At 44.5% G+C, this 72,089-nt stretch overlaps 1 protein-coding gene and 1 long non-coding RNA gene across 2 annotated transcripts; one reads left to right on the top strand and one right to left on the bottom strand.

Annotated features, from left to right (window-relative positions):
• Window positions 1-16,011: 16,011 nt before the first annotated feature.
• CBLN1 (cerebellin 1 precursor) lies at window positions 16,012-17,995 on the bottom strand. Its single transcript, NM_001112679.1, is given in 3 exon segments — window positions 16,012-16,214; window positions 17,457-17,576; window positions 17,726-17,995. Coding segments are annotated over 3 exon segments (582 nt in total). The 5' UTR covers window positions 17,990-17,995; the 3' UTR covers window positions 16,012-16,016.
• Window positions 17,996-18,578: 583 nt separating this feature from the next.
• On the top strand, window positions 18,579-70,703 carry LOC146402303 (uncharacterized). Its single transcript, XR_014805938.1, has 3 exons — window positions 18,579-18,764; window positions 63,857-63,956; window positions 69,262-70,703. It is a non-coding gene; the product is annotated as an uncharacterized LOC146402303 (long non-coding RNA).
• Window positions 70,704-72,089: the final 1,386 nt, after the last annotated feature.

Below are 72,089 nucleotides of genomic sequence, written 5' to 3'. Positions count from 1 at the left end.
TACCACATTAATGTAAGTTGTTAATAATAGGGGAACGTGGGTAAGGGGTATGGGGGAATTCTCTATTATCTTCTCAATTTTTCTCTAAATCTAAAGCTGTTCTTAAAAAATAAATTCTAACAAAAACAAAATCACCTCCTCCCTGAAGCCCTCTGCTTCCTCCAAGATCCCTGGGCACCTCCCCCTACCACGGTCCTGAGGGCATTTCCCCTTGCCCAGTCCCCACCAGTCCCTAAGCCTCCCCACAGCACCAGCTCTGCAATCCTCAACTGTGTAACCCTGCGATCCTCTGAAAAGGGGAACTGCATGAACCCTTTGGAGACAGCCGGCTGTGCTTGCATGCGGAGCTTCTGGTCTGTTCTAGAAGCAGCCTGTCCTATTGCCTGTTGCCTTTCCTCTGGAGACACTGCTGTCTGCAATAAGAGCCCCTTGTGTTCCAGGGTGGGGCTCTCTCTTCAGAGGCGAGAGACACTTTGGTCACCCCAGGACAAAGCTCCGGACCCACAGTCCCGTTAAGCCCCCTCCCTCCTTTCCCGCCGCCCTCTGGCTCCTCTCTGGGACTCAGGGGCCCCCTTTGCCTCAGTGGGGATCAGTTGCTTAGAGTCAGGAAGGTTGGCTTTAGTCTGGGTTGTTTTCCCCGCCTGAAGCAGTGAAGCGGTTCTATTTTTAAAGCCCTTAGTTTCTCTGTCTTGCTCAGAAGGTGGCTGGTGCGCCAGGATCTGCTTAGGATAAACGCTCTGTCTTTCGCTCCTCCCTCGTCCTCCGCTTTTATGCCATCGCCAATACCGTCCTCCCCCTGGTGCTGTCAGGGGAGGCTGGGCTCATAATTCTTCCAGGGAAGGCTTTAGGAAGAAAGAAATTAAGTTCAATCAAAGTGTCAGGTCTGAGTTGTGTGTGTGTTGGGGGGGAGGGGAGGGTACCCGACTCCGTTCTGCGCCTGCATCGCCTCCCCCCCTCCCCCATCCCCACCCCATCATAATGTAGCCCCTTCTGGATTTTAACATTTACTAGGTGACAACGAGAGCCGATCAAACCAACAAGTCCCTATATGAGGTGAGGCCCACTCTACCAGAAGCCAATCATAGCAGCAGCCTTGAGAGGGGAGATTTGCTTGCAGGCGTGGGAGCGTGCACGCACACACACGCGCGCATGCGCGCGGGGACACACACACACACACACACACACACACACACACACAGCAATGATCTAAGCCCTTGTAACATGGCGACCCTTCCTAAGAGCCTTCCCCCCACGGTCTGTATGTTTTCTCTCATCCTGTTCATCTAAGGGCTATTGACCTGCCTTCATGCCTGTGAGGCCCTCCTTTATGCCTCTAGGTCACACTTGCCCTCTGGCCTTCAGACCCTCTGTCTGTTTGGCATTGGCACATGCTCTTTCAAAGGAACCTCAGATGCAAGACATCCCCTATGGACCTCACAACCCTGCTGCCCACCAGATGTCACTGTCCTCTCCGAGAGTGGCAATGCTGCCTATTCTAGAGCATAACCAGAAATCCTGGAGAAATCAGAGACCACTCCAACACCCTCTTTCTTTCACCTTTGTATCCTAATCCATCCCTAAATCCTAAACTTCTAACTCCGAAATACCCCTTAAATCCATATGCTGGTCTCCAATGTTGCCAACTCCACCATAGTCCTGCCTTTATCCTTAAGACTGTTGGCTCTCACAGCCTCGTCACTGAATTTCCCTTGTCCTCTCCTGCTCCCTTCCAGGCCTTCTCCTCCTAGCCCCCAGCCTGACATTCTGAAAACGTAAAGACAGTTGTGGTTAAGTCTTTACGTGGCAACCCATGGCTCTCAGAATGAAGACCAGAATCCCCTCCCAGGCCCACCAGGCCTCACATGATCTGGCCCCTATAACTTTCCAGCCTCATCTTGATCCCCTTTCCCTCCCTAAATGGGGTTAACATCGCCTCGGTCCTCCCAGTGTTTCTACAAACCTATGATGTTTCCCATCTTGGGATTTTGCACATGCTGTTCCTTCTGCCTGGAATGCTTTTCCCTGCACCCAACCTTGGCCCAGTTCTTTCCAAGTCAAACTTCACATGTGAAGCTCCAAATCAGATCCCCTCACAGCTCCCAGTTCTCCGTGCAGGCAGTCCCTCCAGAGACCTTATCACACACGGCAACTATGCAACTCTGAATGATGGTTGGACTAAGATATGCCTAATTGCATGGGAGCCAGGAAGTGACTGTTTGGTTCATGCTGTAATCCCAGCACCGGGAAGAGTGTCTGACTCCAGCCAGGGCTCAATAGCTGTTTTTCACTTGAATGGATGGACCCTCCCCACAACCCTATCATACTTCGTAGGAGTTTTATTATCCTGCTTCCTGCCCAGCCCAGAGACACTCTCCAACTTATCCAAGTCACACAGCTATTTGTAGCAGAGCGAGAACTTAAGCAAGGTCAAGTTGCCTCTAAAGCTCTCAATCAATATTTTGTCCTGACCTGTCTCTCTGGGGTCCTAGAGGCCAGGGAGTCCCTAGAGGTCCCTTCCTCCTGATTAGGCACTACCTGCATGGGAGGAGAGGGTAACAAATGAGTGGAAACCTGAGTCCAGGGCTGGGGAGGGCCAGTGAACACCTGGATTGCTGCCTTCCCAACATCCACACGTTTGTGCCCCTCCTTTTGGACTTACTACTACTGACATGGATTGAGTGCCTACTGTATGCCTGGAACTATTTTAAGTACTTTACATATGTTCCTTTAATTCACCAGAATCTCATGAAGTGGGTATTATTATTACTCCCATTTTTCAGATGAGAAAACTGAGGCCCCGATAAAAATCAAAAACTTGCTGAAAGCTACATTTTAGGTCATGGCAGAGCTGGAATACAAACCCAGGGAGCCTGGTTCCGGAGCCCACCCTTCTAGCTACACTTCACTTTGAGGAACTCTCTCAGCTGTGTTGTCTACAGTCTTGGTGTGATGGACAATTGGGGACGCTCCCCTAGAGAAGGGGTGAACTTGCAAGGTAATCCTCTCTCCAGGGATGTTAAATGTTGAGTGACACAGGAATGGAACTGCTATCACCAATGCATCCTGGAGGTGGGCTCCCAAAAGGACAGTCATCAGTTCCTGCTCCCAAGACGCTCACCTCTGGGCTGTCCTGCCTCCTGGCTTTTTCCCAGCCTCGTTCTCCTGGCTTCACTTCCAAACTATGAGCTGCCCTAAGGCACGTGAAGAAATTCCTCCTCTGCTTAAAATCGCTAATTTATGTTCCTTATAACCAAAGTGTTCTGTGAGACACTCTCAAGAACTCCAGACTCTGAGCCAGGCATAGGGACAGATGCTGGAGAAGGTGGAGGGTGGACAAGGCCCCCAAGACCAGGTCTCAGAGTAGGAAGAAGGAGGGAGGAAGCTGGAGGCCCAGGTGGGGGCAGGCAGCCCTAAGAACAGCAACAACGGACAAGACGGGACAGCTGGCCAGGTGTCTCTGGCAGTGTGAAGGGCCAAGTTAAAATGACACAAGTCAGGTGGGCAGGCTCTCCAGCAGGTACAGTTTGTACTCGGGTTCTTGTGATGCTACCTTCATTTTCAGTGCAGAAGCTGGGCAGAAACACCTCGTGTTGCTATGGGCTGTCACCATTAAGTAAAAGTGAAGGATTCGGTCACAAAACAGCCTCCCAGGCATCCCACTGAGAGGCAGACTCTTTAGCGCCGCCGTGGGGGGAGGGGGGCAGGATACCTCTCCACCTCTCCTCCCACAAAGCAAGTCGGCGATGCTAATTACGCTCCTCAGATGATCTCCTCAGTATCATAGAAGTAGCAACCTCTGTATAATCAGACTTCACTCTGGGAAACAGTAAGTAACACCGCTCCCCTTCCACATTCGCGTCATCCTGAAACCCACACACACAAATGCAGAGGGAAAGATGCCGATTCCATGACATTTGTGCTTGACTGCCACACCAGAGCCCTCACACCTTGCTGACAGCCATGGTTTGCAAACCTGGGCAGCACATCAAAACCTCACAGGGCACTTGTAGCAACACAGAACCCTTAGACTCAGCCCAGAGCTACCCAGTCAGAATCTCTAGGGTCAGGAAGCAGCAGGTACCACTTTACAAAAGCGCCCAGATGAAAGGTAAATGAGGTTAGAGAAGTAGTCCTGCAGGGTGGGTTGGGGTGGTGGAGGGTGGATGGACAAATAGTCTAGATTTTATTCTAAATGAGCAGGGAACCCGTTTGGAGGTTTTAGCAGAGAAGTGCCATGATCTGACTCTCCTCTTAGCCTGACCGTTCTGTGGCTACTGTGATCGTGTGTGTGTGTGTGTGTGTGTGTGTGTGTGTGTGTGTGTGTGTGTGTGTGTGTAGTTGTAGGGCAGCAAGAGTGTCAGCTAGGAGACAAATCAGGCGACTGCAGTTGTCCCAAGGAGAGCAGAGGTGCTGGTGATCTGAATCAGCTGACTATTGGATTATTTTGAAGGTAAAGCTTATGGAACTTGCTGATGGATTAGACCTTGGATGTAAGACAGAAGGAGCAGTCAAGGATGATGCCAGGACTTGTGGTCTGAATTATGAGAAGAATGGGATTGCCATAACTGGGCTTGAAAAACTGTGGCAGGAGCAGATCTGGGGAGAGATGGGGAATCCTTTTTGAATATTTGCATCTGAGATGCCTATTAACCATGTGAGTGGAGAGTTGTGTATAAGAACCTGGGGGTGGAATTGGAGCTGGGTGGCCCATGACTTTCTGTGCTAGCTTTCCATTTGAGTTTGGAATTCTCCTACACACACATACACACACTCTTTATCCTTGGTGCTTCAATGAAGCAGATTTCACCCTTTGACTTCACAAGGGGGTGGGGGGGTATAAAACTTAGGCTGACCAATCAGAGCCTGCATTGCCTTTCTATGGAAATTACTCTAGAGATTTGTATAGGACTCCTTCAGCGCCGATGATATGCCATGAGAATTTTGCAAAGACTTCTGGATAGAGGATTTGAAGCAGAGAAAATGAAAGCATTGGAGCTTCTGCAGCTGTCCTGTGACTGTGAGGAGTGAAATGAGCTGAGCACGAGAGAAAGAGACCAGGTACTGGTAATCAAATTATGCCTGAAGAAATCTCTCTCAAGTTTACCTTGTGTTATGTGAGCCATCTGTAAATTCTCCTCAAAAAAAAAAAAAAAAAATCCCATTCGATTCTGATATAACACATCCATGGACAGATATTTAGGAATTAGCTGTGGGACATATGTGGTCTTATACCATTGCTACTCAAGTGTCGTCTGTAGTGAGTTCACCATGTAGAATTTTGCAAAGACTGTTACACTTGAAAAATTCTTTTAAATTCAGTTCTAAAGAGGAATGGATGTGTGTACATACAGAACGGAGTCACTTTGTTGGACAGCAGAAATTATCACAACATTGTAAGTCAACTTTACTGCAATAAAACTTTAAAAAAATGAAAAAAAGAAACAGAAAGCTTATTAGAATTGGAAAATCTCAAGCCCCAACCTAGATTTAAAGAATCAAAATCTTCATTTTATTAAGATCTCCAGATGAATGCACAAATAAGTATCATCAGGCCACAAGGAATTTGTGTTCTTCCTGGGAAGAAAAAAAAAAAAAAGAGAGAGAGAGAGAGAGATCTTGGTGATGTAGTTAAATAACAATATAACAATATCAGGGTTCGTGAGCATTGACAAAAACTTGTCTCAGGAGCAGTAATGATAAGTGCTGGTTTACTGTGCATTTACTATGTCCTTCACACTGTTAAATCTTTCATTAATCCGAACAGAATTAGACATTTGTCTTACTTTAACAGACAAGGAAACAAAGGTTCAGAGACATTATCCCCTTCTCTGAAGATGCACTTCCCTTACAGGAAGTGGCTGTGGTGGAGGACATCTATGGTTTTGGTTCACCTCATATAGGGTCCCTTTTATTGGGAGCAGCTGTCCCCAGATAGGTCTGCCTCTCCCCACCCCAACCCCCAACCTGGCTCCATGCCTGACCAATCAGCTCATTTTATTTCTCTGCTCAAGGAAACTGGTACTGGCAATGCACCTGACAGTTAGTCCAATATTCATCAGCTCTGGAATTTTTTCTGAAATTGTGGAGAGAAAAAAAAGTGCTCTCTTCCTAATAGGGAAATTAAACAAAACAAATCTGTGACTGTCACCACAATTGGGGGCCTGAGAATGAATCCAGATGAAAAAAATGTGGCAGATTTCTAGTCCCTGAATCAGCCGCACCTGAATTCAATCATCCTTGGATTTTTTTTTTCTTTTGGTTAGGGGATCCCAATAAATTCTTTGGGGATCCCTTTGGGGAGGGTGGTACTAAAGCTGGCTTGAGTTGGGTTGCTATAATTTGAAACAAAAAGGTCGTTGGAGTTCCCGTCATGGCACAGTGGTTAATGAATCCGACTAGGAACCATGAGGTTGCGGGTTCAATCCCTGCCCTTGCTCAGTGGGTTGACGATCTGGCATTGCTGTGAGCTGTGGTGTAGGCTGCAGACTTGGCTCGGATCCTGCGTTGCTGTGGCTCTGGTGTAGGCTGGCAGCTACAGCTCCGATTCGACCCCTAGCCTGGGAACCTCCATATGCCCTGGGAGCGGCCCAAGAAATGGCAAAAAGACAAAAAAAAAAAGGTCATGATGAATACAGCAATGAAGGCAGACCTCAAAACCAGTTCTGCTTAACTCAAAGCCTATTCTTTTAACCACTCTACCTGCCACTTAAAAGAAGGAGAAACCCAAAGGTCATGGAAATTGACTTGGACCAGAAGGCATTCACAATGGCATGGGAGGGAGATGATTGAATCAAGTAGAAGAGGCAGTGAAGCCCCTTGCCCTAATTTCCTCACCTTCTCTGTAATGCAGTCCCTTCAGCTGGACTGCAGGAAGGGTTTTTGTTCTGGAGAACAGCTGGTGCTGGGCATGCATGGAGGCTGGTGAGGTAAATATTGTTGAATAAATGTTTCATTAGCAATGCCAGGCTAGCTAAGTATTTCTCTGATGGATATCTTGCAGTCTAAAGAGACATGTCTTTTTGCTACAGCCTTAGATTTGCGTTGCTGCCACATCTGCACCCCCAATGCTGCCTTCTCCCATCTTGGAGAGAGTCAAGAAGTCACCTTCTCTCTTGTGTAAATGATTCTCCAGCCCTCATGCTTCTTCCTCAGTCCCCATCTCACTGCCCACCTTTGCTCCAAGCAGAGTTGCAGTGCCAGGGATGGCACCCTGGCTGCTTCCTACCTCTGCCCCAGACCAAGGTCCCTTTTCTCCTGATTCTCTTGTTTGTGTTTGTCTGTGGCAGAACAACTTCAGTGGGAACAATTCAATAATTCACAGCTCACTTCAGTTTTCCCTAGCCCACCACATGGTTAGCTGAATTAAGCAAGTTTAATAATAGACATTAATAAGCAAAAAAAATTCATTGGGATTATGGACTATAAGAAGCCAGTTTTCTAGCCCCCATCCTTGAGCCCATGACTTCTGGTCTGCTTCCTCTCTAGACGGATGAGGCTTCTGGTGGGTTGCGGGTGTAATGCCTCCCCTGAGCACCTGAGGAGATGGACCAATGAGAAGACGGCTCTGCTCTGATGGAGCCGGATTGGACGGCTAATCCACTAATCAGTTTATATATTAATCGAGCCCCTATACCATTCTAGGCTCAGTTCCAAACTCTGGGGACAAAGTGACACCCAGGAAAAAATGAGGTCTCTGTCCCCAGGGAGGTAGAGACAGCAAACAAGCAAACAGATAAATGAGCATTTGGGGGAGCAGGGAAAGAGAGCTTAACTGGTAATCGAGGACATGGAGCAGCATCAGAGGGAGTAATCAGAGGTGGCCTGCTGAGACCTGAAAGGGAAGGAAATAGCCCCAAAGGACCAATCTGTGAGGTGGTTCTGAGATGGGAGAGAGCTTAGCATATTATGGGCCAGCTGGTGGAAAGCCAGGAGGAGTTTGTCTGCAGTGGAGGAAAGCAATAGAAGGTGAGCTTGTAGAGGTCAGCAGGGGCCAGATGAGTGACAGCCACAGAAAGGAGTCACCGTGCTTTGTGAAGGCACTGGGTGGTTTCACACGGGATAGTTGGGTTTATGTTTTGAGAAGCTCATGCTGGCTGCTGAGAGAAGAATGCATTATGAGGGGCCCAAAGAAGATCATGTCACAGCTCTGAAAGCTAGTCACCAGGTGGCTTTCTCTGTGGGCTGGGGCTAGAAGGCAGGATTCTGGTGACAGATTTAGGCTGGAAACTCAGACACTGCCACCCAGAGAATCTTATATTTCAAAGACCTCTGGTTGGAATGGGATGCTAGAGAGGCTGTATCTGGACCTCCTTCTGTGGTCTCACTCCTGGGGGATCAGGTTTGTGTCCACCCTAAGCCTGGACCCCAACTTCTTCTGACAGAGATAGGAACACATTTAGGCAATTAAGGAGAACAGCTGCAAACTTTACTGCCTCAAAGAGCGCCATTGTCACTCATATTGATGCAGGAGACGGTTTAGGTCCACAGGCTGGCAGGCCTGGTGGGCAAGCTCCCACCTGGGAAGCACAGAGAGCCCAGAGGGAAAGGAAGGGAAAGCATCAGGCACTCAGACGCCATGTGAAGGCTGAGCCGTGAGCCCACCCCCACAGCTCAATTGGTATGGCTAACATGCCCTCCTCCTTGGCATCTTCAGAATAAGTAAATAATCCGTCTACCTGAAATGAACTCCTTCAAAAAGAGGGAGAGAGCATTTGGAACATTGCTGAGACTTAAATTGACCAACTTTGATCAAGATGAGTTAGTAAAATAGCAGGCTCCTCATCAGCTGCATTTTAATTCCATATCTGGAGCCACTCAGTCATTATAAAATCAGCTGAACTTCTCAGTGGAAATACACATTGGGGAGCTTATTTTTGAGCCTCTCAGAAGACAAAGGAGAGCCTGGCCAGTACAGGATGTGGGCAGAGCACACAGCTCCCTTTTAAATGAGGAGGACGCGATGCCCAGTTGCCTCGCCTTTTAATTCCCTCTTCCCTCTGTGAAAGTTTCCCTTAAAGCACACAGTAATTTCTGATGATGGAAGAAAGGGCTTTTGGAGCCTCATCTGAGTAAGCAGGTTGCTGCTGGCTAGCAGAGCATTCCAGAGGACTCTCTGGTGGGCTGAACTCCCCACTGGACACTGGATCTGAGGAAGGAGGGGGATTTGGAGAATCTTTGACCTTCTTTTGAAGAAACCCACTGAGAACACTCCACCTCCCTGGTCTGCAGCAGAATCCAAAACTGTGAGGGGCTTTCAGAGGTCATTTTGCTTTTAGCAAGAGCAAAACCCCTGAGATTCCCTGCCCAGCCACAAGCCGGGGTCTGCTGGGGAAATACCAGTTCCCTCTTTGATCAAGGCACTGTGTGGCTGCTGCTATACTGGCTGCTATGCTAACACCGTGGAAAATCCTGCTGGGCTTCACCAGCTGATTGGCACTATCACCAGGAGCTTCAATTCCACCCACTGCCACAGACTTAATCGCTTGATCCTGGATTAAACAACCAATCAACCAACACTGAATCATGTTATTAGGTGCTGCCCTTTAAGGAGAATAAAATACAGTCCCTGCCCTGTAAGGAACTGACAGTTTGTTGGGGGCAGGGTGGGGCAAGCAGTATGCAAGCAAAACTTTTGCTATTAAGGTCAACTCCAGACAACAGGTAAAATTCAATTTTGCTCTAAAATGAGGGTGGCTCTTCACAGGGATAGTGGGTAGTCTCAAGAAATGTGCAATGTTAGAGTTCCCTTGCGGCGCAGCTGGTTAAGTGGTATTGTCACTACAATGGCTCAGGCTGCTGCTGTGGTGTGGGTTTGATCCCTGGCCTGGGAATTTCCATATGCCTTGGCTGTGGCAAAAAACAAAACAAAACAAAACAAAAAAATGCAATGTCAAGCCTGTACTCCAGAATCCCACAGTCCAAAGTACCATAATTCTTCATTCATTCATTCAGGAAATTCTTTTTGTGCTGATTCCAGGCACTGTGCTAGGTGGTGGGAATATAACTCTAAATAAGGTGGATATAAAAGTAGATACTTTCATGGTGTTCCCACCTGAAGGACCAGGCAAATGCACTCATGATGCAGGGATCTCTCCCTCCTTTTGCCCACCTATTCATGTGTTCACTCATTCATTCAGGGAGTATTGATAGGGCATCTACCAGCCCTGGCACTGTGCCAGGCCCTGGGTGCACTGTGGGAAATCTCACAGATGAAGGTTGGTACCCATGGAGCTTAAGCATCCAACAGAGTTGTGGTCAGAGTGTGACCTCAATAGGAGAGTTCAGGCAGTCAGCTGGGGTCCAGGCCCTCAAATGGGGTTCAGAGAAGACATGAGACGGTCAAGGCCAGAATGGAGCCAGCTCCCTTCCCCTGCTCCCTCCCTCTGCACCTCCTCCCTGAACTCTTCAGAGTTTAGCAAGATGAACAAAGACCTCCCTAGGCTCTGACCACATGACTGGAAATTCTTTCTTTATAACCATAAAGTTCTCTTTCCCAACTTCAGCGGCACAGTGTCTACTCATGCTGCCAGAAGTGCTTTCCCAGTACGAAGACCTAGCAGCCCATCCAAACATCAACCCATATGTCTAATCATGGCTTCTTCACTGCCCCTGCTCACTGTTATCTCAGGGTCAAAGTTGGGACTTCCTGGGAACAGGCTGAGTACAAAGCTAATGAGAAGATGTGAGAGCATGTACAGGTGTCTGGGAAGGTTTCCCTGCCAGGACAGTGTCTGGGAGCACTTCCATGTCAGCATTCCTATCAGTGATGGGGGTGCTCCAGGACCGAGAGGTCCCCTGAAGGGCAGTTTCACTGGCTGGGTCCATATCCCGCAGTCGTGCCAGGCACAGTTTGCTTTCACACCTGACACAATCAGAGAACACCTGCTCTGAGCCAGGCAGCACAGGAGGTGCTGGGCCAAGCAAGATGAGTGAGATGCACGGGGTTCACCCTCTAAAGGAACACAGACATGCAAACAGAGCTCATATCCTAATGGGGGAGCTTGCAGACATGCAGACAGAATAATCATCCACAGTGGTTGGTGCAAATATATGAGCAACAGGGATGGAGGTGAAGGCTGCTTGCAGGGTAAAATTCCCCTGTCCTGATTGACTGGTAGTGGGTGAGGCGGCAAACATGCAGGGAAAAGAAAGGACACTGGATCCTAATCCACTAGCTCTGTGTCCCTTTCCCGTTCTGCTTTCAGTTTTCCTATCTGCTTGATGTTCCTTTAAGACTTGCTTTTGTGATGCCCCAGGTGTCCCTTGCTCCTTATTGTTGCTACCATTTATTCAGCACCTACTATGTGTCAGGCAGTGCTGAGCATTTTTTATATCTCTTAGCAACCACCCTGCTGTGAAGGCATTATTGTCCCCATTTGAAATATGAGCAAACTGAGACTCCGAGAGAAAGAGAGAGTGTGGTTATATCTTCAATGCGAAGCCCTGTGCAAAGAGGCCAAGAGAGCTTTGTCATCAACCCCTGGGAAAGTTTCTCTTCCCCCACTGAATTGGTTCAAAGGGAGGTTTACCTGTGCTTTCCCTCCCTGCTCGGCCTTCCAGTTCAAGGGCAACTCGACCTCCCCCAGACTAGGCCAAAGGTTTGGCTCTTTTGTTGGAAAGCTGGCAGGGGTGACAAGGACCGGACATGCAGAGAGGTGGGTGGCCGCAGTGGGGGGAGGGGAAGACAGATTCAAGGACGCACTGATCAGAAAAGTTAGATCACCTGGAGGAAACTAGACATCTTCTAGGCACCCCTTGAATTTGGGAGTTGAGAAAAAAGACGTTCAGGTCGAGGGAAGGGTTAGTTTCAGGTCGCACGGAGCTCCAGGAGTCGATCTCGGGGGCGCGCCCACATCTCCGGGTCTTCATCCTCAGGTGAGTCGAACGGGTCCCAGGGCCCCACCCAGAACTTGTGGAAACGTCCAGCCCCCTCGCTCTGCCCAGCGCTCTCCTCCTCCACCACCCCACTAAGGCAACAATTAAGGAGCAGGGTGAGGCTCTCTCTCCATCTGGGTAATTATGTTCTCATTAGGAACCCATCCGCCTGGGCGCGCTCCCAGCTCTGCTAACGGTGGGAACGGTGGCCAGTGAGCGAGCGGGTGAGCTCTGGGGCCCGAGCAAGCGCAACTCTGCGCTGCTCAGCAGACAACACAGGCGTCAGTGACCCCAGCTCCTCGCCAGGGATCCAGCTGGAGCTTGGGGGCTCCCAGAATCACTCATCCAACACCTGGAAAACCGGGACCTAGACGTCAGGTCTGGAATCATTGGGTCCTAGAAACCCCCAAGTTGCCTTGAACCACACCCCTAATTCAGCCTCTGCTCTCAGGGAAGTGGGGGGTGGGGAGGCAGTGTGGTAAAAGACCATACTTCAAAGATAGAGGCCAGGAAGAGGTAACCCCTCCACCTATCTTGGGTAAGGAAGGCTTCCTGGAGGAGGTGACAAAGAAAGTAACAAAGACGACCTGGGCAGAGGAGGAGTCTTTCAGATAGAAGGTGAGGCTGAACAAGGGGGTGGTGCTGGAACCCCTGCAGGCTTGATTCTCATCAAGTTTATTTGATATGAAGACCAGAAGCAGGCAGCTCTGGAAGAGTCTAGAGGATTCTAAGCACTAAAGGAAGCCACTGTGAGGTGTAGGTTAGAATTGCCATCACCCCCCCACACCCCCAGCTGAATGGGGGCAGGGAGGTATCTCTCCTGAGTTAATGCCCCCTTTTTTTCTCTATCTCTCTTCATCCCCAACACACCACCCTCACAGCTGGGGCACAGATTTCAGATGAAGGTCATTCACCTGCCTCTGGCAGAGGTAGCAGTCACCCCCACCTTTGTCCCAGAGGTGAGGGAGGTGATTCACCTGCCAAATGCCAGGCTCTGGCTAAGCTTCTAAGCTCCAGGCCCGCCCTAGTTAATGGGAGGCTCAGGCCTGAGGATGAGGGCAGTTTGGAGAGTGGAGAACTCAGCCTTTCCCCAGATCCCCCTGGGGTTCCAGGAGTACCAGCTCTGCACTTCCCAACCCTGGCTGCTATGGGCCACCACTGCCCCTGGACCCCCTGCTGAGTGGGAGACAGGGCCAACCCCCACTGTCCCCTCCCAACCGTCCTCAAACAAGGCCTGAAGGGAGGGGGCGAGGGGGCCATGACCCTTGGGAAAGCTGGGCCTGTGCTGTACGGACAGAACCACCTTCCCACAGGACAAAGACTTTGAGCTGAACTGCTTAGATCCCCAGAAAAATAGGATTTTGAAAAGAAGGAGGAAAGCTTGAAGCAAAGAAATAGCAGATGCAGAGGCTTGAAGGCAGTAGTGGGATGTGGTTCATCAAACGGTAGAGAGAAGGGATCAGCAGAGGGAAGAAGTGGCTGGAACCAGATTGAGAAGGGTCTTTGCATTAGCCAAGGTCAGAGTTTGGCTCCCCCAGGAAGGGGTCAGCTGGAGCTGGAGCAGAATCAAAGATAACTTCACACTCTGGTCCCACTGGGGGCCTGTTTGTTCCCCTCTGTGTTCACTGGATAGGCAGGCTTTCCCTTGGCCTCCAGTCCAGCCTCAGGAGCCAGGCTGCAGCCAGGACTGGCTAAACCCAGGCTAAAGAACTGGGGGGGGTGGGGGGGGGCAGAGAACGGCTGGTACCTCAGGGCAGGAGAGCTCTTGGACATGTTTAGGTTTCTCTCTTTCTTTGCAAACTGAGGTCAAGCGAGGGGACTTGCCAAAGTCTCCCAGCAGAACACAGTCTGGTGGTCCCACAGCCTGGACAGCCACCCTGAAGCCGCTCTTTGGGAAGAGGGGTAACCACTCACCCATTCACAGCCAAATGAGCCCCAAGCGCGTTTGCGGGGCAGCTCCCTTGGGCGGTGGCTTCCCCACCCGGGTGGCCCTGAGCCGTGAGTGGCCTGCGCCGGGGTCTGCGAGCCTGGCAGGCTGGCTCTACTCCATGCGCAGCGACTGAGTCGGGCTAGTTCGGCGGCCCAAGGCTCCAGCTCTCCACGACTTCTCCCTCCCAACAGGAAGAAAGCGGAGAAAACACTTTTGAAAGAGTCGCTTTTTCAAAAGACTAGTTTTTCTTTTCAAATCCTTCTAGGACTCCACCTCATCCTGGCCTCCCTGGGGACTAACTAGGGGGGAGAACTGTGGGGCAGGAACAGAAGAGCACCGGGTCCACGCCTCACTTGGGCAATCTCTACCTATCCCCGGGCGGATCCCGGGCCGCTGGGGCTGTGATGCCCGCCCGCTAGAGACGCGGCCCCCTGGATGGCACGCAGAGGTGAAGCCATCCGGTCTGAGTTTCAGCGCAGGCCGCGTGCTTGTTGAAGCTCTAAATCAGAGGAGCCGCAGGAATAAATCGAGAAACATTGCTTATTATGCAATTATTAATCCCCCCTTCTCTCTTCCCTCCAGGCGCTAATTAAATTCATCTCTGAATCTTGGGCCAGGAAAGAAAAAAAAAAAAAAACCTCTAAAAGGACCAGAGCCAGAGGGGCCCATCCAGACCGCGCACGGCTCTCCCAGACCATTGGCTGCCCACCTGCTTTCCTTCCCCCTCCCCCGACCTCCCACCCCTGCCGAAGCGACTGGATCAGACTTCCAGACTCAAAACGAAGTCGTTTATTTCAATTTTGCTTTCACATTATGTTCCGATACAATCAAAACTCCTGGACGAACCTCTTGAATAAAAGTCCTGCGATGAGCGCAATCACAGGTCCTGGGCGCCCAGTAACACGGCGGGGGCAGACTTGGGATTCAGAGGTGGTGGTATAAAACATACGCTTTCAGGATCTGTGGAGCAGACAGATAGGAAAATCCAGAGGCAGAGGTGTGGGGAGCTTGCCGTTTGGGGCAGAAGGTTCCGGCTCCTCGAATTGGGATTATTCCTGGACTGGGGCTGCGAAAAACCCAAACTTCGCTTCCAGGCGGGCAGCCCGGCCTGACCTAACAAGATTTCGGACAAATTTCTTACATTTGCACCAAAGCAGGGAGAGCAGGTGGATGCAGGGCTGGCCCTAGGCCCAGCCCTGGAAGGAGCGCAGGCCAACTTGGCTGGCGAGGAACCGCTCTTTCCTTGGCGCTTCCGAAGTTGCGTTCCACCAAGTTCCCTAAACCCTTCCGCATCTCTGCCCCCCAAATCTCGCAACTGGGGAAGATTCGGCGTTTAGAAAGCTGTTTCAGAAAAATAAAAGCCCACTTCAACTTTATTGGATTAAAGCAAAATTAAATCTTGGCTATTCACACGTATGTTACAGAGGACGAGGAAGCGTCCGGAAGAACCTCCTGGCGTTTAGTGGAGCCACAGAACACGAGGGCATGGACAAGCATCAGAACATCAAGCAGCCTTAGATTTCACGATCACTCCGAATAGGACAGAAATACGGAGATACAGCCAGTTTCCACTGGGAAGAGTTCTTCGTATACAAATGATATATATTTGTATATATATATATTTTATACCAGTCACCGCTGAGTCCTTTCTCTGCTAACAAGCAGCTGAGGATACAAAGTATCTTCAGCTAATTAACTCGAGCAGTGTTTTAAGAGCAACACTGGCCACGTTAAAACAACCCCTCCCATCCAAAAAAAAAAAATCCTTCCCCCTTCTCCAAAATAAAAAAGGAAGGGAGGACATATTAGATTGCAGCCGGTGGAAAGATTCAGAAGGGGTCGGAGGAAGATATTTCACATTATACAGTGAAACGTAAAGTTTCTTTTATACAAATTGTAGGAAGCATGAACGTGAGGGTAAGAAACAATGACAAGGCAGTCTCTCTTTCTTGATTACTGCAACTGGAAAGGGGGAGGCGAGTTTATTTTTGGAAATGGGAGTGCACGGAGCTAAGCGGAATTTACTTCTCTTAATGAGGAAACGGACAAAGTTGTCCAACCGCCCGGGTGCGCACCATTTCCCCAGATGCAGCCGGGGAACATGTAGGAAGTTTCACGTCGTGCCGCTTTCTCGTCCTCTAAATTTCAGCCACTTTATCTTTTCCCCTCCTGCCTTCGCCCTCTCCCTGCCGCCGTTCTGGCGATGAGCCAGTCAGAGGGGAAAAACGAGGAATCCGGAGAAGGTCGAGTACTTCCAGCCCCCCATCAAGTTTCCCCGCTCCAGCTTGAGGTATGCTCGGTCGCCTTTCTCCATCTGGATTAGAACTCCGTTGCTGGCGGCCTCCCGGGTTACGTCCTGGTCACCAGCGAAGGCTGAAATCACCGGCCACCCGTTTAACATGAGGCTCACCTGAGAAAGAGAAAGGCCTACTTCAGAGGCGAAACCTAAGCGGGTACCCAAGCGGCGTTGAAGACGCGAACCTTCTTTCTAGCTTGGCTAACCGCCGGGAGGCCTGGAGGCAGGAGGCAGGGAGAATCGGAGGGAAAGGGGGCTTTGCAGCTTACTGCCGAGGGTCCAACGAGGCGAATAACTGCCTGTTTTGGGAGACAGGAAGGGTCTGTCCCCCAAACAGGAATCACTTTCATTTTGGGGGCGCAATCCCGACTACGCTCTTTTATCCACTTTAACGACCCCGTAGGTGGCTTAAGCGCTCAGAGACCTTCGGCCTCACCCTCCCCGAGCCCCCACACCCAGCCTCCGAGAGAAGCTCGGGCAACTGGCGCTTCCGAGAAAACAAACACAAACAAACAAAAATCCTGGCTCCTCCCGGTCCCAGCTGCCGGGACACAGGAGAAAGGCAGTGAAGAAATCAGGCAAGGCTTCTAGCTGATAAGAAATCTCGCGCAGAGCTGCGCTCTGCTTCATCCCTAAACCTCGGGCTCAGTCCCCGTCCCAGATCCAGCCCCGCCCGCCACCGCCTGGTTTTGCCCTTGCGGTGGCATCAGCACCGTCTCCTCAGTCGTGCATTCCGCCTTCTGTGTCCGCCCAAAGAAAACCTGAACACCTTTGGGAACCTGGAGAGCGGGTGAGTGCAGTCTGGGGCAAGGCTGAAGCCGAGGGAGTGGCACTACGCCCCTCGCTTCTCTCTCCACCCTTCAACTGCTAAGGCTCGGCGCTGCTAGTTCAAAATTCTAGAGTTGGTCCCCAAAACGGGCGCCAGGAGACCCCCGAGCGTGGTGCTGAACCCAAGCGCACAGGCGTCTAGCTTAGCGTGCGGATAGGGGTGGGGAGGTCAGGGGTACTGTCCGTGGTGCTGAAGGCGAGGGTCGTGGAAAGCTTCCGGAAGCGGGAACTGACTGTGAGGCTAAAAAGCAACCTCTAAGGGAAATCCCTGGAGTCCCATAGCGGGAGAACCTCCTTGGAGGGTCCCAGAAGGAAGAGGCAGGAAACTGTATTTGGGGATGGGACTGGGTTCCAAAACCCAATGACAGGGGACGCAAGGGACAGTCCAAGCCACAGAACCGTGAGGCCTTGCTACCAGTCCCGGACACATGCAGCTGCCCCTATCTCCCACCTCCATAGGGCCCGCTCACTCCCACATCTTGTAGCCCCCTACCGGGACCGGGGCCTGGCCCTGAGGCAGCAGCTGACCTGGATGGTCTGTCTGTTGTAGACTTTTACCACGTGGAAGTTAAAACTGTAGATTCCTTTGCGCGGGGCGATGAAAGTGCTGCGTTCTGAATCAAAGTTGTTCCCGATGTTCACTAGTACCTATAAGGAGACGGGAACGAAGGGGAGTAGGCAAGAATCTGTCCCGAACTCTTGGCCCCGCGTCTCCGCAGAGACCTTGGAGAGGATCGAACATCTATCTACCACCTCTCCGCCAACCCCCACCAATCCACCCTTCAAGGAGCACTCACCTGGTCGAAGTAGATGATCATGGTGCGATTACTCATCTCGGACGGCTCGTGGTTGGTGCTTCTGATGGCAGAGAAAGCCACCTTGGCGCTGCCGGAGCGCACAGAGATGCCCAGAGCTGTGCCCGTGGGATCAGACGTAGGGTTGGAGTCGCAAACCACCAGGCACTTGCCCTCCAGCACGATGGGCTCCGTCTCATTCTGCCCGCGGGCTGGGCCCGCCAGCCACGCTGCCCCCAGCAGCAGCAGCTCCACGATGCCCAGCATCGCGGCGCCGGCGCCCACCCCGCCCCCACTCCGGGGGCTGCCTGCGCCAGCCGCCCCCCCCACCCCAGCCCCGTTCCGAAGCCCCCTCCTCAGCTCGGTGCGCAGCTCTGCCGACGCTGCTCTGGACACTAGTGCTCTTCCTTGCACTCCTGGGCAAGCTTGCCCCCCGTGCGATGCTCCTGGAGCCCGTCCGGGCCTCAGGGGTGCCGCGGCTGCCCAGCCGCACTTGGATGCATAGCCTCTGCCGTTCGATCCCCGCTGCTTCCGCCGCCTCCTGCCCGCACCCGCCGCTGCCGCCGCCGCCGCCTCTCTGAATTATTGATGCAGCCGGCGCTGCAGCCGGAGCGGGCGGAGAGCGCGCGCCGGGCACAAAGGCGCGGACCGAGGCCTGGCCCCGCCCCCGCCGCCTCCCTGCCCACCTCCCGGCCCACCTCCCTCCACAGCTCCGCCCCCGCGCCGGCAGAGGCTCCGCCCCCCAGCCAATCCTGGCGCGCCGCGCTCCCCGCCGAGCCAATGGAGGCGCTGTCCGCGCGCGGCCACCTGACCCGGGGCGCCGTTGTTATTAGGCGCGGCGAGGCGGGCGGCGCGCGGCAGCAGGGTTGGGCTCTGGCCGGGAGTCGACCGAGGGAGAGAGGGTCGGGAGCGCGCGCGCGCGCTCACTCCCCTCGCGCCCGGACTGTCTACCGCGGCAGGTCTTTTTCTTGCCTCCCGCCTCCCGGCACCGTCTCGTTCAGCCCCCTTAGCTCTTCCAACCGCCTCCCTCGCCGGCCCTCAGGTAGGCGGCGGTACGCACGCCAGGGTCCAGAGTAGAATTTCAAGGTGCCAAGAGACACCCGCGTGTGGGCACGCGGGGCGGGAGGGGAGCGCCCCCCAGCGGGCAAAGGCGCGAGGGGCAGCGGGCGCGTGGGTGAGCCTCGGCTTGCTGGGCGGCTGGGCTGCAGGGCGCGTGCGTGCGCGGCGGGGCGGGGCGTGCGCCGAGGCCGGGATGGGAGGGGTGCACGTGCCGTCGCCGGGAGCTGGCGCCGGAGTGGGGGTGGCCTCCAGGCCAGCGTGCGCCTTCCCGGCCTCCCGGCCAAGATCGTGGAGCTGGGCCCACTGCTCTCTCCACTGCTCAAAGCACTTGCTCTACGGACCGCGGAGTGGGATCGTTCATTTGAGATAGATCATTGAACACTTAACGAAGTGTCAGGCGCAGAGAATGCAGTGATGAGCAAAAACTGAGGAGGCCTGCCTTCGTGCTTCTTCTAGTGCAGGAAGCAGTGACAAGTACAGTGGCGTTAGAGGCAGGCTCGTTTCCCAGATACCTTTTTTATCTTTTGCACTTAAAAATTATATTTCACATCCTTTTTTTTATTTCCTGTGCATCTTTGCAGCACGTTTTATCCACTTGTACTTACGTTATTATTGCCTTGAGTGTAAACACCAAAATCTTGTGATTTAAAGGCGATTTTTCAAGGATAATTTTAAACTTTAAAGGAGAATGAATTTTCATCTCACGCATTGCTTTAGAACTTTACACACACGTAGTGACAAACGTAAAAGTAAAAACACAGTTTTGCTAAGTGCTAGAGAGAGGGAGGTTGCTGAGATGGTAAGAGGAAAGGCGAGTTCTGTTTCGGGTGCGGAGAGTCCTGAAGATGAACGCAAGCGGTTAACCCGAAGGAGGCTGGAGGGCGATCGGACCTCTCTTGTCAAGTCCCAAGCAAGAGCGCGATACCTAGCCGAGGCAGGTTAGGATGCTGCCCACCCGGGCATCTGACACTTTGGTCCCTACCGGGCGACCTTGAGCCTGCGCTCTCATCCGAGCCAGAGCTGACGTGAGGCCCAAGGCGGCCCAGCGCGAGCCCGGGAATCTGGAGAGACTTTGGTCGCGGACTGACAGCACCCCCTTTAGGCCTCCCGACTCGCCGCCAGTAGGGTCTGCCGCCACCTAGGGTACGCTCTCCCCTAGGAGGGAATCCTGCCTTGGAACCGCCAACAGCTGCATTTCAGCTTTTCTCGGCCTCCTTTGTTTCTTTGAGACTTCGGTAGCTGTTTAAAGAAGCGCCTGGAGGGGTACCCCATCTCCTGCCCTAGGTTGGTCGGGACCTCCAGGAGAAAGGGAAGGGGCGGCGGAAGCGGCAACAATTTTCCTTTAAATTAAATTGACACGAAACTGTTTTTTTCAACTCACATCTTTTTGAGCCATCCCCAGAAAGCATCGCCAGCTGTGATTACACCACACCTAATGTGAGAGGGTGTACTAATTTCAGAGGTGAGAGCTGAATAATGAGACTGTACCCAGTATAGCCGCAGAGGCTGGCGGCTGCAGCCGTGGAGGGTACGTGGAGAAACACCCATGTAGAACCAACCGCATGCAGTCAGTGCCCTGGCTCTACACAGTTATGCCACAGATACTTACCCAGTGCTGTCCCTGTCTGGGGGAGGGCCTGTTACCACGGAGCTCACAAACAGGGCTGAGATTACCTAGAGAGAGCGGGTGGCTCTCCAGCCCGCCTCTTCTCTCCTCTTCGTGGTCAGGCTCTGGCAGACAGTGGCCAAGCCTAAGCTGCCATCTGTATGCCAGTGATTCCCTGTCTTATCTGGACCGTCTCTGCCTCCCTACATCCCAGACCTGTCATTCTAAGGGCCTGCTGGACCTCTTGGCTTGGATCTCTAACCTGCAGCCGTATTGTACTGACCTATACTTTGTATCCTTCCCTTGGTCACCGGAACTCTGTCTCTTCCTTCTTTCCCTACCCCAGTGACAGCAGCTGCACCCACCTAAGGACATCCCCCCCCATCTAACTTGTCTCTATATCCAATTTTTTTTTTTTTTTTGAGCCATTCTTGTAGGGCTGCCTGTTTGGGGTTCATCATCTCTGGCCTGAGACATTGCAAAAGTCTCCTATCTATCATTCAGGGAATCAGTGTAAGGCTCACCTCCTGGCTATGCTATATACTGCTTCGTCTTTCATTTGATGGGTAACTATTGAGTGTCCTGAGATATGTAAGCTCCCCTTTTCTCCCATATGAAGGAGACTTACCTAGCCGATATTTCCGAATGATCACTCCCCAGCATTCCCTGGCTCTCTTGTACATAGTATGTGTTTTAAAAAAATAATGAATTTAATGTGAATGGATATGTGCTTTCCTGAATTGTGAAGACTAAAAGAGGTAATGTCTATGCGGAGGAAAATCCAGTGGAAACCTCAAAAGCAGTCATGTTTATTTTTAATGTTGTCACATTGTTACACTCAGGATTCTTTCCGCTGCAAGTGACAAAACCAATTCAAACTGGCTTAAGGACCGCATTTAATTGATGAAAAAGCCTACGGGTAGCTCTTGCTGAATCCATCAGTCAAGGTTGTCAGGATCTGTTTTCTGCCTTGGGCTTCATTTTCAGACAAGTTGTTTCCATAGGATAGACCCTTAGAAAGTACTACCAACCAAGTGCAAAAAAAAAAAAAAAGAAAAAAAAAAGTTGGGGGGTGGGGGAGAGCATGTTTTCTTTAGTACTGGCTGCAAAAGTCCCAGGGTGGTTCTTACAGGGGCATCAGACTCATTTCCCCCTCTCTGAACATGGAGGATGGATTGTTCTGCTGGCCAAGCTTGGATTCAGATGTCTTCCTCCAGAAAGTGGTTGGACTCAAGAAGCTGTCAAAAGGAAAATTAGGGAAGTGATGCTGGGCAGGCAGAAACAACACCTGACTCCTTTAATCCCTCTCAAAGGGTCAGCTGCAGGGTGTTTCACTCTAAAAGGATGGTGATGAAGAGGGATGCAGTAGCCAAAACAGTAGATGTGTGTTTGTCTTGGTCCTTGGGAACCTTCAAGATCTCAGCTAAACCTGCACTTAGGTACCATTAATGCTGATGTTATTACATAAAGGTTGGCTTTGGAGTCCTGAATGCTCTTCCAATGGTAGAACCAGAGAAGAATAAATTATTGTTATTTTAACTTTCTATTCTAAAAGATTTCTATGGCAACATTTTGTTGATTTTTCTTTCTTTTCATTTCTTAGGCTCCTAGAGAAGTGAAAATCTGCTTTCTCTGTGGATAGGTACCTAAAGTTCCTCATTATTCATTGATTAATGAGAACAAATGAAATATGAGAGAGAAGGTATGAAAAATAAAAGGACTGAGTGAGGTCCTGGCTGAAATGTAAAGCCATAGGGTTTAACTTGCGTTTCAGGTGTTGAAATGTTGGTGAAGTATTAGAAAACCACCTGTCTGAGGCTCTTAAAGTAATATGTGATAGAGATTTGGGGAACTGCAAGATTGCAAATCATGAATTTGTACTGTTGTTGTTACATCCTTTACCTGCTGCCTTAAAGGCAGCCTTATGCTTTGGTTAAGTCAAGGTTTATTTCCTTGCTCTGCACTCTAAATTTCCTACCACAATGCATTCTGAGAAATGAATGTAAACAACTGTCTTGATCCCCCCAAGCCCACCCTAGAAAAAACAACAACCCCATGTTTTGGAATGAGAGCGTTTTCAGAAAAGGGGGACTATTTTGTCACAGGATATGAAACAAACTCATCCTTTTATTAACTCCAAATGGATTCTCTAATATTTATACACATCAAAACAGTTTTTCATCTCTTTTAGCCTTGGTTCAAAGGCCCAGCCAGTACCATTCCCTAGTATTTAGTTCATTTGCCCAGAAAGCAGAAGAGAAAGGCTGTTTTGTCCTGAAGAGGGTTAAATTTAGGATTTTGGTGGTCAAGGTCATTTCAAATTAATGTTTGGATCTAGACTATAAAATCTGGGAATCTCAGTCATGCAAAGTGTAATATTTTAACTTTCACCCAAACCGTGGTCCTCCTGTGTATGCTTTTTTTTACCTATTCAGATGCATTTTGAACACAACATTTCTGCTGTTTAAATTTAAAAACTGTATGTTATAAAATTAGCTTTGCAATTGGACATTTTCACTAAATGTAAGGAAATCCAGGATTATTTTTTTAATGAAGGCCAGGTTTGTGGTTAAAAAATATATATATACTGATCCTTAAAAAAAAAAAAAGTCGAAAATATATTCAAAATACCTTGAGCTCTTAAATTAATAATAAATTGCGCATTTTTCTAGCCACTGTCATCGGCTCCATTGAGAGAAGCTGGCACCATTTTTAAAATGATGCCCTGAATCTGCTGTGGTTGTGCTGGTAGGAATTTTTCATGACGCTGTGTCTTCAAGTACATGATGTTAAGGTCAACGGGAAAACAAAAACATGCAATAATGTAATCCTACAGGGCTGCTCTTGAGAGAAAAAAAAAAAAACCACATAGGTAACATCAAACACTAGTTGGAATTTTTCCAAGAAGTAATTATCTGTGTGCTTTTGGGGTGGTGATTATGGGGACAAACCAAGGTTTGGCCATTTCAACAAACATTTATCAAGTGCATGAAATGTGCAAAGCACCGTTTTAAGTCCTTGAATGCTGCAAAGATGAATCGCACATGACCCCTGCTCGTCCACCCCAGACGTGGCGTTTGACAGTGATAGGGGTCCCTCCCGGGGAGCCTTCATTTAAGATTCTTCTGATTCTACTCAGAAGGCTTCTTAGTAGTGGTGCTATGGAAGTTCCTACGTGGTAGCTTTGCTGATTCTCTATGTTTATTTACACCCACCCTGTAATCAGAAGTTACAGAATTATGCACTCACTTAAAAGGAATAGATTAGAGAACATGCAAACAGATATTTCAAGCATTCCTTCAAGTACATCTGACATTCATCAGAGAAATGGTGAAGGTTATCATCTGGGGGCAGCTGGATTGACATTTGGGGAAAGTCATCTCCAACTCAAATAGGGATCTTAGGGAAATTTCCTGGATCTTGCAACCGTTGCCAGTTGTATACAGTTGTATAAAGGCTTCCTCCAGTTCAGAAAGCTCTTGGGATGGGGGTCTTAGAAAAAAGTCTGCCCACTAGAGGGCTCGTTGAACCAAATACTTGTGTGTTACTAGAGGGTAAAGGAAACGAAGGATTTAAATAGAACTTTAGGAGTTTCCATTGCGGCTCAGTGGTTAACGAATCCAACGAGGAACCATGAGGTTGCAGGTTCAATCCCTAGCCTTGCTCAGTGGGTTAAGGGTCTGGCATTGCTGTGAGGCTCAGATCCTGCGTTGTTGTGCCTCTGGCGCATCCATATGCCAAGGGAGTGGCCCTAGAAAAGGCAAAAAGACAAATAAATAAATAAGTGGAAATGGAATTTTAAGAGGGAGGGGATGCAGAAGAAAAAAGAAGATTTTGTTTGTTTTTTTTTAAAAAAAGGATTCTCCAGGAGTTCCCGTCGTGGCGCAGTGGTTAATGAATATGACTAGGAACCATGAGGTTGCAGGTTTGGTCCCTGGCCTTGCTCAGTGGGTTAAGGATCCAGTATTGCCAAGAGCTGTGGTGTAGGTCGCAGACGTGGCTCAGATCTGGCGATGCTGTGGCTGTGGTGTAGGCCAGCAGCTGTAGCTCCAGTTAAACCCCTAGCTATATGCCAGGAGTACGGCCCTAAAAAGCAGGAAAAAAATAAGAGTAAAAAAGATGGTAGCTCCTGCCAGCAACCCTCCTCCTTTCCTGGGTTCCAGCTTTCACCTCAGTAACACCCTTTCCTCCCTCTGTATCTTCAGCTTGAGGCTGGGAGTTTTGCCAGTCCCTGGGTTCTCAGCAACCTGTGCTGATTCCCCCAGACCCTGCCAACACCTCTATAGGTTGTCCCTTCATTAAATCTCTCCGTGTGAACTGAGTTGAATTCTCTTTCCTCCTGGGAGCTCAGTGATACACTGTAGCAGTACACAATCTGGCTTCACCTTCAGAACCAACGGATTTGATATATGTTATCCTCTTATGGAACCATTATTTGTTTAAGCGCTGGTTCTATCATAGAAAAAAAAAATCACTCTGAATTCAACCCTAATACATTACAAAATCAGAATAGGTGCAGGACGTGACCAAAGTTTTAACCAAGCTATTCATCATGAGTTTTAAAAATTCACTGCTGATAATTATGCTGTTTTCAGAATGTTCCAGTGGAAACATCAAAAGAAAGTATATTTTAAAATAACAAATAGTAAAATAAATAAATAAGTAAAAATAAAAATTAAAAAAAGGAGTCCCCGTTGTGGCGCAGTGGTTAACGAATCCGACTAGGAACCATGAGGTTGTGGGTTCGGTCCCTGCCCTTGCTCAGTGGGTTAACGATCCGGCGTTGCCGTGAGCTGTGGTGTAGGTTGCAGACGCAGCTCGGATCCCGCATTGCTGTGGCTCTGGTGTAGGCTGGCAGCTGTAGCTCCAATTCGACCCCTAGCCTGGGAACCTCCATATGCCGAGAGAGCGGCCCAAGAAATGGCAAAAAGACAAAAAAATAAAAAAATAAATAAAGTAGCAAATAGTGACTCTCCAAGTAAAGTCGATCCTGTACTTGCAGTATAAGGGTATGCTAATATCTTATAGAAAAATACAGTATTATTTTGTGAGCTCGTAAAGCTATTTTGAGTTTTTAAAATATGAAAATAAAAATGTGCTTTTATTATTGAAAAGCATGACAATTACTGCTATTCAATTTTTTGAACTTGTAAACTTTTATCTCTGCGTATTCTCAACAAATCAGGGCTTTATTGTTATTCTCCGAAACAGGTAATGTCTTAGATTTATAAACATCAGTTTGAAAACAAGCCACGAAGTATATTTCAGTGTTTAGGTACTTATGAAGAAGTCCTTTCAGTCATGCATTTAGCTTAACTATCCATTTTACACTACTGCCCAGCATTGTTTGAGGTCCTTATCAAAACAGTATTAAAGGCTAGTTAGGAAATATAAAGAAATTAGAAAGTAAACCTTGATGGGTAGGCTGTCTACACATGGCAACAAAAGTTAAGATAGATTAGATTAAAATATCTATTCAATTATTTATATCAGTCTAGAAGAACAGGCTGATTCAATTCCTTTTTCTTCTGATTGCTGTGGTAACACACTGCATGCTGTAACTGTTTTAAGTATAGATTATTGAAATTTATCTATGGTCTTGTCAGTCTTTTATAAAATTTCACAAATACTTTCTTCCATCCTCTCTAGGAAATGGGTCCCAATATTTCATGCACCAACCGTATCAAGGGGATAGGGTTATTGCAATGAGACCTCCATGTCCTTTTTAGATAAAGAGAGACCAGGATTTGGGGTCTTCCACCAGGAGTGCCTTGAACCTTAAAAGTTGAATCTTAATTCTCATCAAGTCAACTGCCTACATGTTGCAGACTAAAGGCCCAGGGACGGTGTGTTCTCCTAGACAGTGGTTCTCACGCGGGCTCTAAGATCAGCATGCAAGGGCCAAAAATCTCATGCTGGAGACTCACAGCAAGAAGTCTTTGATAGGTATGTCATCTCTCTTTGTTTCGTTCCCTCACCAGCAAGGTAGGAATCTTAGTGAGCATTCCCCTTAAAGGCTGCTTTTCGGGATGGAATAAGCTAATCCATGTGATAAGCCTGCACCTGGCCCAGGCTGTCCATCCGTGAGGTCACTGCTGTCCTCCTCAGGCCCCCAGGTAGGGGAAGTGCTTGAAATAGAAGCCCATGTGCATTTCCCACTGCCCCATGCTTGCCTCACATGTATCTTGAAGTTGGCCAGGCGCTCCCCTAGCTCTTTGCCAGTGGTTTTGCTTCTTTTGGTGCCCAGTTCAGGCCATAATGTCTTTGTTTGATTTTGGTAGATATATTCCATCGAAAGTCCTCATTCCCGGACTTAAAACAAAGGCTATTCAATGTACCTCGATAAGAGAATATGCACAAGTTGGCACAGTTTTCACAAACACGTCATGCACTCCTTTTTCTATATTTAATCATTCATCTCCTGCATATTGACTCTCTACGGTGTGACAGGTATTTGTTGTGGGGACCAGGGGTAGGTCAGTGAACAAAACAGCAAAACCTCCGACCCTCTACGGAAGCTGGCTGAGGGAGAGATTTGATTTTGTGGCACCCCTGTTCTTCTCATTAGGAATTTTACCACCATAACATTCAAGCTAATCACCCCCATCTCTTTAGTCTACACAGTTATGAGACCACAGTTTTTGCTGCTGAAACTTCCCTCAAAATATACCTTATGCCTCAGGAGTCAGATTTTTTTTTTGGGGGGGTAATGACAATTTATTTTCTATCTTGGGATTCAGTCAGAAAAGCATCATTATACATTTTATGTTGTCATTTCCATTTTTTTTTATTATTATTATTATTATTATTTTTTTTTTTTTTTTTTTTTTTTTTGCTTTTTTAGGGCCACACCTGAGGCATATGGATGTTCCCAGGCTAGGGATTGAATCGGAGCTACAGCTGCCAGCAACAGCCACAGCCACAGCAATGCAGGATCTGAGCTGCGTCTGCAACCTACACCACAGCTCACAGCAATGCCAGATCCTTAACCCATTTGTGCAAGGCCAGGGATCAAACCCGCAACCTCATGGTTACTAGTCGGATTCGCTTCCTCTGCGCCACATAGGGGGCTCTCATTTTTAAAATTTTTTTATTGTTGATACTTTTTGTTTTAATCAAAGTATGGTCGACTTACAGAGTTGGGCCAATTTCCATTTTTAAATGTAAGCATATTGGAGGGCTGTGAGCCTGGCTGCCAGTACATGAAAGGTGAAGGTAGTTATTGTGGAGCCTTGGCACGTTTTGTCAAGGGAGAATGGTTTGTGTGGTGTTCGTCTATGAAAAGTTTTGAAAATAAATTTTAATGTGCCCTTTAAATATGTCTTGTTTTAAAGAGATTCCATTTTAAAACATGCTGGGAGAAGAATTTGATGGCGGTGCTTGAGATTGAAAGGAGGGTGCCTGGAGCCTGCGTTCCTGCTGGGGGCTCCTTCCCTCCCCACTTTGTGTCAGTGTTTTGTGTCTGTGCATGTCTGACAGCACACTCTTGGGCTCAGGAAGTGCGTGTGCAAATGCCCTTTGTGGGGGGGGGGGCTTCAGTGTTCCCACTCCTGTGACCATGCAAATACTTGCTGTGTGCCTACCCCCCACCCCTACCCCCGCCCCGCACAGGAAAGCGAGACCCTGACCTTGGGCTTGTGCAAACATAATTGAAAGCTTTCCCCATCTCTTGCATCTTCACAAGTGATTCTTTCTTATTATGCTGGGATAGGAGTTCTTTAAATAGCAATATTCTCCCATGGACATCGCCCACAATGCTGAGAGTACACCTTGCAAAAGGTGACTCTGGAGTAGAGGGTGCCTCCTCAGCACGGCCTCAGAGCCGAAGGGAGGGCACCCCCAGAATATCGAAAACAAATTTATAGCCGTTCATTAGTGTAAGGAATCGGGAAAACGGTGTGCCACCAACCCCCGTAGAGGAAACAGAGCCGCCACACCGGCGCAGACGTGAAGCTCTGAAGATGAAGCTCTTTATAGGGACTCTTGTTTATTCTAGAGAAACCCACTTGCCTATTTTGAACCACTTTTCTTTATAGCATATGTCTCACTGTGTGACCAAAACGGTGTTTATAGCTTAGTCACTTGGCAAAAATGCCGTCATTGCATCAAAGAGAGATCCATTTTAAGTCTGAAGCATGGAGAATGAATGGGCTTCCGTAGTCTGAGGAAATGCCCACACTGCAAATTTACACAGTGGATGTCTTGTTGTTGTTGTTGCTGTTTTCTTTTGTTCCCCATAATATTGTTGCTAGATGGGGCTGCATCCTTTAACTAGAGGATAAATAGAAGGCTGAGTCAGTTTGTCGAGTCTCGCTTATTCTAATAAGAACCTTTGCTGCTACTCAATGAGAGGAGAAAACTCGGGGGCTCTTCATGAGATTATTATCCACCAGATTATTTCAACTGAAACATCTTTCCCCACGTATCTGAGACAATTTCCAAATTGTTACTCTTTAATACCTATTGCCATTAAGTGGGAAGAAAACAAGATGCAAAATTATAGGATGTGTGTAGGGGAATTACAAAATTTCTATAAACTGTGTATCGAGGATGACAATTAGCAGATTAATTGATTATTGTCTTTGGCTAGGATTATGATTTTTTTTAGCCTTCAAATGAACTGCAAATAAATGTATTTTAATTTCCAGTTTTAAAAAATGCCTAAGAGTATTTCCTTTTAACAGAATGAAAGCCCACATTATGTCCATTGGCATTTTCCCCTCTTCCTCAACCTGCAAACCACACATGAGGTTGCTCGTAGAAGTGCCTGTCAGACAAGCAATGATTTGCATTCATCAATAAATCATCTGTAGTTAGAAGTAGAAATCATTTCTTCCCAGCACAAATACCTCTTTCCAAAGTAGCTCTCGGGAGTTCCTGTCGTGGCTCAGGGGAAACAACCCAACCAATGACTGTGGATGTGGATGTGAATGATGATGTGGGTTCGATCCCTGGCCTCGCTCAGTGTGTCGGGGATCCGACGTTACCATAAGCTGTGGTGTGGGACACAGATGCGGCTCAGACACCACATTGCTGTGGCTGTGGTGTTGGCCGGCAGCTGCATCTCTGATTCGACCCCTGGGCTGGGAACTTCTCTGTGCTGTGGGTGTGGCCCTAAAAAGAAAAGAAAAGAAAAAAAAACGTTGTTTTCTCCTGTGAATGCTGTTGACATCTCAGAAACTGGGATAGCCTTTGTTATGTGCATCGCTCTAATCAAAGCTTTATTTAGTGGGGTGGACTCAAGGTCACCCATTTAAGAAAAGCATCAAGTTAGTCTCAATAGGAAAATCATCTATTCCTAAATCTTTAACCATTGAAAAGACTCTTTGGGAGCCTATAGATATGAAAGTTGGATGAAATTAAATAGTGTGTATGAAAATCGGCAATACACAACAAGAGCCTACCTGTGCACAATGCCTATAGTTAAAACCCAGTAAACCTTTGACAGGCTCAACATGGGGCTTTCAGGTAGTTGTTATATCAAATGTGGGAGATGTCAAAATGTAGTCTGGCAGAGATAAAATAATTTGCCCAGGGTCATTCATCTGGCAGAGGTAGGATTTTTTTCTGTCCCCCAGCTCTAAAAACCTGTTCACTTTCTCCTGCAGCATTGCCTCTCTAAAAAGGCACTCCTGCGGAGTTCCCATTGTGGCGCAGCGGAAATGAATCCGACTAGGAACTCTGAGGTTGCCAGATTGACCCCTGGCCTTGCTCTGTGGGTTAAGGATCTGGCCTTGCCGTGAGCTGTGGTGTAGGTCAGGTCGCGGACGCCTCTCAGATACCGCATTGCTGTGGCTGTGGTGTAGGCCAGCAGCTACAGCTCTGATTCGACCCCCAGCCTGGGAACCTCCATATGCTGAGGGTGCAACCCTCAAAAGCAAAAATAAATAAATAGATAAATAATAAAAAGGTACTCCTGCCCAATCCAATGATGGCGAGCAACGTGGTGCTTCTAGCTAAGAGTCGGTTCTGATGAACTTTAAAGATGAAATGTTTTCCTATTAAGCAATAAAGTTTAGTTTTTGAAATGTCAGCTATGCTAAACCTCTCTCTTTCTTCTACTTTTTCCTTTTGCCCCCAAAGAGCATCCTATATATATTGATTATAAACAGATTATTGGCACTCATGTTAGGCATTTCCATATTTTTTAATCATTTTTGCAGCTGTTCATATGACAATGATGTTTCTGCTTTAACAAAAAATTGTTACAAAGATGCAGAATGAAAAGAAGGAAGCAAAGGAATAAACTCCAACCAGTTACTTATGTGATACTTTGGTGATCTAATATTTCTGGAAATGAGAGTTACCAAGACTGCACTACCTTTTAATATCTGGGTTTTTAACCTTTTTATTTATTTATGTCTTTCTAAGGCTGCACCCATGGCACATGGAGGTTCCCAAGCTAGGGGTCGAATCGGAGCTATAGCTGCTGGCCTACACCACAGCCACAGCCACGCAGGATCCAAGCCGTGTCTGCGACCTACCCCACAGGTCACATCAACGCCAGATCCTTAACCCACTGAGCAGGGCCAGGGATCAAACCTGCATCCTCATGGATGCTAGTTGGGTTCGTTAACCACTAAGCCATGACAGGAACTCCAGCTTTTGACCTTTTACTAGAAATTCACATGCCTTCAATCTGGTCATAACAATGGGGCATTTATTTTCCTAATTTTCACATCATCCAAAAATTTTAACTGTAGGAAGAAGGCTTATTTTGTACCAGGTACATGGTGGTGCCTCAATGTGGGCAATTTACCAGTATGTCCTTTAGCAAAGCTGACTGAGAAGTAAGTTGACACTGTGCTAAGTGAGCCAGTGGGCTTAAATGTAGAGTTTGTAGCCCCTGCCCTTCCCAATCAAGGAATTCACAGGACTTGATGAGAGGAGCTGTTGAGTTTATCTGTGAATCATTGGCACGTCCTTATCATTTTGAAGATTTAAGTTTCAAATATTTTTAAGGTTCATTTCACTGAGATAAAGTATTATGTTTCTCGTCCCTTAATAAGAAGTCCTTTATTCTGTTGCCTTTTTCCCACTCCACTTTTTCTTTTCCTTTTTGGCCATACCTATGCATGCAGAAGTTCCCAGGCCAGGGATCAAACCCTCAACACAGCAGCCACCTGAGAGCCACAGCAGTGTTGACAGTTGGATCCTTAACCCAGCAAGCCACCAGGGAACTCCCCCCAACTCCACTCTTGTACCGACCAGTGTTCTTACAGTTGCAAGCTGCATAGCCTGACAAGTCTCTGACACCATTCAGAGAGCTTCCTCTTAGAAATACCAAGCTCCTTGTCCTAGATGTTTTGAGCATGTGATGTAGATAAATACCTACTTAGATGACGTATGACCTTTCCTCCTGTGGTGTGTTTAGAGGGACAACTTTAGAAAATGTCAGGCGATCTTTATGTAACATGGACCCAAAAGCCCTCGGAGATTAGGGTTTGGGGTTAGAAGCACCCAGACATTCAAACTACCCTAATAAACTCATTATATTCTAAAATTTAGTTAATCATGAATTTGAGATGCCTAAGATTGCACTTAAGCTGTGTTTTTGTTTTGCTCCTGTTTTGTTTTCCAAAATGCATCTGCCTTATTTTCATGTTATGTTAGAAGCTTAGCAAGAAGGAAGGTGCCTGAGAGGAGAGCACGGGGAAGCGTACAGTAACAAAAGTCACTGTTGTCCCGATGGTGTGTTTACAACTTTATAAATTTTACAACTTTATAAATTTTTGTTTTATAACTTTTTTTTTAAGGGCTGCACCCAAGGCATATGGAAGTTCCTAGGCTAGGGGTCAAATTAGAACTGTTGCTGCCAGCCTAGGCCACAGCAATGTGGGATCCGAGCCTCATCTGTGACCTACACCACAATTCACGGCAATGCTGGATCCTTAACCCACTGAGCGAGACCAGGAATTAAACCCAGATCCTCATGGATCCTAGTTGGGTTCTTTAACCATGGAGCCATGATGGGAACTCCCTTATAATTCTTAATATTGACTTGGCTACCAAATTGTATCTTCTTTTGTTAACAAACTCTAAATTAGGGAGTTCCTCTGTGACTCAGCAGATTAAGGATCCAGCATGGTCTTTGTTGGGGCTCAAGTGGCTGCTGTGGTTCGGGTTTGATCACTGGCTCTGGAACTTCCACATGCCACAGGCATAACCAAAAAAAAAGAAACACACAAAAGTCTAAATTAGAAATGTGCTAGAGTTCCTGTTGTGGCTCAGTGGGTTAAGACTCCGACTAGTATCCATGAGGATGCAGGTTCAATCCCTGGCCTTGTTCAGTGGGTTAAGGATCCAGTATTGCTGTGGCGTAGGCCAGCAGCTACAGCTCTAATTTGACCCCTAGCCTGGGAATTTCCATATGCTGTGGGTGCGGCCCTAAAGAAAAAGAAGAGAAAAAAAGAAATCTAATTAGCCTTTTATTCAACAGACTGAACGCGAAGGAAAAAAAAACATGCCAACAATGTCTTACACGGTTAAACCAGAATGATTCGATCATGAAAAATACCTAAGATAATGTCCTATCTCTTCTACTTAGTGTTTCTTCACCAAAGAAAGTTCAGTTTACTCTATGAATTCAGTGCCACCAGGCAGAGTGCATCGTGAACTATGGTTTTTAATATCCTTTGAAAAGTGGTGCATCTGTTCTGTGGTCAGCATATACCCCTTTCAGCCCCTGTACAAAATACAAAGGAGAGCCTACCAACCAGAAAGATCTAGAACCTGGCAGTTCAAATACCATTCAGAGCAAATATTTAATCTAATAACTGGAACTAAATGTTAGGCCTCATGGCAGCTCGATATCTGCTAAATAAGTTTTAATAATAGTGTAAACCCACTATATCCAGAGCAAAGAGAAGCCTACCACGTTTACACAGCCAAATCATTAACCTTTATGTTCTGACTTTAGCCCTTTAGCGGCTATTGCAGCAAGCATGTCTTAGACATCCATGTAATACTCTGTTTTACATATTGCTTTTCATAGCTAATATACTAAGTACCAAAGACCAGGCTAAATACTCTATGTGCATTGTCGCTATTGGTTGTTGGAATAATCCTACATTTTTTTTATTTTTGGCCACGCCCATGCATGTGGAATTTCCCGGGCCAGGGAATCGAACCCATGCATAGCAGCAACCCAAGCTGCTGCTGTGACAATGCCAGATCCTTAACCCGCTGCACCACAAGAGAACTCCTCTTAAGATACTTTTTTTGTAAGCTCACTTTGCAGATAAGGAACCAAGAGTAAATAGATTACCCGGGTTGAGCTGCAAGGTGTTGAACAGAGATTTTAACCTGTTCAGTCAGATGATTAGACAACACATTTTTCCCAGGGACACATCCCGCAAGCCTTGTAACCGGCTTGTATAAGAGATGCAGGATGCATAGTATTACCCTTATCTCACAGATGGCCAAATGGAGGTCCGTACACTGTAGGTAGCCCACCCAAAATATAGGGCAATGAGCAGCAGCCCTGGACCATCCGCGCTATCATGTGGTCCTCTTTCCTGCATCACTAACACTACTCAGATCTCTTCTGACACCAGGGAGGGTATGTTTTCTACGTTTGTGTATCTGGTTTGGAATTTTTTTTTTTAATTTGTATTAGAGTATAGTTGATTTGTAGTTTTGTGTAAATTTCTGCTGTACAACATAGTGACCCAGTCATACATACATACATATACATATATACACATGTATATATATATTCTTTTTCTCATACTATCCTCCATCATGTTCTGTCCCAAGAGATTGGATATAGTTCCCTGTGCTCCACAGCAGAACCTCATTGCTCATCCACTGTAAGTGGAATAGTTTGCATCTGCTAACCCGAATTCCCCGTCCATCCCACTCCCTGCCCCTCCCCCTTGACAACCACAAGTCTGTTCTCCATGTCTGTGAGTCTGTTTCTGTTGTGTAGATAGGCTCATTTGTGCCCTATTTTAGATTCCACATAGAAGTGATTTCCTATGGTGTTTGTCTTTCTCCTTCTAACTTCACTTAGTGGGAGAGTCTCCAGTTGCATCCATGCTGCTGCACATGGCATCACTCGGTGGGTCTCTGTGTTGATCCGGGACCCCTGTAGACTGCAGCCCCCTGCAACTGAGCTGACATAGGATACCTTCCTACATGGCATCTCTGTTCCCACCCCAGTCCCAGAGCTGTTGGCCACACGTAGGAGTCGGGCTTGGGCTTGGTCACCGCTGCTTTCCCCCTTGCCTACCTTTTATTTGACAGGGACGTCCCTCCCCCTTTTAGCATTAGTGCCTTCAGGTTCTTAAGCACCTCCCCACCATAAAAATAGAGAAGAAGCTGTGAGTCATTTACACTTTAGCATGAATGTGCCTGTGTGACTTCATCAAGGCTGCTTATGCCTAGTGTTTTCGCCAACTGCAGAAGGAAAGGCTCCAGACTCTCCTGGCTGCCTCCCTTGAGAAGGAGCTGGGAGTTGGTCTAGATGTCAGGACCTGCAGAGCCCTATTGCCTGGAGACACTTAGAGTGTAGAACGGTTGCAGACCAGACATCTGGAGCAACTTTCCAGAGCAGTGGGACCTTCAGCCCATGCTCTGTCTCTTCTCCTCTCTTTGCTCTAGTCAGACGAACTCTCGCCCTCCATCCCCTCCCCACTTGCCAGGGATCCAGAGACACCGTTCTCCATTCCCCACATGTTTTTCCACCTTCTTGGGCCGTGACATGGTGACTGAGCTGCCCTCAGCGTAACCTAGGCTGATGGTACAGCCCTTCTGCTGTCTGCCACTGGCTGGCACCCAGGAGGCAGAGGATGACTAACTGTGTGTGTGTGTGTGTGTGTGTGTGTGTGTGTGTGTGTGTGGTAGGAAGACCCTTAGAGATAGACAGGAATGTATCAGACTTTCAGCCCCATCCCTGCAACAGTGTCTTGCTGTGGGTTCCCCCAGAAGCACATCTGGAGATGAGGATCCAAGTGCAGGTGGCTTATTTGGAGTATTTGGAGGTGGCTCCAGAAGCACTGGTGGGAAAGTGACATGGGGCAAAGGAAAGAAGACTGTCAGAGGATGCGGTTATGGACCATTTGCCACTGTGGCAACCCAGCGGGGACCTCGGGGAGTCAGTGTAGATTCACCCTCAGCATCGCTGCCTCTTGTCCTGAGGGCTAAGGGCAGGGACTTTATTTCTCAATGTCCTTTGGTTCTTGGTGAGAGCTTCTGCGTGGGGGTTGTTAATTTTTCCTTAATTCTGCTGGGTTCCTTTGGGATCATAGAGGGTTTATTTGTTTTTGTTTTTGTTTGTTTGTTGTTGTCATTGTTTTTTACTTTCAGAAAAATCCTCCAGGCAGATGTCAGGCTGAACTGCACTGACTCCATTTGGTCAGCTCCCTCTCAGGCCTGCAGTCCTACCCTATCCCCTTTCTGCGTGGCCGAGCTTTAGCCTAACTCACCAGGAATGTATCCAAGCCAGATGAGTTTCCTATCAGCCTTTACTCTTGCCTTTGTCTGATATGAAATCTGGAAGGAATTTTGCCTGGTTAGGGTCTTGAGCCCCCAGAGGAGGGAAAAACCCTGGTTTCCGTTGGTGTGGATGTGCTTCTCACTTGGTAGTAGGATTCTGCTTTTAGCTTTGGCCTCTTGAAATCCCACCTTCCCCCGTATCCTTTTCAGCAGTGCAGAGTGCAGCTGCAAATGCCCCTGGATCTTCCATCTGTCCTACCTGGCCTATATGTAATTTACCTGCAATAAACCTCATAATTGAACTTTATGCATTTGTCTGCTTCCTTTTTTGACCTCAAAGTTCCTTCTAGTTCAGTGGATATTATTCAATGTCTCTACCTCCTAACAGCAGAGCTCCAGCTATCAGAGTTAACCCAAGGGCTGTGGGCAGACCACTCCTAAGCTTCTGCTTCAGGTGTCTTTTGGTGGTAGAGGGAACGCAGAGAGCCTTACTTGCTTGAAACTGTCATAGTAAGGGCTTCTGTATCTGTGCATTGAGGGTTAAACTGTTCACAGCATCAGAGAAACCCATCCCCATGGATGGATGTGGTAGATGCGGAGAATTAATAACGAAGAAGGGAGGTAAATACTAAGCAGTTGGTTTGGGCAGAACACACGTAAAGACTCTTACGGTCGTTGTTGTAGACTACTTATTATTAATGTCTGATTACAATGCTGCATAATAATGATGATGCATGTCATTAAATTCTGTCAAACTAACTTTGTCATAGAATTTATGACAATATTATGGTTTATTCACGTGCTCAGCCTTCAGAATGTATTGCTTATGTGGTGCGGTTGGGACTTAAAAAAATCTCTAAGATGCTATTGTTTTGATAACAACATTGCTTATCCTTGAGTCTAGTTTCTCCATTCAATCAGGAGTTTCATGTTACCCAGGAATAGTCCCCACCTCTGCCTCTAGTGCCGCTAGTGGCAAAGCAATTTCACTGCCCAGTTACTGCGGCTAAAAATCACTCCCCTCTTGCTGTGCGTTCTCTTGCCATATATTATTGATTAATCCAACAAACTTTTATTTTGTTGGATTATTATATTATTATTATATAATAATATAATAATTATTTATTATATTATTATATTGTTATTATATTAATTATATTATTATATTATTATTATATTAATCCATATAGCATTCACTGTGCCAGGTGGGGTGCATTTAGATAGGGATTAGAACCTTATCCTGTCCTCAAGGAGCTCGTAATCTAATAGAAAATCATACCATCTTATAGACGATTGTTCAAAAAGGGAGCAAACATGGGAGTTCCCTCCATGGCGCAGTGGAAATGAATCCGACTAGGAACCATAAGGTTGTGGGTTTGATTTCTGGCCTCCCTCAGTGGGTTAAGGATCCAGCGTTGCCGTGAGCTGTGTTGTAGGTCACAGATGCGGCTCGGATCTGATGTGGCTGTGGCTGTGGCTGTGGCCGGCAGCTGTAGTCCTGATTGGACCCCTAGCCTGGGAACCTCTCTATGTCATGGGTGTGGCCCTATAAAGGGGAAAAAAAAAAAAAAGGCAAAAATGAGTAAAGGACTAAAGGACTATGCATCTTCTGTTTCCCTAGTTGTGGAATAACAGCCAGTCCTGTGTGTGGTTTCCAGAAAACCTCTCTAAAGCTAGCAGTCATCATTTTGTGCTTTCAGAAATGAGTGGTGTTAGAGGGTAGTTCTCATTGCGTGGCCTTAGCTTTGTGTGCTGGCTGAGAATTTGATAAATGAAAGCCATTCACTGGTAAAATGTAAGTGGTTCCTTTAGCCAAGTGCACAGTGGTAGTGCCTTTTTAGATTCCAAGTCTAAAGATGTCATCAAACCCCAGATCTACACACTTCTTAACAAAAAGCCAACTTGAAGAACTTTATTATTCACAACAAAGGCAAAATACTATCAAGAATGAGACTTCGTGCCATAGGGGGCAGAGCCAAATATGTTCTTGAAGTTTCTAAGTTTCTGTAAAAAGGATGCCTTGGGAAGCCAAGCTTGCCATTGTCAGCTCTCAGAATTGCACTTGGGGAGTTCTTATTGTGGCTTAGCAGTAACAAACCTGACTAGAATCCATGAGGTTGCAGGTTCGATCCCTGGCCTCACTCAGTGGGTTAAGGATCTGGCGTTGCCATGAGCTGAGGTGTAGCTTGCAGACGAGCCTTGAATCTGGCATTGCTGTGGCTGTGGCTATGAGTAGGGCCGGCAGCTGCAGTTCGACCCCTAGCCTGGGAACCTCTACATGCCGTGGGTGCAGCCCAAAAAAAGCAAAAAGCAAAAAATAAATAAATAAAGTAATTGCACTTGGCAGGAGGAATCAGGATCAGGAATGGAATAGAGACGATCCACAGCAGATGGACCAGGGAGAAGCTAGTGTTTGTCCTGGGGTCCAGTGACCTTCCAGAGGTTCTAGCATGGATCTGACAGTGGATGAGGTAAGTGGATCTGGGTCACATTTACACCATAGGTGAGAAAGAGGTTGATATGGAGAGAATTTAAATAGCTTACTTTTAGGGAGTTCCCACCATGGCACAGTGGAAACAAATCTGACTAGTATCCTTGACGATGCATGTTCAATTGCTGGCCTCAATCAGTGGGTCAGGGATCTGGTATTCCCATGAGCTAAGGTGTAGGTTGCAGATAGGCTTGGATCCCAAGTTGCTGTGGCTGTGGTGTAGGCCAACAGCTGCAGCTATGATTTGACCCCTAGCCTGGGAACTTCCGTATGCCACGGGTGTGGCCCTAAAAAGCAAAATAAATAAATAAATAGCTTACTTTTAGCCCTTTTAAAGAATTATGTTTTCCTAAATGCCAACCCAGGAACATTCCAGATGACCATACAGTTTAAGGCCATGGTATACCCATAGCAAGTAGAATAATCCAAAGAATAGCAGGGAAATCAAATAATAGCAACCAGGTTTGAAGCAACTCCATCCCTCCATTGGAGCAGTAACTAGAGGCAAAAATCCCAGTGTATAAAAATGCAGATATTGGAGTTCCCATTGTGGTACAGCAGAAACAAATCCAACTAGGAACCATGAGGTCATGGGTTTGATCCCTGGCCTCACTCAGTGGGTTAAAGATCAGGTGTTACCTTGAGCTGTGGTGTAGGTCACAGACACAGCTCGAATCCCATGTGGCTGGGGCTGTAGCTGTGGTATAGGCCGGTGGCTATAGCTCCGATTAGACCCCTAGCCTGGGAGCCTCCATGTGCTGCAGGTGCAGCCCTAAAAAGCAAAAAATAAAAATTAAAATTAAAATTAAGAAATGCAGATATTAGTACATTCTTAAGATAAAAGAGTTACCTTAATGGTGCAACAGGTTAAGGACCTGGCATTGTCACTGCAGCAGCTCGGGTTGCTGCTGTGGCAAAGATTCAATCCCTGGGATCTTCCACAAGCTCCAAGTTTAGCCAAAAAAAAAAAAAAAAGATAAAAAAGATTTTAAAAAGAGTCTAAGCATGCCACTTTCTCCCTGCACACCAAAGCTGTACTAATTGATGAGTTTCCTATATTTGTAGGAAATTTGCCATCCACCCACTCTTCATTTGAAGCTAAAACTTTTAAGACCTTCTTGGAATCCTCCATGGTGCTCCACACCCAGCAGGGCAGGAACTCTCACTGGCATCTATTTAAATCTTTCTCAAGTTCCTACCTTCCTTCTAGATACCATAGCCACTGCTATGGTCATAGCCCTTTGTGAGACCTAATGGTTTTTTGCTTCTCTTCTTCCCTCTCTTCAGCCCATCATACAGAGCCGTGGCAGTGGCTTCTTCTCCTTGCCCCAGGAATGAAGTTCAGGTAGTTTGCAGCTTGGTTCTAGGCTCACTTTCCCAGCTTCACCTCCATGACCCTTTGCTATGCTCCACTGCAGCCCCTGTGAGCTCACCTACCTTCTCTGGACTTGCCAAACATTTCACACTTTTTCATACCTGTACTTGTCCCTCCACTCAGCTCACTACCTTCCTGAAACTTTCCAAAACCCTCCCAGACAGAATTAATCACTTCTGCCTCTGTACTCCAAAAGCAAAGTTGCATTATAATGTTTATCATGTTGATTATGGGTATTTACTCGTCAGTCTTAATTAGCTTTGTAACAGCTAGCACAGTAATTGAAACGGAGTAGATGCTCAAACGTGGATTTATTTTTAACTTAAAATGAGATGAGGATTTTAGGATGCCAGAATCTTTGGGTCCAAAACATTGGCTTGATTTCTATATCAGGCAGAGTTCTTTGTTTCGAGCAGTATAACCAACTCTAGCTCAGTCAAGCAGGAAAGGAATAAATCGAAGGCTTACTCAGAGACATTCTGGGAGATCCATAGAGACAGATGTGGGTACCCAGAAGCAGAAGCAGGAGGTCCCTGGTGGCCTAGCAGTTAGGGATTCGGCATTGTTACAGCTGTGGCCTGGGTTTGATCCTTGGCCTGGGAACTTATGAATGCCATAGGCATGGACAAAAGTGAAAGAAGGGAAGGGAGGGAGAAAAGAAGAAAGAAAAAGGAAAGGAAAGGAAGGAAGGAAATTAATTTCCAGAAGGAGGAGCAATATGCAAAACCTCTGTAGGGAACCATCTTGCCACCACTGCTGGGTGAGGATTCCTTCAGATGTACCACCTGCACCCCAAGCCTGCCGCTAGACTCAGCTGCTCCCTCTGGAAACTGGTGGAGTTCCCAGTGCTGCCGTCACCCCATCCCCCTTGTCCTATGTCATATCAAGAGTACACCTTCATCTGATTGGCTGAGCCTGGATCACATGTCCAGAGCCCTGGCTGCAAAGGATCCTGGGACCGTGAGCATGTGTCTTCCATGTGGTTGCTGGTCTCCATCTCTCATCAACAGCCATGAGGTAGGGAAATTCCCAGACAAAGGAAGTGGGTGCAGATGTTGGGGAGGAGTGGGGGACTTAAGGAAGGAGCAAATAGAGTGACAAATGTCCACTCGAACTTTCAGGACACCAAGAGGTTAATTAAGAGCTTCCTTTGTTGGTATATCTGTATCTTAGAGAGAAAGTGGCATGATCAGAATGGGTGATTAGAAGCAAAACAAGTAAAGGGGATATTTACGAAAGTAGATAGGGTGTAGAGACATCACAAGGGACAGTGCAGGATTCCAGATGACAACAGGTGTCACCACCCCAGGCCTGAAGAAGCAAGGGGAAGGAGCAGTTAGCAGACAGGGAGAAACAGAGTCACTTGACGGGAGCCAAGGCCACATAGAAGAGACACAGCCAGTCCTGGGCAACCCCTCAGGGACAGAACCAGAGTTGTAAATGCCCCGACTCTCTCCCTTCCTTTCCTGTGAACCCCTGCTGAGGCTCCCGTTGGCCCCAACCAGAAACCAGGGCACCAGGGAGCCCATTCGGACTGTTCACACACTCATCAGTCTTGTGGGACACAGAACATGCTGGACAAGGATGAGAGCGGATCTGGGGGAACCAACAAGATACGACACACATGAGGCTTAATCAATATCTCCCCAACATTTTTCTTTTCATTTTCTTCAATAACGCCTTTGGGGATGTCACTTCACATTTTCAGTACCCCAGCCGACAGGATCGATGATCTTAAACCATCCTTCTCATATTGAGTTTGACGAGAGTCTATTTTCCCCCAGTTTGCTATTTAGAATGCTCTACTGAATGGTTCAACAATCTTCACCATGAAAGGTTAGCAAATGCCAACCAGTCCACTTTTTGTTTTCCTTCGCAGGCTTCGAAAAAAGGTGGGTCTTGTGACCTGTGCACAGGCAATGTCAGGAACTTCCCTTTCTAACAGACCATGATGGCAGATAATATAAGAAAGGAGATCTATACATATATGTACGGGTGGGTCATTTTGTGGTATAGCAACATGTTGTAAATCAACTCTACCTTAATGAAAAAAAAATTTTTAAAAAAAGGAAACTCCCTTTCTAAATCTCCATGCACCCATCCTCCTTATGTATGGTCTCGGCATAGGTGATTTCCTGCCACTCATCCCCGTCTCCTCCTCATTAACTTCCAGCCTTCTGAAGAAAGTAGGTGTAGAATTTTCATTAAAATGAGCCCCATGCAGAGTTCCTCCGGGCTCTGCAGATGAGGGACCTGGCGGCATCACTGCTGCGGCTTGGGTCACTGCTGTGGCATGGGTTTGATCCCTGGTCCAGGAACTTCCACATGCCTCGGGTGGAGCCAAAAACAAAACAAAAAAAAGAGCCTCATGCCATTACCAGCAGCAGTTATAATAAGCTCCTCAAGAGTTTATGCAATGTAACTCATCTTTTTTTTTTTCTTTTTTGGCCATTTCTTGGGCCACTCTTGTGGCATATGGAGGTTCCCAGGCTAGGGGTCAAATCGGATCTGCAGCCGCTGGCCTATGCCAGGGCCACAGCAACTCGAGATCCGAGCTGAGTCTGCAACCTACACCACAGCTCAGGGCAATGCCAGATCCCCAACCCACTGAGCAAGGCCAGGGATCGAACCCACAACCTCATGGTTCCTAGTCAGATTCATTAAGCACTGAGCCACGCCGGGAACTCCACCCCTCATCCTTTTGAAGTATGTGGTAATTTGTGCAAAAATAACCAGTTCTTGGCTATTTACCCTAGAAAAGAATGCCCGGGGGAAACGTCAGGATTGTCTTTGAGAATATTATGAGTTCCTTCACATAACACAGGAACCAATTGTTTTCCATCCTCCCAGAGACTCCTACAAGGGGAGTTGAGGTGTAACATGAGATATTTAGGCAAAAGACTTTTTTTTTTTGTACTTTAAAAAAATCACATTAACAGAATTTTCATTTTAAAAATGCGGGAACGACCCACTGTGCATAGTGGGTTAAGAATCCGACTACAGCAGTTCGGGTCACTGCCCAGGCACAGGTTCGATGCCTGGCCGGGCACAGTGAGTTAAAGAATCCGGCATTTCAGCACCTGTGGCGTAGGTCGCAGCTGTGGCTCATGTTCAACCCCTGGCCCCGGAATTTCCATGTGCTGTGGGTACAGCCATCAAAAAAAAAAAAAAAAAAAAGCAAATTGTAGAGAAATACACACAGTGAAGAGATGTCACTCTTTATGTGTGTCCACTTCCCCATCCTTTTCCCCATCTATCCCCCAACAACACTAGCGGTATGGCAGAAAATAAGATTTTTCTCTAATCAAATTATTACAAGCTATATTCTCATGAACTGGAGAAGGTCTTGAAGCAATATTTACTCCACTGCTCTGTCAAGGCCCACGCAGGTCTCTGAGATACAGAGAACACAGGATCTGCATCTCACTCTGGGGGCACAAAAACCATTTGCAAAGCTGCAAACCTGGGCAGTGTCACCTGGCAGCCACTTGCAAGGGCTTCCTGAGCTCCTTCCATCTATTTGTTTAAGTGCTAATGTACATCTTTGACGTAACCCTTTCCAATGAAAATAGGAATTTGCTTTGTTCATTTTCTTTTTAAAGTTTGGATGAAGGACTATACTGCTAATGAATATTTGATATCCCTAGGTGTGGTTTTTGACATTTGTAGACATCAAACACCAAGAACATTTGCTTGGCAAGAGCAGAATACTTTTGTTAGAAGGAGGGGTCAGGGGAGTTCCCACCCTGGCTCAGCAGTAATGAATCCTTCTGGTATCCATGAGGATGCAGGTTCGATCCCTGGCCTTGTTCAGTGGGTTAAGGATCTGGCGTGGCCGTGCGCTGTGGTGTATGTAGGTCGCATACCCGGCTGGGATTCTGTGTTGCTGTGACAGTGGCGTAGGCTGGCAGCTGTAGCTCTGATTCAGTCCCAAGTCTGGGAACTTCCATATGTCGCAGGTGCAGCGCTAAAAAGAAAAAAAAAAAAGAAGAAGAAGAAGATGGTGTCAGTGAAATGAGTATGGTTGATATTAAATCTAGAGGAAGAATACTTGTTTCCATTATTACACCAAACACATCGAGTTTTCCACATCGATTTTAGGGTTAGAACTTGGAAAGCGACTCATGTCCTTCATCCTGTGGAAAGAACGTCCTGATCCAGCCCTTCCTGGTCCTTCTCTAATCTGTCAGACTATAACTTAAACATCCAAAATCTAGGAATTCCCATTGTGGTTCAGCAGGTCAAATACCCACGAAAGTGTCTGTGATGATAAGGGTTCCATCCCTGGCCTCGCTCAGTGGGTCAAGGATCCAGCATTGCCACAAGCTGCAGTGTAGGTTGCAGATGCGGCTCAGATTCCACATTGCTGTGGCTGTGGCGTAGGCTGGCAGTTGCAGCTCCAATTCAACCCCAAGCCTGGGAACTTCTATATGCTGCAGGTGCAGCCATAAAAAGAAAAAAAAATCCAGAATGTAACCATTTCTCACATCACCTCCACTGGTACCACCAAGGCCCAAAGACCGTTCTCTGTCCCAGGGATTGTGGCTGTGACCTTCTGCTGTGGTCCCTTCTTCCATCCTCCATCCCCTACCGTCTGTTCTTGGTACAATAGCCATCATGACCCTTTGAAAGGGAAGTCAGATCCTGCCACCCAGCTACTCAGAACTTGCCCAGGGGATCCCATCTCAGCCTGAGTGGAAGCGCAGGTCCCTAGGATGGCTGACAGGTCTCTGCACTGTTGCTTTCCCACCCTCCTCATCTCCAGTCTCTTTCTTCCTCCTCTCCCCGTAACTCACTCACTCCACTCGGGCCTCTGGGCCAGGCTCCTGCTTCAGGGTCCTTGGACCGGCTATTACCCTGCCTCACCAGCTTGGCTAACATCTGCAAGAGTCGCTCTCTCATTGCCTTCAAGAAATAGCTTCGGAGTTCCCATCGTCGCTCAGTGGTTAACAAATCCGACTAGGAACCATGAGGTTGCATGTTTGATCCCTGGCCTTGCTCAGTGGGTTAAGGATCTGGCATTGCTGTGACTGTGGTGTAGGCCGGCGGCTGCAGCTCAGATTAGACCCCTAGCCTAGGAACCTCCATATGCCCTGGGTTCGGCCCTAAAAAGCCAAAAATAAAAAGCTTCAATAGCACATTCTCAGTGAGCCCTGCCCTACCTCCTTTCAAAATTGTAATCTGACCCCTCCCCAAATTCAGATTTCCTGTAGCTCCTCTATTTATTTATTTGTTTGTTTGTTTGTTTGTTTGTTGGTCTTTTTAGGGCCTCACAGGCAGCACAGGGAAGTTCTCAGGCTAGGGGTCCAATACGAGCTACAGCTGCTGACCGACACCACAGCCACAGCAAAGAGGGACCTGAGCCTCGTCTTCAACCTGCACCACACCTCACGGCAACGCCAGATCCCTGACCCACTAAGCGAGGCCAGGCAGCGAACCCGCATCCTCATGGCTACTAGTCAGGTTCATTATCACTAAGCCATAACGGGAAGTCCCTTTTTTTTTCTCCTCTATTTTTTCATAGAACTTATTACCTTCTCTCATGCTGTATAATTTATTTATATAGCATGCTTCTTGCTTGAGTTCTCCATTAGAATATAAGGCCCAGAAGGTAGGGATATTTTTTGTTTGGTGGTATATCCCCAGTGCCTAGAACAATGCCTGACACATAAATGGGTACTTAATGAATGTTTGTTGAATGAATGAGAATGTTCTGAATTTCAACAGAAAATGTTACCAAATGATAGTTTAATGTTATATAACATTGAATTCAGAGGCACCCTGTCAGGCTCCCAGGAGAATAAGGATCTTTTCCTGGTGACCAGAGCATTCTTTTCCTCTGCATGTCCTGGGGCTCTGGAAGTGAGAGATGAGGAGAGCTTTGTGACACGTTCCTACCACCGCTAAGACGGCTCAAGGATAGTAAGGGCTTACATATATGTTTGTTATGTTAATATAAACTTCACATATATGAAGTCATTTAATCCCTACAACAACCCAGTGGAAAGTGTTTCATGATTTTCTTCATTTTAAACATGAGGCCAAAGGCATAAATAGATTAAGAAATTTGCTTATGGGAGTTCCTGTCATGGCGCAGTGGAAACAAATCCAACTAGGAACCATGAGGTTGAGGGTTCAATCCCTGGCCTCGTTCAGTGGGTTAAGGATCCGGGTATTGCTGTGAGCTGTAGGCCACAAATGTGGCTCGGATCCCGCCTTGCTGTGGCTCTGGCGTAGGCCAGCGGCTATAGCTCCCAGATCCCTAGCCTGGGAACCTCCATATGCCGTGGGTGCGGCCCTAAAAAGACAAAAAAGAAAAAGAGAGAGAGAGAGATTTGCTTATGGCTAGGTGTAAGTGGTAGAGTTGGGATCAAGATCCAGGGTATTTTTCTCTAGCATTCATTCTCTAAACCAGTGCTATCTGATAGAATGTTCTGTGGTAAAGGAAACATTCCGTATCTGAGATGTCCAATATGGTAGCTGCAAGTGGCTACTGAGCATTTGAAATGTGGCTTGTGTTCCTGAGAAATTGAAATTTGTTTTGTTTTGTTTTGTTTTTGTTTTGTCTTTTTGCCATTTCTTGGGCCGTTCCCGCGGCATATGGAGGTTACCAGGCTAGGGGTTAAATCAGAGCTGTAGCCACCAGCTGTAGCCACAGGCCTACACCAGAGCCACAGCAACGCGGGATCCGAGCCGCATCTGCAACCTACACCACAGCTCACCGCAACGCCAGATCCTTAACCCACTGAGCAAGGCCAGGGATCGAACCTGAAACCTCATGGTTCTTAGTCGGGTTCGTTAACCACTGTGCCACAACAAGAACTCCCAAGAAACTGAATTTTTTATTGTATTTCTTTTTTTCCCTCTCTCCACCCTCCCCCACCACCTATTTTTTCTCCATATCTATAACTGTGTTTCTGTTTTGTTATGTTTGTTCATTGGCATTCATTTTAGATCCCATATATAAGTGAAATCAAAGAGTATTTTTCTTTCCCAGGCTTATTTCACTTAGCATAATACACTCCAGGGTTATCCATGTCATTGCTAATGGCAAGATCTTGTTCTTTTTTTCTGGCTCAGTAATATTCCATTGTATGAATGTATGTACATTATGTATGTATGTATATCTTTATCCATTCATCTGTTGATGGGCACTTAAGGTGCTTCCTTGTCTTGGCTATTGTAAATAATACTGCAATGAACATAGGGGCACACATATCTTTTCTAATTAGTATTTTTGTTTTCTTTGGATAAATACCCAACAGTGGAATTGCTGGTTCATATGTAGTTCTGTTTTTAATTTTCTGATGAATCTCTGTGCTATTTTCCACAATGGCTGCCCCAACTTAAATTCCCACCAACAGAGTATGAGGGTTCCCTTTTCTCCACACCCTCACCAACACTTGTTACCTGTCCTTTTGATAATAACCATTCTAATAGATATGAGGTGATATCTCATTGTGGTTTTGATTTACATTTTACTGATAATTAGTGATGTTGAACATCTTTTCATATACTTCTTGGTCATTGTACGTCTTCTTTGAAAAAATATCTGTTTAAATCCTCTACATATTTTTAATTGAGTTGTCTGTTTTCTTGATTTTAATTTAAATGAGGTTTTTAAAAAATATTTTGGATACTAACTTCTTGTCTTGTACATTGTTTGCAAATGTTTTCACCCATTCTCTAAGTTGCCTCTTCTTATTATCGATGGTTTCCTTTGCTGTTCAGAACTTTTTAGTTTGATATAATCCCATTTGTTTATTTTTTCTTTTGATTACCTTGCCTGAGGAGATATAGCCAAAACATACTGCTAAAGCCAATGTCGAAGAGTGTGCTGTCTTGTGTTTTTTTCTAAAATGTTTTTATGGTTTCAGGTCTTACATGTAAGTATTTAATCCATTTTGAATTCATTTGTGTGCATAGTATAAGAACATAGTCCAGTTTGGTTCTTTTGTATATAACTGTCCAGGTTTCCCAACACCATTTATGAGGCCGTCTTTTCTCCTCATTGTATATTCTTGCCTCCTTTGTTGTGGATTAATTCCCTATGTAAGTGTGAGTTCATTTCTGGATTCTCTATTCTGTTCCATTGATATATGTGTCTGTTTTTGTGCCAGTGCCATGTTGTTTTGATTACTGTACTTTCGTGGTGTAGTTTGAAATCAGGGCACATGATCCCTCCAGCTTTGTTCTCTTTTCTCAAGAGTATTTTGGCTATTCAGGGTCTTTTGTGTTTCCTATAAATTTTATAAGTATTTGTTCTAGTTCTATGAAAAATGCCATTGGTATTTTGATAGAGATTACATTGAATCTATAAAATCTGCCTTGGGTAGTATGATCATTTTATCAGTATTAATTATTCCCATATATGAACATGGTGTATCTTTCCATCTATTTGTGTCATTTTTTGGTTTCTTTCATAAGTGTCTTATAGTATGCAATACACATCTTTTACCTTCTTAGATTCATTCCTAGGTATTTTTTTTTTTTTTGATGCCATTGTAAATAGAATTGTTTTCTTAATTTCTCTTTCTGATAGTTTATTGTTACTATATAGAAATGCAGGGAGTTCCCATCATGGCTCAGTGGCTAACAAATCCGACTAGGAAACATGAGGTTGCAAGTTCAATCCCCGGCCTTGCTCAGTGGGTTAAGGATCTGGCATTGCCGTGAGCTGTGGTGTAGGTTGCAGACACAGCTCAGATCCCGCATTGCTGTGGCTCTGGTGAAGGCTGGTAGCTACAGCTCCGATTCGACCCCTAGCCTGAGAACCTCCGTATGCCATGGGTGCGGCCCAAGAAAAGGCAAAAAGACATATATATATATGCAACAGATTTATGTGTATTAATTTTGTATCCTGCAACTTGACACTGATCATAAAATTTATATTCATTGATGAATACTACTAATTTTTTGGTGGCATATTTAGGATTTCCTATGTATAGTATCATGTCATCTGCAAAAAAAAGTGAGTTTTACTTCTTCCTTTCTAATTTGGACTACTTTTATTTCTTTTTCTTGTCTGATTGCTGTGCCTAGGACTTCCAATACCATTTTGAATAAAAGAGGGGAGAGTAGGTACCCTTGTCTTGTTCCTGATCTTAGAGGAAATCCTTTCAGCTTTTTACTGTTGAGTATGTTGTTAGCTCTGGGCTTTTCATATATGGCCTGTATTATGTTGAGGTATGTTCCCTCTTTTTTGAGATTTTTTTTATTATAAATGGGTATTAAATTTTGTCAAAGCTTTTTCTGCATCTATCGAGATGATATGATTTTTATTCTTCCATTTGTAAAGGTGGTGTCTGACATTGATTTATGGGTATTAACCATTCTTGCCTCCATAGGATAAATCCCGCTTGAGCATGGTGTATGATCCTTTCCCCATACTGTTGGATTCAGTTTGCTAGTAAATTTTTTTTTTGAGGATTTTTGCATGTGTATTCATCAGTGATATTGGCCTGTACTTTTCTTTTTAGTGTTATCTCTGTTTGGTTTTGGTATCAGGGTGATGCCGACTTCATAGAATGAGTTTGGATGTGTTCTTTCTCTGAAATATTTTCAAATAGTTTAAGAAGGACAGGTTTTTAACTCTTCTCTAACTGTTGTAGAATTCACCTGTAAGTCATCTGGTCCTGGACTTTTGCTCATTGGCTGTTTATGGATTACTGATTCTATTTCATTACTGATAATCCGTATGTCCATATTTTCTATTTCTTCCTTGTTCATTCTTGGAAGAGTGTACATTTCTAAGAATTTATCCATTTCTTCTAGGTTGTTTTTGTTGTGCAGACTTGTTCATAGTAATCGCTTGCAATCCTTTGTATTTCTGTGGTGTTGATTGTAACATCTTCTTTTTCATTTCTGATTTTATTGATTTGGGCCCTCTCTTTTTTCCTTGATGAGCCTGGTGAAAGATTTATCAATTTTTTTTTTGTCTTTTCAAAAACATCTCTTACCTTCATTGATCTTTTCTATTTTTTTGGTCTCTATTTTATTTATTCTGCTCTAATCTTTATGAGTTCTTCCCTTCTAATAACTTTGGATTTGCACCCACTTTTAATTAACTTAAATAAAATTGTGTTGCTATGTACTAGACAACTGAGTTCTAAATCACTGTAACTACAGTGAATCTTAGATGTGACTGACAGAGTGGCAAAAAATTATTTAACTCTTTGTTGCAACTGTTATTTAAAGGTGCATTTTTGTGGGATTCCATGAAATGATGCAACCCACAGACTTGTTGTCTTCCAAACAATGCCATCTATAACTTATGAGAGCTTTCAAAGCTCCGTAAGACAAACAAACAAAAAACAAACAAAAACCACACATGTCCAAATACTCTGTGTTCTTTTTTGTTGGAAAAAATGGAGGATCAAAGTTCTCTGACTCTAATTTTTCCTTAATAAAAAAGCATGATTGTATAAGATAAAAATGAAGAAAAGCTAATGACAAGAGGTAGAGCATGACACTGCAGGTTCAGCTGAAAATCACACTTTATGTATTTATTGATTTTTGAAATAGATTTTTTTATTTTGGCAAATTGAAAAAATGTAAAACTATTCTTTTTTTAAAGGGGAAAAGGCAACCAAAAATATTCCCACCACCTGGAATTAATCACTGGCATATTTAGTTCAGTCTTCTTTCTTTTTTTTTCTTTTTCTTCCTTTTTTTTTGGGGGGGGGGGCACACCCACAGCATATGGAAGTTCCCAGGCCAGGGGCTGAATCCAAGCCACAGTTGTGACCTGCACCACAGCTGCAACAACATGGGATCCTTTAACCCACTGTACCAGGCCAGGGATTCAACTTGTGCCTCTGTAGCAACCCAAGCTGCTATGGTCAGATTCTTAACCCACTGTGCCACAGCAGGAACTCCCAGTCTTCTTTCTATATATATACTTTTAAATTATACAAAATGATATATGAGCGAATTCTATCATCTTTAAAAAAATAGCATCTTATTGAGTTAAATCTCCGTTTGCCTATCCATCCAGTCTTCTTGCCTCACTCTGTAGAAGTAAACACTATTCCAAAGTCAGTGTGTATCCTTCCAGCCATTTCATATAATTTGACATATATTTGTGTGCATGTACTTGGAAACATGTTATTATAGTTTATGTGTATTTTTCAACATTTATATAAATAATATCACACTCTATTTTGTTCTGCAACCTTTTTCATTTTTATCATTGTTTTTTAGCTTTATGCATTTTTTGCTACTTTAATTCTAGAGTTGTGTCCCTAACTATTAAACCATATAAACATACCACAGTTTAGTTACCCATTCCCTTGCTGATGGATATTTAAGTTAACATCTGGTTTATTTCAAATAATGCTGCAATGACTGTCCTTGTACATATCTTCTACGGCAGCCACACAAGTGTTTCTCTGGGACAAACAATTTTAAGATCATAGGATTTTCTCATTTTTCCCTTTCACTGGGCACTTAACACCTCCAAATTGGTTCTGCCACTTATACCCCCATCAGGTGAAGGAAAGCATTCGTTTTCCCACACGCACACCAACATATGAAATTGACCAACTTGAAAATGTTGCTTATCTGAACTAGGTAAAGTCTCGTGGTTTCAATTTGTGTTCTCCTACTTACTAGTGAAATTTCACACCCTTCCATGTTTATTGGCCACTTGACATTCCTTTTCCATGAAAGTCTTGACTCTATCATTTATGCTTTTTTCCTATTGACTTTAATTGATTTGTAGGAATTCTTTATAACTTCTGGTTAACAATCTTTTGTTTATTAAATATGTTGTCAATAATCACTTCCTATTTATAACTTGGTTTTTTACCCTTTTACAATTTATTTGATCATGCAGACATTATAAGTTTTAAACTCTAAAAGTGGCTTCCAACAGGCTTCTCTCATTCTTGTTGAACTGATTACAAGTCTTACTAGATCTTCATGTGTTTAGTTCTAGGAAAAGAGATGAAAACTGACATAATATGACTTGGTGGTTTATTGGCTGACTGCCATTTCTAGGAGAAAAGCATTTTCTTGTGCATATTTATAGGATTTTCCTTATGGAACAAAGTTCATTTTTATGTCGTGGTGAATGCTATGTTGTGGTAATGATTTTTTTTGATATCTAATAATAAAATATTGACAGTGGTAAAATCCTTGTAATAGATTTTGAAGCAAGAATTGATTTTGCCTTTCACTGCATACTCTTTAAAAAGCGGTGTTTTTTTTTCCCCCAGGCTATTTTCTTCTTTCTCCTCTCTAGTTATTGGGGTCTGCTATCTGCAATTATGCTGAAAAATTATTTCAGATGTTTAAAAATTATTTTGAAGTACATGTCTCTTCAGACAGGAATCATACAGACTGGAAATTCCGATCATGACTCAGTGGTAATGAACCCAGCTAGTATCCATGAGGATGCGGGTTCGATCCCTGGCCTCGCTCAGTGGGTAAAGGATCCAGCATTGCCGTGAGCTGTGGTGTAGACCGGCAGCTGTGGTGTAGACCGTCAACCGGGAACTTCCATATGACGCAGGTGCGGACCTAGGAAAAAATAAATAAAAGAAACCAAATAGACTTGAACCAGTCTACCAGGTTTGAATCAAAGCTCTACCACCTATTAAGTAGAAACTTTAGGCAAATCACTTTTATTCTTTGTTTTTCAGTCTCCTTATCTCTAACATGGGGTAATGATAGTGCCAGACTCCTGGGACTGTATGAAGACTTAAGTGAGTCATGACACAGCAGAACACCCGAGACCAGTGGTTGGCACCGAGGAAGCACACCCCAGATGAGGACAGTCGTTGTCCCTCAGATAGTTTAAGATTTTATTCTTTTAGAAATGTTTTATTAACTTTTTGTGTTTTTTTTTTTTTTTAATTTAGGGCTGCTCCTGCGGCATATGGAGATGCCCAGGCTAGGGGTTGAATCAGAGGAGCAGCTGCAGGCCTACACCACAGCCACAGCACCAGGATCCTAACCTCATCTGCAACCTACACCACAACTTCTGGCAATGGTGGATCCTTAACCCACTGACTGGGGCCAGGGATGGAACCCACAACCTCAAGGATACGAGTTGGGTGCATTACTGCTGAGCCACAGCGGGAAACACCAGATATTCCAAGATTTTTATAAATGAGGAAAAGCATTGTAAATTTAGTGCTCTCTAAAAACTATATTCCAGTTAAAGAGCAGCTGGTTTCTCTGGTTGTCATATCATATGCCATTAGTCATATAGAAAACAGACAAATGCTGCGGAGAGCAACTTATCAATGCAGAATTATCTTTTATCGATAATTTTATAGATAACTTTGTATATACATTTATAGAGAATGTTATAGATAATTCTCCGTGACACAGTTTTAACCACCCAAGCTCAGTGCTTACCTACTTCATTTAAAAATCAACAGTTTAAAAACCAAAGTGTTGGAGTTCCTGTCGTGGCTCAGTGGAAATGAATCTAACTAGCATGGATGAGGACACAAGTTCGATCCCTGGCCTTGCTCAGTGGGTTAAGGATCTGGTGTTGCCGTGAGATGTAGTGTCAGTCGCAGACATGGCTCGGATCCAGCGTTGCTGTGGCTGTGGCTGTGGTGTAGGCCAGCAGCTACAGCTCCCAGACCCCTAGCCTCCATATGCCACGGGTGCAGCCCTAAAAAGACAAAACAAACCAAAAAAACCCCAAAGAATAAAACCTTGAACCACACCTCCAAAGGCCTGGTCCTTCACAAGTGTAATTGTTATAGTTATCTGTGTAAGTATTTGTTCACTTCTTCCTCTTTACATGAAGTCAGTAAAGCTTCCTGAAGTTCAAGGCCATGCAGGTGCCAAATGTGTAGAATTCACTTATTGTTAGGTTTGCCGAGGGAGGAACACGCAAGGCCTAGGTGGTAAAGCAGAAGAGATTTATGAAGACATCAGAGGGCACGGGCTGAGCTCAAGACAGCACCAGCCCTGACTGTGAGGAGGTGCTGGGCTTATAAAGATCTGTGGCTGGATAGAGTTCCTGGTTGGAACTTGTGGCAGGAAGGACGAAGGTGGAGGAGGGGGAAGATCAAGGGAGGGGTAGGTGGGGAGGGGTAGGTGGGGTTGAGTCCTGTGACAGAGGGCAGTTAATCCTTGTAGGTGGTTAATCTAGGCTCCACATTCTGGGAAAAGGTGTAGATCTTGTGCCGGCCATAGCCATGTCTGCAGCAGGTCTCCAAGGTCAACAGTCAAGACCAAGGTGGAGGTCTGTCTCCCTCCTGGGAACCTATCACTTAGTAGTATGCATTTAGAATCAGGTTGGTGGACCCTTCATTCTTATCAAATGTTTTGTCATTTGTTCTGCCCACAGTCCCTGGCTGGATTCCCTTCCACCAGCTTACTGGAGAGCACTGGGTTGAGTAAGAAGAGATGAATTTGAGACTTGCCCCCCACCCCCATTGACCAGTACTTGGCATACCCTCCCAACCCTGCAGTTTTTTGCACTGTAGGGGAGATGTGATGTAAAAATGTCGGGCTTTGAAATGGTGAAAGTGGAATTTCACCAGAAATTCCTTTGAGGACAGCTCCTGGATGTTAAAATGAAGACTGATGTCCACATAGGACAGAATGTGAACTCGAAATATTTTATTTTTGCAATTTACACTCTCTCCTTACCTTGGTACATCATTTTGAAACAAACTTCCCCTCCCCACTCTCCCCAGCAATCCCATTCAAGAATGATGCACTACTGAGCTGTGATGTTTGCAGAAGTGTTTTCTGAGCATTGGCAGCTGAACTAAAAGCATCCTTGCTATTTTGTTCTTGCTATTGCACATGGGATAACGGCTCTCACCTGCTAACCCCCCTAGCAGAAAATCCGCCTGCCAAACAATAGCTTGCAAACACATCAGGGCACTCAGTGTGTGAGCCATAAAGGAGTCAGTGAGCAGGGCATGGGGGTCAGCCTGCTGTTGGGGGCAGGCTGTTTTTATAGGCATGTCCCTTTTGTGAAGGATGTAACCTTTGTGCTGCAGTCCGTACCAGGCTGCCCATCATTTATTTACTTGCTATCCTTGAACTCACAGGGGGTATTTTTCCTCCAGCCATAAATGGGTTGGTGTGAGAGCGGCTTCTCCTGCTGTGGGGCTCACTTCTGCACGAAGGCCCCTTTGTTAATCTTTTTTGCAAAATAAGGCAGTTTTCTGTCGAAGAGAAAGCCGTCATTAATTTTTCATAAGAGCAGCAAAGTTGTGAATAGCCGAGGACCTCTTGAATAAAGAGCTTAGAGGTTCCAAAGAGAGACGAATAACAAAGCCCAGGGGAAAAAGAAAAAGTGTATTCTAAGAGTATTTATCATCCTCCCCCACCCCACCCCCAAGCCCTGGTAAAGAAGGAAGAAGCCGTTTATGCGTTTCTGCGAGCTAACCGGTCTTCAAATCTCAGGAACCTTCATTTTAATCCTTATCAGTGCCTTTTTAAGTGAATAATACAGTGACCTTCAGCTTTGCCCTAGATTATGTGAGGTTGATTCCTAAAGACGGCTTTAGTTTTTTAAATTAAGGCAGAAGCTATATGTATTCTACTCAATTCTGGCATTAGAGTTATCCCAAGTGTGGCATTTATGTTCTTTCTCTTCTTTGGTATAAATAAATATCAAAGGAGGAAAACCAGTGTGAACTCTACGAGGAATAATAAACTAAACTAAGATGGCATTGATTTTGTTCAGGGTGTCTAAATGCGTTTTTATGGTTGTGTATGTTTATGGCTTCTTCACACAAGTGACATGAATTCTGGGCAATTAAAAAGGACATGAATTTCAAGACATTTAGGGAGAGGATCTGCCTTCTAACAGCTCCGCATTTTGCCACGTGGTGGTTCTTGAGGAAAACGCTGCAGATTTCAGGCCTCCACCTTCAGAAACTGGAGAAGTGATTGCCCTTTTGTATTGTTTTACAATATTATTACCAGGAGACCACATTAGGGGGCTTTATTTGGGCTGCTGAAGTGCTGTGGGTGGACATAGCAATTTAATACAGAAGCCGAGGGATCCCTTTCCACTGCATGCGGATTTTCTTTTTGAATTTTCTCCAGTCAGGGGTTCTTGGACTGTGGCTTTGCATCTTGTTAGTGAGATCTCAGCCTTCTGTCCTTTGGAGTGGAGGGTGACATAGGCCCCAGGAGCCGGGGAGCCCTGCAAGGTCACAGAGAGGATTCCTTTATAAAGGAATAAAGGGGACCTCTGCCCCACGTGGACAGCCTCCCACAGGATGAATTAAGACAACTGATTTTCTTGTGAATTTCAATAACAGATAGACACTCCCCACGCTGCTGGTCTCACTTCTCTGTCCTTTCTCTTAATTCTTCTCGGGGCATTACTGCTATTCTTTTAAATTGTTTGGGGGGTATCCTCTAAATTATTCAAGTCACACAGAAATATCAACTCCTTAAAAAATTAAAACATTATGGGGGAGTTCCTGTCGTGGCTCAGTGGTTAACGAATCCGACTAGGAACCATGAGGTTGCGGGTGGTTAACGAATCCAACTAGGAACCATGAGGTTGCGGGTTCGATCCCTGGCCTTGCTCAGTGGGTTAAGGATCCGGCGTTGCCACGAGCTGTGGTGGAGGTCGCAGACCTGGCTCGGATCCCACCTTGCTGTGGCTCTGGCATAGGCCAGCGGCTACAGCTCCTAGACCCCTAGCCTGAGTGGCCCTAGAAAAGACAAAAAGACCAAAAAAAAAAAAAAAAAATCAAACATTACAGGTAAGTTAGAGTGGTCTTGGACCCCCCCACACCCTGCCCTCCACTGTATCCTCTGAAATGGTTTTCATATTTTTAGCACAGTGCCTGTGATTCAATTGCATTAAAAAAAAACTAGACAGCATTGTTGTAAAAAGATTTCCCCCCTCTGCAACTAGCTTTTTCATTCATTAATATTTCTTGGAGATCCTTCCAGGTTAATCCATACGGATCGACTTCATTTAATTGCTTCATAACATCTCATGGTGTGCCTGTGCTGTAGTTATTTAGCTTTTCTTCTATACGGGGGCATTTAACTGTTTCTCCAGTTTTCCACTATGAAAAATGCTGCAGTAGTCTATGACTTCTGGGCCATAGAAATGCTTCTTTAGATTTATACCTACAGGAGGGCCAGAGAATATGCACATTTTACAGTTTAATAGATGGGGCCAAATTGCTCTTCAAAGCTTAGAGGTACCAATTTACACTCCGACCTGCAGGGGATGAGGGTTGGTGTTTTCCTGCATCCTCACCAACTCTTAATATGATCAGAACTTCAAATGTGTGCTTCTTTAATGGGCGAAAAATGGTGTCTCATTATTCTTATGTACCTTTTTCTTGTTCCTAATGAGATTGAACCACTTGTCATATGTTTATTGGCTATTGGCATTCTCTCCCTATAATCTGCTTATTCCAACACTTCGCCTTTTTCGGTTGGGTTATTTGTCATATTGACTTGTTGAAGTTTTATGTGTGTGTACACATATATATTCACAGTATAGATACTCTGTATCTATGGTAATCTTTTATCTATTAGATATGTGTTGCAATCGCCTAGAATATGGTTTATGTTTTAAATTTGCTTATGAATGTCTCTTTTGTCACCATTGTTTTGGACATGCACTTGCTTTTCTCAATCTTAATTTTTCTTTTCCACAAACTTCCTTGTAAACATTCATTGATTATCATCCTGAGCTGCTGCTGCTGCTTCTTCTTTTTTTTTTTTTTTCTTTTTCTTTTTAGGGCCGCACCTGCAGCATATAGAAGTTCCCAGGCTAGGGGAATCAGAGCCACAGCTGCAGCCCACATCACAGCCATAGCAACACCCGATCTGTGACCTACGCTGCAGCTTGTGGCAACATTGGATCCCTAACCCACTGATTAAGGCCAGGGATCGAACCCACATCCTCAAAGATATTAGTCGGGTTCTTAACCCCCTGAGCCACAATGGGAACTCCCTGAGCTTCTACTCAGGGAGTTCATTACACTACATTACATTACAGGTTACATTTACAAATAATCCTATCCAGGTGCTGTTCCGAGCTGAGACTTCTGTGATGACTTTGTAACCATCTACCACGCACAGTTATAGGAGAAGCTCCTGTGGGGAAACAGTAGTAACTGCTACAAAAATCCATTTGCTGCTGCCTGGCTTGGATGTGAATCTTCTCTTCCACATGTTCATCTGGGTTGAGGGCTTGACATTTGAGGGAACATATATGTGGAGTTGGTGGTACAATCATATGTGGGAGGTGATTTGGTTTTTTTTTTTTTTTAAGCTGTAATTGGGAGGGGTGGAAAAAAACAGCTCAGCAATTTACCCGCCATCTATTTTTCAGAAACTGTGAGCCTACAACTCCCAAGGCTGTCTTCTAGGTTTTATTGTACACTTCAAATTGGGATATATCTCACAACAGTTGCATTTAATTGGGAGATTATGAAAAAGCATGACCAAATTCAAAATTTTTCATCCAGAAAATGCTGTCTGTGGTCAGCCTAAGTAAAGCTATTTCTTCCTTCTTGTTTTTTTGGTCCTGCAAGGAGCTATATTAAGAAGGTAAACCAGGACGGGGCTTTGAGAGACTGGTGTTCCTCGAATCTCAGTGACTTAGAAACCACTTCTACCAGTGTTACCATAACTTTCCTCTTATGCTATTATTTATTTAATATTCTTCTTAAATCTCCTACTTTTTATTTTATTTTATTTTACTTTCTTTGTCTTTTTGCCTTTTCCAGGGTGGCTCCCACGGCATATGGAGGTTCCTAGGCTAAGAATCCAATCGGAGCCATAGCCACCAGCCTGCACCACAGCCACAGCAACGCGGGATCCAAGCCACATCTGCGACCTACACCACAGCTCACGGCAATGCTGGATCCTTAACCCACTGAGCAAGGCCAGGGATCGAACCCACAACCTCACGGTTCCTAGTCGGATTCGTTAACCACTGTGCCACGACAGGAACTCCCTCCTACTTTTTAATTGTAAATAAGTTTCTTTAAAAGGATAAATTTGGAGTTTCCATTGTGGCTCAGTAGGTTAAGGACCTGGCATAGTCTCTGGGAGGATGTGGGTTCGATCCCCGGCCTCACTCAGTGGGTTAAGGAGCCAGCGTTGCTGCCAGCTGCAGCATAGGTTGCAGATGCGGCTTGGATCCAGTGTTGCCATGGCTGTGATGTGAGTTGCAACTGCAGCTCCAATTCGACCCCTGACCTGGGAACTTCTATATGCTGCAGGTGCAGCCATTAAAAGAAAAAATAAAGAAAGAAATAAAGAAATTTAAACTTTGTTCCTACCACAATTTTCCACTTGTCATATCTAAAATAGACAGTATCCATGAAAATAAATACATTCACAGTAATTTTGTAGTGGTAAAATACTCCAAGTCTGAGGTCTGCTCTCTCTTGTTTAAAAGGGAAATTTAGCTCTCAAAAAAAAAAAAAAAATCACAAGAAGCATTTATTGAGACTTTAGTATGTACCAAACATCTTACATATATGTGTGTGTGTGTGTGTAATTGCCACTCTAAAGCCCATTAACAATTTCCAGGAAATAAAAATAGAAATTAAAATAGAATCTGGGTAATAAATATAAATAAATAAAGGAAAATTTAATAACAATTATATAGAGAGAAAACTGTTCAATGCATGATGGTACAAACTAAGATTTTTCTCCTTGACATTAATAGAATTAAGAGATAACTGCCATGGAGTAAATTTCTTTCTGTGCTGCATCAAAGCGTATTGGGAATCACATTAGGAAAACATTGGTATGGGAATGGAACTAGAGACTCTCATACTGAGTAGAGTAAGTCAGAAAGAGAAAGACAAATACCGTATGACATCACGTATATCTGGAATCTAATATACGGCACAAAGGAACCCTTCTACAGAAAAGAAAATCATGCACTTGGAGAACAGACTTGCGGTTGCCAAGGGGGAAGGGGAGGGAGTGGGATGGACTGGGAGCTTGGGGTAAATAGATGCAGACTGTTGCCTTTGGGATGGATCAGCAATGGGATCCTGCTGTGTAGCACTGGGAACTCTGTCTGGTCACTTATGATGAAACATGTAATGGGAGAAAAAAGAATGTATACATGTATGTGTAACTGGGTCACCCTGCTGTACAGTAGAAAAAAATAATAAAAGGCTAAAAATAATGATAATAATAACAAATAGAAAGTTGTCCAAAATATACTCAATAGGGAGTTCCCATTGTGGCTCAGTGGAAACGAACCAAACTAGCATCCATGAGGATGCAGGTTCTACCTTTGGCCTCCATCAGGATCCGGCGTTGCCATGAGCTGTGGTGTAGCCTAGCAACTGCAGCTTCAATTTGACCCCTAGCCTGGGAACCTGCATACGCTGCAGGTGACACCCTAAAAAGCAAATATACACCCATATATATATATCTAATTTTAATTGAATTTTATATATAATTCACTATTTTTCCTTTTTGGTCTAGAGTGAAACAGAGTATCCTTAGTTTAGGAGAAAGGGTATGCCATTCTCCACCACCCACCTCTCTAGTGATTCTGAGGTCAAGTTGTCACTGCCTCCAAAACACGGCCGCTGTCCCATCTCCCTTTAGAGTGCATGTGACTGAACACATCCTCTCAGGATGAGCTGATTGATGGTACAGAGCATGGGTGTGAGGTGACAGTTCTGTGTCTCCAGATCAGATATTCTAGGGGGTTTAGCTTGGTCCTAGACCAGTTAGCTTCATCTATGAGCCATCAAAGTCACACCGCAGCAAGGCTATTTGTCACAGGGAGCCTGGAGGGGGGAGGGAGGGAGGGGAGTAGAAACAGAGAAACAGAGAGGGAGAGAAGAAATACATTCAGTGGAATCCATGCACATTTTAGGAAGAAAACCACTGCCTACTGGCAGAGAAGTGGATTCAGGGGTAACACAATGGCCATATTTTGAAAAGTGCTGCTGTGTTACCCCTGAATCCACTTAACTTACCTTGGATCTGATGTCAACAGGTACCCAGTGTATTTTTAAAGTGGTATTTTGAAATCATGCATGTAGTTTAAAAATTAGGTACTACAAATAAGACTTTTAATGACTGTATTTATTTTCTACCCCACCATCCTCCTCCAATCATACTCCCCAAGGCAGCCTGTTCTAAATCTATTCTATTTATAAGCCTTCCGGTAGGAAGCTCCCCATTTCTGTATGATATGCTCATACTTTTATTTAGTAATTTACCACCTTTAAACAATGTCTATCAACTTCTTGCTGTGTTAGATGAGAATTTAATTATTGCCGTCACCGCTTCCCTTTTCCTCTTGCTTCATTTTGTTTTGGCAGTCGAGAGGTCTAATGCCTGTCTGATTTTCAGTCTTTTATAGGTGATCTGTTTATTCCCTGTGAAAACTTTTGGAAGTCTCTATTTTTATGGTTCTGAAATTTCACAATGATGTGTAAGAAGATATTGTGCTTAAGTGCTTCAGTTTTTTTTTTTTTTTTTTTTTTTTGTCTTTTTAGGGCTGCACCCACAACAGATGGAAGTTCGCAGGCTAGGGGTCAAATCGGAGCTGTAGTTGCCAGCCTACGTCACAGCCACAGCAATGCCAGATCCTTAACCCACTGAGCGAGGCCAGGGATCGAACCTGCATCCTCATGGATTCTAGTCACATTCATTTCTGCTGAGCCTGACAGTGTTTCATATTTTTATAAAAATGTCAGTTCATTCAGTTATCTTCAGCAATTTCTTAGTAGTCCACATCTTTTAATGGTGCTATGAATTTTTTAAAATTTCAGTTTCTGACAATTCATTGTTTATATAAATAAGATTGATGTTTGCATAGTTATCTCATATCCTGCAAACTTAAGCTCACATATTAGTTATAGACACATTTTTGTACACACATTCTATTAGATTTTCTATATTGACAATCATGTTACCTTTAAATAAAGATAGTTTTTCTTCTTTCCAATCTGGTCTTTTACTTCTTTTACTTAATTTATTCTATTGGCCACACTGCACTATTGAGTAGAAGCGAGAGTGGACATTTTTGTCTTGTTTCTGATCTTAGGGGAAACAGTCCCTCTGTCACTCTTAAGTATGCTGTTAGTGTAGGTTTTTTGTAGATGCCCTTTATCATATTGGGGAATTTCCCTTAATTCCTAGTTAGTTCATGGAGAACTCTTATCAGAAATGTATGTTAAATTTTGTCAAAGCCTTTTCTTTATCTATTAAGATGGCCCAATATTTTTTTCTTTAGAGCTTAACATAGTGAGTTATAGGTAGTTCCCATTGTGGCTCAGCTGTAATGACCTGACTAGGATCCACGAGGACACGGGTTCCATCCCTGGCCCTGCTCAGTGGGTCAGGGATCTGACGTTGCCGTGAGCTGTGGTGCAGGTCACAGACGTGGCTCGGATCCTGTGTTGCTATTGCTGTGGCTGTGGCGTAGTTGGGCAACTACGCTCTGATTTGAACCCTAACCTGGGAACTTCCATATACTACAGGTGAGGCCCTAAAAGACTGAAAAAGAAAAAAATAGTGAATTATATGTAAAATTAAAATTAAATACATATATGTATATGTGTGTGTATGTGTGTGTGTGTGTGTGTGTGTATATATATATATATATATATATTTGCTTTTTAGGGTGTCACCTGTAGCATATGGAGTTTCCCAGGTCAAATCAGAGCTACAGCTGCTGGCCTACACCACAGCCACAGCAACGCAGGATCCGAGGCTTGTCTGCAACCTACACCATAGCTCATGGCAACGCCGGATCCTTAACCCACTGATGGAGGCCAAAGGTAGAACCTGCATCCTCATGGATGCTAGTTCGGTTCGTTTCCACTGAGCCACAATGGGAACTCCCTATTGAGTATATTTTGGACAACTTTCTATTTGTTATTATTATCATTATTTTTAGCCTTTTATTATTTTTTTCTACTGTACAGCAGGGTGACCCAGTTACACATACATGTATACATTCTTTTTTCTCCCATTACATGTTTCATCATAAGTGACCAGACAGAGTTCCCAGTGCTACACAGCAGGATCCCATTGCTGATCCATCCCAAAGGCAACAGTCTGCATCTATTTACCCCAAGCTCCCAGTCCATCCCACTCCCTCCCCTTCCCCCTTGGCAACCGCAAGTCTGTTCTCCAAGTGCATGATTTTCTTTTCTGTAGAAGGGTTCCTTTGTGCCGTATATTAGATTCCAGATATACGTGATGTCATATGGTATTTGTCTTTCTCTTTCTGACTTACTCTACTCAGTATGAAAGTCTCCAGTTCCATCCATGTTACTGCAAATGGCATTATTTTGTTCTTTTTTATGGCTGAGTAGTATTCCATTGTGTATATATTCCATATCTTCCTAATCCAATCATCTGTCAGTGGACATTTGGGTTGTTTTCCTGTCTTGGCTATTGTGAATAGTGCTGCAATGAACATGCAGGTTCATGTGTCTTTTTTAAGGAAAGTTTTGTCCAAATGTATGCCCAAGAGTGGGATTGCTGAGCCATATGGTAGTTCTATATATGGTTTTCTAAGGTACCTCCATACTGTTCTTCATAGTGGTTGTACTGGCTTACATTCCCACCAACAATGCAGGAGGGTTCCCTTTTCTCCACACCCCCTCCAGCATTTGTTATTTGTGGACTTATTAATGATGACCATTCTGACTGTTGTGAGGTGGTATCTCATGGTAGTTTTGATTTGCATTTCTCTAATAATCAGTGATGTTGAGCATTGTTTCAAGTGCTTGTTGGCCATCTGTATATTTGTTATTTTTTTAATTCCATTATGACCAGAGAATATACTTGGTGTGACTGGGATCCTCTTTAATTTTCTGAGGCTTGTTTTATAGCCCATAGTATGGCCTATCCTTGTAAATGTTCATGTGCTCATTAAAAGAATGTTAATTCTGCTCTTGTTGGGTAAAATATCCTATAATGTCAGTTAAATAAGTTGTTTGATAGTGTTGTTTAGCTATCCTATTTCCTTATTGGTTTTCTGTCTATTCAGCCTATATATTATTGAGACAGAATTATCCACATATCTGACTAGAATATATATTTATATATAAACAAAATCACTTTACTGTACAGAAGAAATTAACACAACATTGTAAATCAACTATATTTCAATATGATTTAAAAATGTATAAGACTATATTTGTGGATTAGTCAAATTAAACAATTATTCCAGTTTTTGTTTCTTGCATTTTGAAGCTCTGTTATTAGGTACAAAGACATTTATGACTTGTGATTGTGCTGTGACTTTTGATGAATTGAACCATTTATCACTATGAGATGACAGTCTTCATCCCAGGTAATACTCTTTGTTCTGAAATCTCCCTTGTCTGATGTTAATATAGCTCTCTGTTGATTGGTGTTAGCATGGTATCTTTTTTTCAATCTTCAAACTTTTAACATATTTGTGCCATTTTGTTTGGGGTGTCTTGCTTATAGGCAATGTATAATTGAGTTTTGCTTTTTTATTCAATCTATGCCTTTTAATTGTTAAATTTAGACCATGTATATTTAATGTGATATGTGATGTGATTAGGTTTAAGTGCTATTTATTTTCTATTTGTCCCATCCTCTCTGTTCCTTTTTTCTCTTTTCTTCTTCTATTTTGGATCACTTGAACATTTTTTACAATTCCATTTTGTGTCTGTCATTGGCTTATCAGCTATAACTTTGTTATTTTAGTTGTGTGTGTGTGTGTGTGTGTGTGTGTGTGTGTGTGTGTAGTTTATCACAGTCTCCATCCAAATAATTTTATATTATGTCATATATGTAACAGTCTTGCAATAGTATATTTCTATTTCTCCTCTTTCAACCTTCTTCACCATTATTGCCACACATTTAACCTCTACAGATGTTACAAACCCCACATTAGTTTATTATTTTTGTTAAGACAATTATCTTTTAAAGAGTTTTTTTTTTAATTAGGGGCAAATTTTATTTATGTAGCCATTAACATCTTCATTCCTTTGTGTCGATTCCCATTTTCATCTGATATCATTATCTTCTATGTAAAGAATTTTCGTTAACATTTCTTGCAGTGCACTCTGCTGGTAATGAATTCTTTTAACTTCTGTATGTCTGAAAAACTATTTACCTTTAAAAAAAATTATAATGCCAGATTTTATTGCTAAGAAACTGAATGAGGTGTCCAATTGAGTTGAAAACTTGTGTCCACACAAAACCCTGCACATGAATGTTTTAGCAGCTTTACTCAGAATTGCTAAAACGTGGGAGCAACCAAGATGTCTTTCAGTAGTGAATAAACTTTAGTACATTCATACAATGGAATATTATTCAGAAATAAAAATAAATGAGCTGTCAAACCACAGAAAGATATAGAGGAAGCTTAAATGTATACTACTAAGTGAAAGAAGCTGATCTGAAAAGGTTACATATTGTATGATTCCAATGATATGACATTCAGGAAAATTCAAAGCTATGGAGGCAGTAAGAGATCAGTGGTTGCCAAGGATTAGCAGGAAAGGAGGGATGAATAGGCAGATCACAGGTTATTTTTAGGGCAGTGAAACTATTTTGTGTGATACTGTAATAGTGGACACATGTCATTATACATTTGTCAAAACCCATAGAATGTACAACACAAAGAATTAACATAATAACTGTGAACTTTAGTTAATAATAGTATAGGAATAATGGCTCATCAGTTGTAAAATGTATACCACACTAATAAACTAATAATAGGGTGAACTGGGGTGAGGAATGTACAGGAACTCCATGCTTTAGCTCAAATTTCCTGTAAACCTAAAACTAATTTTTAAAATCCATTAACTGTTTTTTTAAAAAACTGAGTAAAGAAATATACATAGTAGTTTTATAGTATAACTCTTATATAACTCTGGATTCAAATCCTGACTTTGCCATTTAAAAATTTTGTAACTTTGGGGCAAGTAGCTTAATCTGTGTCTCAGTTTCCCCATGTATAAAATAGGGACAATAATAGAATCTTCTTCATAGAGTTAATGATATGTGAAGCCTTTAAACAGAGACCAGTATGTAATAAACAAAGAAGTGATACCTACTGTTAGTATTATTTGTTCACAGGTGCTCACTTGAAGAAGAAAGTCTTGACACATTTTAGAAACAACTCCTTGCATACACTCTACATGAAAAGTGGAGTCTTAAGTATGAGAATTTTCATGTGAGGATACAAATTGTGCCAATCTGGTATCATTGCCATTTTCCATGTTAAATTCCTGGCTTTGGTACTGCCTGATTTGATGATGTTGACTGTGGTGGCATTTGTTTTTGTACTGTTTAGTTTCATGTCCTTCAAGATAAATATTACTGGGCATTCCCATTGTGCAGTAGGTTAAGAATCCAACTACAGTGACTTGGATTGCTGTGGAGGCATGGGTTCAATCCCCAGCCCAGCACAGTGGGTTAAGGATCCAGTGCTGCTGCACTTGCAGCATAGGTAGGAGTCAGTCCCTGGCCTGGGAACTTCCATATGTCATGGGTGTGACCCTAAACTTAAAAAAAAAAAAAAGAAGGTAAAATATTTCTGATTTCTGTAAAGTAATTAGCTTGTTAACAACCACCAGCTTCCCACCAGATTACTGCTCTGGGCAAGCACCAGGCTACTGAACATCTCGTTGGAGCTGGTTCTGCCTCCCTGTGCCATTCAGCTGTAAGGATCTCAGCATGTTTCTTGTGCTCGGGACTCGTTGAGCTTCATGGATCTGTGATCAGAAGTTTTTAGCCATTAGTTCTTCAAATTATTTTCCATCCTGAATTTCAGGGACTCCAATTTCCTATGTATTAGGCTGATTGAAATTATCCCACAGTTCACTGATGCTCTGCTCATTTTATAAAATTCTCTTTCTCCTGGTCTTTCATTCTGAATGCCTTCTATTCCATGTCTTCAAGTTTTCTTCCATTAACGCTATCTAGTGTAATTCTTATCTTAGATGTTGTAGTTTGCTTGAAAGATGTGTGAGGTAGGACCAAAGAAGTGTTTGGTTTGAAGGTAATTGTTCCTCACAGTTGAGCCAGACTGTCTTGGGTATGTACACAAGACCCAGCAAATCTTGAGGTTTCCAAACTGAGTGGTTGGGAAGAGGCACGATTTACAAGTCTGAATAAGCGGAGTCAATACTCTTCTCCAATCCTTTTTGTATGCTTTTTCACCTGCCTTGGGCAATTTCCTCCCCAGCATGCACTTTTCAGTCCTCAGCTGAATGCTCAAAGAGGCCCATCTCCAGGTCCTGGAGTTCTCTCACTGTTCAACTCTCTCCTCTCCAGGACTCTTCTCTGTAAACTCTAGCTGCCTGCATCTCCTCCAGCACTCAGCTTCAACCACTCAACTCCAGGAGTCCACCAGGCTCCACCTGGGTTTTCCTCTTTGTGCTGTGGCCTGGCACCTCCCTCATGCATCATTAGGGTTCATCTCATTTGTTTCCCTGTTCTCAAGGATCACTCTTGTGTGTAGGCCAATGTCCAGTGTCTTGCATCCTGTTTTTTCATATATTTTGTACTTTTTTTTTTTTGGTTGTTTTAGATGGGAGGTTAAGTCAAGACCCTGTTACTCCATTTTGGCCAGAGGTAGGAATTGGCATTTACTCTCATTCTAGTGGGTTTCAGTCAAGAGAGGAAATGATGCATGTCCTCATTCCACCATATTGACTCAGAAACACACTGCACATTTTAAAAAAAAAATGCTGCTTCTGGTGCTGCTGGAGTCTAATAGCTCCTCTATTAACAGGAGCTCATGGCTTTGTAATTAATTATTCAAAGTTATCATCTCAGGATGGATTTCTCGAGGAGAGTAGACCATGTCTCTCTCATGTTGGGGTTATTCTCATTTGGAGCCATATAAATGCTTGATGAGTATATGAGTGAGGGGGTGACATTCTTATTGGCAAGGTTGAAAATGTAAGGAATCAGAACTGAAGGTAAAGGTGCCTATCATTAAAATCTTTGTGGGGAAATGCAGTTTATTCTTCAAGACGTTATTCTTTTAGGTTGCAGCTTATTTGGAACTGTTAACATTAGCACCTTTGTAGCAGGAAACACTTCTTTAATACGCTGTCACACATTGTTCTGATAGAATGTGTCTGCACACTTGGGGGAATTTTATTTGTGGCCATTTATCCTGGTTGTTTTCTAATCTGATCTTGGTGTGAAAATTATTGTGAAATAACAGAAAAATATACCTTTCCAATTCATCTAGTCTCTTGTTTTATTTTTGCGTAATGTCAATTGAATCCTTTAAGGGACCCTTAAGTTTCAATGTATAATTAAAAAGACAAGTGGTCATATTTGAAAGCCAATTATCCTTAATTTTTTCTTTTTCTAGAGAGTGTGGAACTGTATCATATATTCATGAAATCTTCCAAAGATTTAGAAGCTGAGAAATTTGAGTTAATCAAATATGTCACTTACTAATTCCTTGGCTTATAAAGGCAGCATAGCATCATGACCTCATATACTGTGGATGCTGATTGCCTATGTACAGCTTCACCTCTTACAGTAGTGTGACCTTGGGCAAGTCACTCAATCCCTCTAAGCCTCAGTTTTCTCATCTGTAAAATAAGATAACAACAGTATTTTCTCAGGTTTTTTTGAAGATTAGGTTGGATTATTGCTTGTGAAATTCTTTAAATGGTGCCTGAGCGATAGTAAGCATTCTATGAGCATTAATAAATTAAAAATAAGATGAAATGAAATAGAATAAAGACAAAGCTTTACTCCATCTCTCATCATTTTATCTCATCTGCCTTTCCAAAGAGGTAAAAATTTCACTCTCTCTCTTATCAAAATATTTCCTACTTTAACTGGCTGCATTTTTGGAAATTAGTTGAATATTGAAGGAAAAAGAACCTTTCCTAGTGTCCTTTTCTAGATCTTTTATGCAGCCATGATTCCTGTCTCCCCGCCTGTTTCACTGGGTTGTGTTTAGCAGGATTTTTTCTTGGTACTTTCATCTTTCCTTTGGTAGCAACCTTCAGTTTTCCTCATTTTTACTTTAAATTCTGCCTTTTAACTGCCCCCTTTTCATCATCAAGTTGATACAAGAATATTGAATATCTACTCTCACCTTTGTTATGTAGCTGTTACCTGGGACACGATATCATAAATATCTTTTCCAACCTCGTTGAGTTCCTTCCTAATTTAACATCTTTATTTTCTATCATGTTCCAATTTCACAGGTACCTAAGCCTTGCAGAATTATTTCAAGTTGTGACAGACATGCTTTTGACTTATCATTCCTTTTCCATTTTTAAGTTATTTAGCTGTTGCATTATTTAATTCGTTATTGTAATCTGGATTTATAACTACATTTATATTTATTTTATGTAATGAGGTTTATTATTTTCTTACTTATTTAATTTAATCACATTTAATACTATTTTATTATTTTGCATCATCTGTCTGGGTCATTATTGTTCTAGCATCTCAAGTCCAGATAACTAAGTTGTTAAGGAAGCTTAAGTAATAGGAAATGCTTGACTTTATTTTGTAAATATATGACTTTAGCTAGTGGCTTTTTGAAATTTATACTGACTTTTTTTTTTCTATTTCATGCCTTCGCTGGGGACATCTGTGCACAATGTTATATTCTTTTTTTTTGGCGACGCCTACAGCATGCAGACCTACAGTTCCACGACCAGGGATCCAACCTGCACCACAGCAGTGACAATGCCAGATCCTTACCCCACGGAGCCACCAGGGAACTCCACAATGTCATATGCTTATGTTTGTCTCTGGCTGGGATATTTGGGGCAAAGGAGGAAGATTCACAAGGGCTTTTCAGAAACAAAGATGAGTCTAAAACCCAAATCTCCCCATGAGAATTGTTGTCAGGGCTGCCCTGTCCTGTTCACCACTGGGGGACCTGACAGCCATCACAGGGGCATCTCAAATCACACTGCACATACCTCTGCCTGCCTCCCCCCACCGAGGCAATCACTGTTTTCATGTGTAGAGAGCAAAGTCTCTGTGGGTGTCTAGCTAGAGAGCAGGCTGCCTTCATCTCACAGCAGCCCCATGCAAGAGCAATTACTTGTCATGAGGATCAGAGAACATGTAGACTGAACTCCCATTTTGATGGGTCACCATTCCTAAATGAATCCTCCTGGCCGATTTGGACCCAACACTTTCAAAGTTGCTGTTATTACTGAAAACATACATGTAGGAAGAATAAGTCAAGAGAGGGTGATGAATTTTTTTGTTTGTTTGTTTAGCAGCTGCACCCACAGCATATGGAAGTTCCCTGGGCAGGGACTGAATCCAAGCCGCAGCTGCAGCAATGCCAGATCCTTTAACCCACTGTGCTGGGCCAAGGGTCAAACCTGCCCCTCCGCAGCAACCCAAACTGCTGCAGTCAGATTCTTAACCCACTGCACCACAGCGGGAACTCCAGAATGATCAAATTTTTGAATGCCTTTGGTTTAAATCATTTATTCTCTTGTGTGTATGTGGACACACACACACCCACCCCACAAATCCACATCCACTCTTGAGTATGTAACTATTCCCTAGATATGATTTTACCATTTCTTCTAACCTAACTTCTGTAGATCTTGCTGTGGTCCTTCTCTACACAAATTTGCTAAATATTTGGAGAAATAAGAGGGTCTTTTATGTCTGTTTAGTAGTTGATTTTGCTGGCTCTTAAGGCATTATCTTTTATAAATCCCTAAGTGTTAGAAGTGGGAAAAACCATCTTTCTTTTAAATTTAGCAAATAGCATTTACGTGCATATGTGCTTATGCCATCCACACACTTACACTGTAATAGAAATACCGTGGAAAAGCAAACCACAAGCTTTTAACACTGTCAGGCATGCGCTTTTCCCCCTCTCATCTCCTCCTGAAGAGATGTTTAGAAGAATGAGAGGCCTCTCTGGCTCTGCGTGTATAAGTCGTACCAGAAAAAAATGTCAACCCTTTTTTAGATGCAGGATCACACTATAATAAACGTGAATCTAAGCAATCACTCAAGTGCTTCCTAAGCAATGATTCCAGCTATGAGCACACACCTATCCTTCTTTTATTTAGTAAACGCCAATAAAGCTAATAAAAAAGACGGGCTATTTGCATGTTTCATATTTTTACTCAATATGGAGACGGGTGTTTGAAGAGTCTCATTCGGGAGCCAAGAAAGGTGAATAACGTTGATTTCCTGCCTCTCACGTGGTCTCTGTAGATTTTGAGAGCCATGTTTTGGGTATGGGATAAAGCTAGAAAGGTTTTGCTCGTACAGTGACCTCGGCATGCTGCTGGAGAAACCAAATGTGGCCTTTGGGAAATTGAAACCACTCTCCTCTTTTTTTTTTTGTCTTTTTGCTATATCCAGGGCCGCTCCCATGGCACAGGGAGGTTCCCAGGCTAGGGGTCTAATTGGAGCTGTAGCCACCAGCCTACACCAGAGCCACAGCAACGTGGGATCCAAGCCGCGTCTGTAACCTACACCATTGCTCACAGCAGCGCCAGATCCTTAACCCACTGAGCAAGGCCAGGGATCGAACCCACAACCTCATGGTTCCTAGTCAGATTCGTTAACTACTGTGCCACGATGGGAACTCCAAGCCACTCTCCTCTTGGAACAGGCTCTGTTCTAGGATGCTTCGTGTGAAGGGGTTGACTTACCACAGAGTAAAATGTCAAACCATCACATCCTTGGGTTATAAATAATTAGGACAGGATTTATGTTTTCAAAAACATTTGATTATTACGGTAAATAAATAGGGCACAGGGAAGAAAGTTAAGGCAGAGATGTGGGCTCTGGAATCAGAACACCTGGTTTTGGAGTTCCCATTGTGGCTCAGCAGGTTAAGAATCTGACATAGTCTCTGTGAGGATGTGGTTCGATCCCTGGCCTGTGTGGGTTAAGGATCCAGTGTTGCGGCAAACTGCAGCATAGGTCACAGATGTGGCTCAGATTCGGTATTGCTGTGGCTGTGGCTGTGGCATAGGCCTCCCCTGCAGCTCCAATTTGACCCTAGCCCAGGAGCTTCCATATGTTGCAGGTGCAGCTGTAAAAAGAAAAAAAAGAAAACAAAAAACAACACCTGGTTTCAAATCCTTGCTCCATTTGCTGAGTGATCTTGGGCTCGTCACTTAACCTCTCTGAGACTCAACTTCTTTCTGTGTAAAATGGGGAAAATAGCAGCTAACCATATGATTGTTGTATTTAATGAGCCAATACATGCAAAACATATCACAAGTAATAAGCCCTAAATAGATGGTAATTGTTATGATTTTTATCGTTATGTGTTAAGAAAGGATTTTTCACAACTATGATATCAAAAGAAGTGGAGATGCTGAGGAATTCTTTGGCTTTAAAAGATAAATTCTAGGGAGTTCCCATCATGGCACAGCAGAAACGAACCCAACTAGGATCCATGAAGATGCGGTTCGCTCTGTGGGTTAAGGATCCGGTGTCGCCATGAGCTGTGGTGTAGGACACT

Source organism: Sus scrofa, chromosome 6, assembly GCF_054392235.1.
Source record: "Sus scrofa isolate SSC_HxYL_T2T_F1_AM1 chromosome 6, Sscrofa_HxYL_maternal_Yorkshire_Landrace_v2.0, whole genome shotgun sequence".
In the NCBI taxonomy this organism is placed as follows: domain Eukaryota; kingdom Metazoa; phylum Chordata; class Mammalia; order Artiodactyla; family Suidae; genus Sus; species Sus scrofa.
Note: the sequence above shows the minus strand (reverse complement) of the source record. Positions and strands in the feature narration are given on the sequence as shown.